A 72,089-nucleotide genomic window follows, 5' to 3' on the forward strand; every position below is an offset into this window, starting at 1 on the left:
GATAATCAAATATTGAAGAACTGGCATTAAAGCTATGAACGTAAACATTAATTATTGTAACTGACAACCAAAAAAAAAAGACGACTAGTTGGCTAGTAATGTGTGCACATGTATGGCGTGCTACCATTAAGAAGTTTTTACTTAACCACCAACAGCTAACCAAAAAACCAGCTAATACAAAAAAATGGTAGTTGTATCTAGAATTTGCCATAAAGATTTACAACAGCACACATTTGTCACAAAATAACATAATGGCATGACGCTTCATTCCTTGGAGTCCTTAAACGCTGACACACTTGGTCCAGTTGGTAGTGGAGCCTCCTGATCCTGTTCAGCAGGTTTTGTGCTAGATAGAGTTGGTCCTTGGGAGGCTTCGTGAACTGGTGCTTGTTGCTGTGTGTTGGATGGTGTTGGCCCTTAACCAAGTGGAGCAGGTGGCCTAAAAATCTTTTGCTTTGGTATGAGCTTTGATGGTTTAGGGTGAGCTCTATCGGTGACCATGGATGGATCATTTCCTGGGGGCTTAAAGGAATGGCTTAAAGTTGGGGCGGGTGGCCTGCGAGGGGTGACCATTGGCCCTGAAATTTGATAACATAGCAAGGTTTTGTTGTAGGACAAATGAACCAGGAATGGACACTTCTCATCCTTGCAACGCACTCTGACCCTCTCTTTGTCGTTCTTTATCCACTTCAGCTCCCTCCCCTGAGCAGTGAAGGAATCCTTTACCACCTCCTTAAACCTTTCAACAGTAGCAAATTTGGTTCCTAACTCAAATCTCCCCTCACCGTGAGCATAGTCATCATCAAACTCAGGAAATCTCCTGCTGTTACCTTCATCATTCGATGAAATGGGTGTATGCAACTTCTCGGACTTATACTCAAATACAATTTCCTCCATTTCTGTTGGCACTTCACTGACATAGAAAATCCCTACCCCTGCATTATCCGGCTGCACGCCAGGATTATCACCACCACGTCCTTGATCATTCGGCCCATCAGTCCCCTGACCACCAGCATTAGCGCCTGCACTATTTTCTCCTCTTACAATCACCCTTGTCCCATGTTGAACCCTCTTCTTTCCAATCTTAGACTTTTCCTTTGACCCTTGCCGCCTTGCAACTTGCTTCTTCGGGGGCACTACCTTTTTTTACCCTTGGTACTTCTTTTTCTCTTGCAACCAGCAATTTCGCCATTACTGTCACTTTCAGCACTATCGGTCTCCATTCTAGCTGGTGGTGGTTTGTACAGCACATCTTCCGTGCTTTTGTACCCGTCATCTGATGAAGAAGATGTCTTCAGTTCCTCTAAAATCTCATCTACATCCACATTCACTTCCCCATCACTATTCTTGCCAGCATCTTCAATGACCTCAGGGACATCGACTGCGTGATCAAAGTATATATGGAACTCAGAAGTCTTTTGGTTCTTCATTATGTTCTCTCGCATTGCATTTATCCCTGCATCCCCAATTAACATGTTCAGCCCATACTCAATGTCGCTACCTGTGGGATCATACTAGTATACTTCCTTGTATGACTGGTATCCCAAACCCTTAAATAATGTTACAAGGTCTCCGAAGTTCACAAAGTCCAGGTCCATCTCAGAAAACCTCTCTTCCTTCCCATTTTGATAAATCAGGGCTCCATCACTTCCTCTGACAAAGTTACCTCCATGGTGAAAAACCGGCACCATAAAAACATCAACCATCTGAAATTAACCAATGATCAACAACGTGTCAGTCCAAAAACAGTTACCAAAATTATGAACGAAATCCCTTTGCCCGAACATAATCCCTCCTTCTAATCCTACGCGCAACGTTTTCAAAAGAGTTTTCCCACTTCATTACACCACTGTTACCCACACTCTCAACATGCACACACACTGCCTTCACCCTTTGTTCACACCACAATAACCAAAACTTAAACGCTAAGCATCACGATCTTTCCTTCTGATGAAGACAGCAACTACGACCTCAACAGAAACCTCCTTCTTGGCCTCCCACAGTAACTTCACCATGCACCGATTGCTCTTCCACGTACTGTAATTTTTAGAGGGAGAAACAGGGGGGAGGGACTTTGATCGTTTGTCTTCTTAGGTTTTCAGTAATTCAGAAGAGCAAACATGGGTGTTATTGATATTGCATATGGGAATTAAACTGTGTTTGGAGGGGTGAGAGAGAAACGGCGTTGTTTTGGAGACTGGGGACTAATATGTCCCCCTTTAAGAAGGTCTAGCCCCCATGTCATTCCGTAACGGCTAGGTCAGCGCCACGGGAGCCACATCAGCGTTTTTCAACGGGGCTAACGGATTGAGTTTGACGGGGGTAGATTTGTCCACATTTTTAAAGGGTCAGGGACATGAATGTATTTTCCAATCGTCGGGGACTAAAATGTCTTCGGAAAAAAAGGCCAGGGATCTATTTGTTCTTTTTTCTTCATTTTCTAGTTGTTACTCACGTTGTGCAAAAAGAGCGGAAACGATTACTCGAAGATTAGCTCACGCGAAAGTTATTCTTGAACCTGATTGGTCGGAGACTTTAATAAATAAATGAAAGTTCGATGAAGAAGAGGCCAGGTTAGAACTTTGCTTCAGAAAACAGTCAAGCACACTCATATCCTAGCGACTTTTTAAATCTGTATTCGAGTTACTTTTCTATAGATTACTTCCACGTCTTTAAAATTCCATTTATATTTCTTGTAATCTTTATTTTCTCTGCAAATTTATCTTTATTTCAAGCAAATTTACTTTCCTTGTTTTCTTTTAAGGTTCAGCACTTTGTTTTTTATTTTAAAAGTCTTTCAATTTTATCAAAAATAGTTTACTGCTTTTGTTTAAATTTAATACAATGTGTTTCAAATTCAGTCAATTTATTTTTAAAGTTTATTTTGTTTATCTTTCAGATTTTATTTTATTTTGTTCAATCGAAAAGGTCCTTTGATACACTTTAGAAATTGGTACTTACAGAGGAGTAGGTTTCGCTTCCAGACTACTAAATAATGAACCACTTTCGATTTGTTAAAAATCGAAAAAACAATTACATTTAAAATTGTTAATTTATTTTAACTAATTAAAGAATGTAAATAGAAAATTTTAATACAAAATAAGATAATTTTAAATTATTTTAATATAAAATAACATTTTTATTGTTTTACCAATATCTTCCTAGCGTGGGGTTGTAACCATCTTTGATTAGTTTGATTTAGAACTCACGGCAACGAAAGTAGTATTATTATTTCCAAATTTAATATTATTACATTTGTGTGATTTTTCTATTATTCTCATTGTTTTATTTTTTAAAATGATAAAAAATGTATAAAAGATCATTTAAAAATAATATTGTTACGGATCCGGCCCACGGATCCCAAACCTAGGACCAAACCCGAAACCCGGCTTACCAGGTTTACCCGTTTCATCTCTCTAGAAGGCCCCATATCGGCCCTCTAACCAACTTTTGAATTTAAACGCACCTCTTATCTTAGCCAGATAAGATAAAGATAAGATAACCACCATCATCTATAAATAAAGGACCCAAGTCCCTCCAGGTAATCATCCATTCCTCACACCTTATACCTCTTAGATCCATTCTGACTTGAGCGTCGGAGTGTCTTTGCAGGTACCTCCCCTCCGCTCCATCTGGGCCATCCGACATCCGATCCAACTCGCAGGTTCCCGATCCTCCTCTCAACTCGTATCAGAAGTATTCTGTACATTGGCGCCGTCTGTGGGGACCTGCTACAATCAGACCGGATGGAGGACATCCCGGAGGATAACCCATCGAGCCAGGACGACTCCCAACTGCGTCGTCCGGTCTCAGAACACCGTGAAGCCATAAACCAAGCAAAAATAGCAAGCACCATCCACCACGCAAACGAGCACGTCACGACGGACCCACAACATCCCGAGAAAGCCAGGGACAAAGCGGCACAAATCATCCAGGATCTCTGTCTCCGGGTCCAAGAACTTGAAGGCAAACTAAACAACAGAGAAAAACACAATAACGAGCACGGAAGCCATGCAACTTCCAGGTCAAGATCCCACCGCGGCAGATCGTCAACCCGGCAACGCAATAGGAGAGATGATCGCAGCGCCTCGCGCAACCGCCGACACGAGAAATCCCCTGAGCGACGATACGACAAAAAACACCATCGCAGCGCCTCTCGGGATCTAAATCGTCAACACGATTCAGACGAAGACCGGAGACACCGAAGCACCAAACGCACGAGAAGCGACCACACCATAATGGGAGCTACACCCTTTACGGAAGGAATCTTAAGAGCAAAACTCCCCAGGGGATTTGACAAACCCACCGACATGAAATACGACGGAACTAAAGACCCTCAAGAGCACCTAACAGCCTTCGAAGCCAGAATGAACTTAGAAGGAGCGTCCGACGCAGTCCGATGCAGAGCCTTCCCGGTAACCCTTGCCGGACCAGCGATCAAATGGTTCAACGCCCTCCCGAACGGATCCATAACTAGCTTCCACGACATCACAAGAAAATTCATAGCCCAGTTCACAACCCGAATCACCAAGGCTAAACACCCCATCAGCCTATTAGGGGTCACACAAAAGCAAGAAGAATCCACAAGAAAATACCTTGACCGCTTCAACGACGAATGCTTGACGATCGACGGACTCACGGACTCCGTCGCTAGCCTCTGCCTAACTAACGGGCTCATGAATGAAGACTTTCGCAAACATCTCACCACCAAACCGGTATGGACCATGCACGAGATCCAGAACGTCGCCAAAGATTACATCAACGACGAGGAGGTCAGCCAGGTCGTCGCTGCCAACAAACGGCAACACGTCGGCAACCAACACGGCAACCCGACTCCTCGTCATAATGTACCAGCCAAAGAAACCCAACGAGACCACATTAAACCGACCCACCGACCGCCAAGAATAGGAAAGTTCTCCAATTACACCCCCCTAACAGCACCAATTACGGAGGTATACCACCAAATAGCAGATCGAGGCATCATCCCCAGGGCCCGACCACTCAAGGAAAGGACAGGAGGAAACAAAGCCCTCTACTGCGACTACCACCGCGGATACGGCCACAAAACTCATGATTGTTACGATCTTAAAGACGCCCTTGAACAGGCCATACGGGACGGCAAACTCCCAGAGTTCGTCAAAATCATCAGAGAACCAAGGCGCGCCGACAGAGACAAATCGCCAGAAAGAGAAGGACGCAACCCAAGAACTCAAAAACCGCCCAGGGAAAACACAGAAGAAGATCCGACCATCATAGTGAACGTCATCACGGGCAAGGACGTGCCAAATAAGTCAAAACTAACAATGAAAAAAGACCTCAAGGTAATGGCCGTCAAAAACCACGACCCAGTCGCCATTGCCGACAACACGATAACCTTCTTACCCGAGGACTGCCAACACGGCACCTCGGCCGAAGACGCCCCCTTCGTCATATCAGCCCGAATCGGAACAGGACTAGTAAGACGAATACTCGTGGACACGGGTGCCGACTCCAACATCCTCTTCCGAGGAGCCTTCGACAAACTCGGGCTCCGCAACAACGATCTCCACACGCACCGCCACGGCGTCACGGGTCTCGGAGATAACTTCCTCAAACCAGACGGCTCGGTTACTCTCCCCATCACCATAGGAACAAGCAATCAGAGAAAGACGATCCCTTCCGAATTCGTCGTCCTAAAAGATTCCACAGCCTATAACGTCATTCTCGGAAGAAAAACAATCAACGACCTCTCAGCAGTCATCTTCACCAAATACCTCCTCATGAAATTCAGGGCCGACGACGGTACCATCGGAACCATTCACGGAGACCGGGAAGTCGCCGCCGAATGCGACAACAATAGCTTAGCCCTAAGGAAAAAATCTCGGGACGCAGCGGGAATATTCCTTGCCGACCTAGACGCACGACTAGACGGCCAGCCCAGACCGGAACCAGAAGGAGACATGGAAAAACTACAGATAGGGCCAACCAAAGAAGAGTATACTTTCATCAACAGAAACCTCCCATACGACCTCAAAGAAGAACTCTCCCAACTTTTGAAACAAAACAGAGACCTATTCGCATTCACACCAGCCGATATGCCGGGAATAAGTCCCGACCTGATGTCTCACCATCTGGCAGTAGACCCCCTAGCCAAACCAGTGGCACAAAGAAGACGGAAAATGTCACCAGACCGAGCCGCCGAGGTCCGAAAACAAGTGAAAGCCCTACTCGAAGCCAACTTCATCCGAGAACTCCCCTATACGACCTGGCTAGCCAACGTCGTACTAGTTAAAAAGTCAAACGGGAAGTGGCGAATGTGCGTCGATTACACAGATCTCAACAAAGCATGCCCGAAAGACGCCTTCCCCCTACCAAACATCGACGGTCTAGTGGATGCAGCATCCGGACATCGGTACCTCAGCTTCATGGATGCATATTCCGGCTACAACCAGATCCCGATGCACCGACCAGACGAAGAGAAGACAACATTCATCACCCCAGACGGAACCTACTGCTATAAAGTAATGCCCTTCGGCTTGAAAAACGCCGGAGCCACCTACCAGCGACTCGTTAACAAAATATTTCGCCACTTAACCGGAAACAAAATAGAAGTCTACATAGATGATATGCTCGCCAAGACGGAATCCGGTGAGCAACTAACCGACGACCTAAAAGTCATAATGAACACCCTGCGAAAGCACCAAATGCGACTCAACCCAACAAAGTGTGCTTTCGGAATGGAAGCAGGAAAATTCCTCGGGTTCATGATCACACAACGCGGAGTTGAGGCAAACCCGGAAAAATGTCGTGCCGTCCTCGAGATGACAAGTCCCAAAAACCTCAAAGAAATCCAAAAGCTCACCGGCCGACTAACCGCACTATCCCGGTTCCTCGGAGCTTCGGCACAAAAGGCAATCCCTTTTTTCAAACTCATGAAAAAAGGAACCCCCTTCAAATGGGAGACAGAATGCGAAGAAGCTTTCCAACACTTCAAGAAGGTCCTAACGGAGCCTCCAATCCTCGCAAAACCCTAAACAGGGGAAACACTATACCTGTACCTCTCCATAACGGAAGAAACAATCGCAGCAGCACTCGTCCGGGAAAACGAGAAAAAGGAACAGAAGCCCATATACTTCATTAGCAAGGTGCTACAAGACACCGAAGCACGCTATTCACGACTAGAGAAGCTGGCTTTCACACTCCTCTCAGCATCCCGACGACTACGACAATACTTCCAGGCCCACCCCATAACGGTCCGAACCGACCAAACGGTCAAACAGGTATTACAAAAACCCGACCTAGCGGGAAGAATGCTAGCATGGTCCATCGAGTTATCCCAATTCCAGATCAAGTTCGAACCCCGAAACGCCATCAAAGCGCGAGCCTTGACCGACTTCATCGCCGAAATGACTCCGACCAAGCCGACACCCGAACCATGGAAACTGCACGTCGATGGCTCATCAAACTCCACTCACGGAGGCGCCGGAATTATACTCGAAAACCAAAATGGGATCACAATTGAACAATCAATAAGATACGACTTCCCAGTATCAAATAACCAAGCAGAATACGAGGCCCTCTTGGCAGGCCTAAACCTTGCTCGAGAAGTCGGCGCCAAGATACTCGAAGTTAACACCGATTCCCAGGTGGTGTGCTCCCAAATCAACGGGAGCTACCAAACCCGGGACCCCCTGCTCCAACAATACCTCAAAAAAGTGAGTGAAACCAAAGAAGGATTCGAAAAAGTCTCCATACATCACGTCCCCAGGGAGCGAAACGCCAGGGCGGACCTACTTTCCAAGCTAGCCAGCACGAAGTCAGGACACGGCAACAGATCGCTAATCCAGGAGGTCGTTAAGACGCCTTCCGTATCAACAGAAATCAACGCGCACCTAACGTCGTCAAATCGGGAGTCTTGGACGTACCCGATCTGGCAATACCTCCGCGACGGAATCCTACCACCAGATCCAAAAGAGGAGAGGCGCATAAAAAGAGAAGCCGCCAACTACACCATCATCGCGGGACAACTATACAAACGCGGATTCTCGCAGCCCCTACTTAAATGTGTCGAACCCGGGAACACGGAGTACATACTCCGCGAGATCCACGAAGGATGCTGGGACACCACATCGGAGGAAAAACGCTAGCCCAAAAAATCATCAGGGCCGGCTATTTCTGGCCCACGATCATTCGAGATTCCATCCAACTAACAAAAAGCTGCGACAAATGCCAAAGACATGCCAATATCCACCAAGCCACCCCACACCAACTCAGTGTTATATCGGCTGAACGGCCATTCGGCAGTTGGGGAATAGACCTCGTCGGTCCCTTCCCCACGGCACCCGGCCAGCTCAGATATCTTATCGTCGCCATAGACTACTACACCAAATGGATTGAAGCCGAACCCCTGGCCTCCATCACGGCAACCCAATGCCGGAAATTCGTCTGGCGACAGATCATTACCCGGTTCGGAATCCCCGAGGTCATCATCTCCGACAACGGAACCCAATTCACAGACAAAAAATTTAGAGAACTCCTAGAAGGATTGCATATATCCCATCGGTTCAGCTCGGTGGAACATCCCCAAACGAACGGACAGGTGGAATCCGCCAACAAAATTATCGTTAAAGGTCTTAAGAAACGACTTGACGAAGCCAAGGGATTATGGGCAGACGAGTTGGGATCAGTCCTGTGGTCATACCGAACGACACCACAAACAAGCACGGGAGAAACGCCCTTCCGATTAACATACGGCGTAGAAGCAGTCATCCCAGTAGAAATCGGGGACCCCAGCCCCAGAAAAACGGTCGGAGGTAACGACGAAGAGGCAGAACGGGACCTCGTAGACGAAGAAAGAAGCATAGCTCACGTCAAAGAATTAGCACTCAAACAAAGAATCAGCCTAAGGTACAATCACGGCGTCATCCGACGAGAATTCGCGGACAACGACCTCGTTTTAAGACGAAACGATATCGGCATTCCAACCCCGGGAGAAGGAAAGCTCGCCCCCAACTGGGAAGGACCATACAGAGTCAAGGCTGTAATCGGAAAAGGAGCATACAAACTCGAACGACTAGACGGCAGCGAAATACCGAGGACTTGGAACGCCGCCAACCTACGAAGATACTACACTTAAATAAGTCTCCCCCTGTTTCTTAAGGAACCATTTGTTTTTGCCGTTCTCCTTTTATTTTCCGTTTCCCTTTTATTTTATCTTTTAGAAACTCGGGTACTCTTTCCCTCACGAAGGGTTTTAACGAGGCCCAACCATCTAAATAAAATTTTTTTTTACAAGCTATTTTCACCTCATCCCCATTACAAACCACTACTGTTCCTCAAAAGCACGGAACAAAAACACGGCCATCGCTGGAGGACTGATCACCCTCCGGACCAACCACACGGATATCCGAAGAAACGACCAAACAAACGGTCACAATAAAACAAAATTGCAAAAAGGCCCGAACGGCCAAACTAAAACCACAAACGGATCATACAAAGGCCCGGACAGCCGAAAATACCATTAAAACGGTCCCCAAAAATCATGTCACGGCCCTTGGCCAAATCCGAACATTCAGAAACAAACAAAAGTTCAAAACTAAATACAAAAGAAGCTATTCAAATATCAACAATCCGCCCATCACGGACGGTCTTGAAAGCTCCCGTCACAGACACATCCACACCGGGAGCCAACACCAAGAATTGCGCCTTCATCATCTCCTCGGTAGCAGCAACAGCATCCCCAGCATCAGCCAACAAAGTCGCTTTCTCCTTCTTCAGGGCTTCGACCTCGGCCTTCAGAGTTTCCGACTCGGCAAGAAGCAAGGCAGCTTGAGAACTCGCATCCGAAGAACGCTTCCGCTCCTCAGCCAGTTGAGAAAGTAGCGAAGTCTCAACACCGGCAAGACGGAGTATCTCCGCCCCGGCATCCTCCGACGACTTCTCCGCCTTCTCCTTTGCAGTCTTTGCCGTCTCAAGCTCTTCCTTCAACTTGGTCACCTCGGCTTGGGCCTGCCGTAGCTTCTTCTCCAACAAACCCGCTTGAGCCATCACAGGCTCAGCCTTCCGAACAACCACAGCAAAACGAAGAAGGGCACGGTAAACCGACTCAGCCTGGAACGAGACGTCGCAACCATCAAAAAATGACTCCGTTCCAGGCATCAAGTTCTGATCAATGAAACCCGTGGCGTCGAAACGTCGGTCCATTACACTAGGGACCAGACCCTCCCCCTCAAAAGTCTCGCTAATCGGCTCCTCGGCCCTACTCCTCTTCCGAGAAGCCTCAGCACCCGACAACACGACCACCTCGGGCGAACCAGGAGGAACTTGAGCCCCAGTAGGCGCCCCCGAAGAAACTACCCCCTGAGGTGGAACCTGAGAATCCACAGCCGGATTTGAAACGGGAGTCGACGGAGACGACGACCCCTCCTCCCGAACCAACGCTGCCTTCAACCTTGCCAAGGTAGTCAGCCTGCTAGCCATCTCAACTGAAAAGAAATCAATAGAAGAGTCAAAAAAAAAAAAGGGGGAAAACACACCAATATAAGTCCGACAAGCCTCAGGATCCCCCATAACGTCCCGAGGATTCAACGGACGCTCGCCAAACAAGTGCCATAAAACGCTGGCGACATCCTTATCCTCCCGAGATAAATCGTCATAAGAAACTTTAGTCAAAACCGACGGCCCGGCGCCAAAGTTCCAGTACGTCGGAAACCGGCGCTCACCTTCCAAGGTAAGCCAAAATGGGCGGTGCCCCTCAACAGGACGCACCTTAAAATACTCCCATTTAAACCCATGAAAGGAGTCCTCAAATAACCCGAAGATCCGACGATGAGGCTGCGCCCGGAAAGACATATACCCTTTCTTGTGCTTACCCTCCTTAGTCGGAAGAGTGCACAAGAAAAGGAAAAGAAAAACGGGAACCGAAGTCGGGAGATCAAGATACTGGCACACCAACTCGAAACACCGAACGGCCGCCCAACTGTTCGGGTGAAGCTGAGACGGTGCCACGGAACACCGACTAAGTAGACCCTGAACAAACGGGGAGAAGGGGAACCGCACTCCGAGCCGAGTAAACATGGATTCGTAAACCCACATCCAGTCCGGCACGGCGGGGGAACGGAGGTTTAAGTAGCAGACGCGCTCATCCGCATCAGGGAGCACGAGCTCATATCGCCCTTCCTCCTCACCACCACCACAAATCGCCCCCTGATCGCGGAGCCGTTGGAGATCACCCTCCGTCATCCGCGACGGAACGCCCCAGACATCGCTGGTCACCCAACCATAGCGATTGGGAACACCCCTGGAAGGGGCAATAGGGGCACCCACACCCTCATTTCTCCGACGCTGCATACCTATAACAGGGAGGAGCACCACCATCAGCCTACCAACTCTAACAAATGACAAAATAAGAACCTAAAAACACCACTACCAAACCCAAACGTCTTAAACCACCACTACAATCAAGGTAAAAACGGCGGTGCTCAGCCCCTTCCCCGAACCCAACAAAAACACCAGACGCGGCAAAACAGATAGCAAAAACAAAACAGGCATGCACAAGCAAATATGAAAGGAAAAAGGCAAAAATACCAACCTGGTGAAATTGAAGAAAGCTTGAGAAGAAGGCTTGAAGACAACAGAACGGCACTAGGAAGCAAAAAAACAACGAAGAGTTCTCCAGAAAATGAACAGTTCCTTTTTCTTTGGAAAAAAGAAAAAACTGACGAGGGAAATAAAAACCAAAGCAAACGGTTTCAAAAAGAAAGCGAAAAGACGTAACTGACCCTGAGAGCAATGAAAACTCACGGGGGCAAAAAGGAAAAAAAAAAAAAACCCTCCACAATAAATGCCCCCTCGGAAAAGCAAACTAATCAATTGCACCTCAAAAGACGCAACAAGCGCAGCAAGACACGGAAAGGTCACATCAAAACCAAAACAAAATCGAGGAGCCGACCTCATCACCAAACGAGCACTCGACCAGCGCCAAAAACGTAAAAGAAACGGCTCGAACTCCTAGCGACAAACCGAAGACATTCGCTCTCTCGCTACGGGGGCAACTGTTACGGATCCGGCCCACGGATCCCAAACCTAGGACCAAACCCGAAACCCGGCTTACCAGGTTTACCCGTTTCATCTCTCTAGAAGGCCCCATATCGGCCCTCTAACCAACTTTTGAATTTAAACGCACTTCTTATCTTAGCCAGATAAGATAAAGATAAGATAACCACCATCATCTATAAATAAAGGACCCAAGTCCCTCCAGGTAATCATCCATTCCTCACACCTTATACCTCTTAGATCCATTCTGACTTGAGCGTCGGAGTGTCTTTGCAGGTACCTCCCCTCCGCTCCATCTGGGCCATCCGACATCCGATCCAACTCGCAGGTTCCCGATCCTCCTCTCAACTCATATCAGAAGTATTCTGTACAAATATAAAATAAAAAATGACATTATTATGAATCTAAACTTTATAAGCTTTAAGCGGATAGAATTCATAGAAAGTTGGTAATCTTAATTGCAGGAAAAAGACAGCGCCTTGGCTATTTGCTCCTTGCTATTCACGTGGATATTATTTAAAAGATTTGAAAGCTTTAAAGAAACCTCACTCTCTGGATTTGCTATGAAATTTTCAAAAGCAAGAAAGTAGCTGATTACGCATGTGGCACCTAAAAATCTAATCAAACGAGTCCTTTTTGTCCTCTTATTATTTGTGCGTTTTATTATAGCTGCACGTCTGCCAAAATGTTTTTTAAATATGGAAGGCCTGATTGTAAATTAACGATTGAATACACTGACAAAATTAACTATTCGTGAAATATATAGATAGTTTCTGGAAAAGTAGTAGAGACCATCATAGCCATTGTTAGGTAGCATAGATCAAGAGTCGAAGATGATAAACTTGTGAAAAACAATAACAAATTTTGAGTCTGCAAGAACAGAGAAGAAAATGAAAGCTAAAAATGAAGAAGGGTGCTAGGGGACTAGCACTTTTGTTAAATTTTGGCCATCACTTAACCATTAAAAGAAAATTGAATGATTCTACACCATTAGATACAATCTCACACCATTAAAGACATTATTGATGGCTAATTGATGGCTGAAACCCACAAAATTTGCTGGCCCCTAGACTTTCTCAAAAATGAAAGTAGACTTCATATTATTACTATTGAATTGTTACACAGCACCGAATGAGTTATTGCAAACTGAACTAATAACAGAACTACAAAGTAAGGTAGTTAGGATTTTTTTCGGAATTTTTGTTGACTAGGTTATGTCCTTAGAACAATCTTACATTCAACACCTAATTGAGTTTGAGTTTGAGTTTGGATCGTTCAAAGATAGTTAAAAACAATTATTGGAATATGAACTACCATAAGTTGTTGTTTATTAACTCTCTCTCGAACTGAATGCAAGTCCAAGTCAAAATGCTTGGTTTTAATGTGTCATTATAGATTTATTTAATATTTAACTCTGAAAGATTTGTAATCCATCAAACATCTATCTCATTCAGCCTCTACACTAGATATGCTAAGTGTTTTTTCGATTTGAGTATGAGATCATATTGGTACCTAAATAAACACATATCAGAGCCCTAATCAGAATCTGCAAAGGTAAACAATTTTAAATTAGCATAATTCCTTGATCACTAATAGCAACTAAGTATCTTATTAGGATACATTTGACACATTTTCAGTGTACTAACAAAGAATTATGCATGTATCGTGAAACTTTGAGAATGTTGTTATTTGGTTGCTTTTTTATAGCATAAGCCCAACGAAACCCTATTGTTTCCATGCAGGCCAGCTAATTCTTCTTCCATTTTGTGTGTTTAGGCATTTTGTGTATTATGTTTATTCTTTTTAAGGAATATCATTCTTCCTTTCAACTTATATCAATATCTCAGAAATACTTTTGAATTGATTTCAAGTTTGTTAAGACCCAAATGATCTTCTTATAAATTTGAGAATATCAAAATCAATTTTAAAAAAAAAAAAACTTTTATTCTTTAAAACTTTTTTTCTTATCTTTATTCACTTCATAAGTTATTTTAACTCAAACAAAATATCACTTGAACTAATATACTACAAATTACAGTGCATATAACTCTTAAAACTTGATAAGCATCTATAATTCATGTTATTTAAGAAAAAAAAAATGTGAGTGCATGATTCAACCCCTTGTATATTGATTTACCAATTTGAAAAGTAGTAAAATAACTTTTCTATTTAAATTAAACTTTTTAATACGAATTTGTTTAAAATCTATTTTTTTTTTTATCGTTTTTCAGTTTACTAGCTATTTTGCAGGAAGTGTCGATGTGGCTCTGAATTGGCCTTATCTTATCTCGTTGCTGGCACTTTAGTACTACACTATTACGAGCATGGTTTGGGTTTTGAGTACCCATTTTGGTAATTTTTTTTGAAATGTTTGTATTTTTTAAAAATATAAATATTTTGTTTTGTATTTGATAAATTAAAAAATTTATGGTCAATAAATTATATTTTAAATAATATAGTCTCATCATTCTTATTTAGAGGTCTTAGATTTAAATCTCACTTTTAACTTTGGAAGAAAAATAATAAAAAAAAATATGTATTTATATTTGTGTTTTCTAAAAGATAAAATATATTTTGAAAACCTAATATAACCTAAGCCACTGATTAATATCTAAATTTAATTATTACATTAATATTTATTATAGTATTTTTAATTTTTGAAAGCTATTTTATTAAACACATTTGTTATTGCTTCTATTTGTTGAAAGTCATTTTTAGAATTTGTTTGGGTAAATTTCTAAAAAAAGATCTTTTTCGAATTATATTTTTTTAAAAGATCTTATAAAAAAATAAAAAAATTTATGTTTGGATATCTTATGCAAAAAGATTTTTTTATCTATTAATTATGTTTAGGTATAACAATATAAAATACTTTTTTATTTATTATGTGAAAATGTATTTTCCTTTTAAAGAAAAAGATCTTTTAAAAAATGTAAATTGTTGTTTCTCAAAAAAATATTTTTTTAGTATTTTTATTTTTATTATTAAAAATTTATTAAATACGCTAAAAATTAAAAAAATTATTAACTTAATGTTATCTAAACAAATACTTAATTTAATTTATTAAATATAAATATTATAATTTTTTAAAAACTATCTTTTAAATTAATTTTTATAAATAATTTTTAAAAAATAAAAACTTTAGCAAAGTATCTTTTAACTTTTATTTTTCCTATTAGTAATTCAAGGAAATATTTTTTTTATCACCTACTTTAACTATTTTGCCTCTCGATGTCTGTCACCGGGTTTCCATTATACCATGATGATGTCTCAAGTTGGGACCTTCAAAGCTTATCTAGACACATGTTCTTTAGAGTTCAGTCCCCACTCCTTCTATTTCGATCAGAGTGATAACGAGACCAATTTCCTCCACAAACTTGCAGATATTTACTGGATGTGTGTGCTCACAGAACCACAGTTCTAGTTATTTTGAGCTACACTCGAATTGAAGGTTTTCTTTGCGTCGTATGATTAAGGACTTGAACAATTGATTCATATACTCTTTTTATGTTTTTGATTAGAGATGACAACGTACACTCTATGTATGAATACTCAATCCGACTTGATGGGAGTAGGATTGTCAACTAAATTGGCAGCGAGTGTGGATAGAGTTCTCGTGCGGGTCGAGTAGAGTTGAATTTCAATTTTATTTGACTAATTTGTATCTTATGTTATATATCTATATAAAAATATGTTTTAAATAGATATTGAATCAAAGATTTTTTACTAAATATAAAAAATCTTTAGCCACTAAAAAAAAGATTATTAATTAATAATTTAATAATTTTTTTTACATAAAAATCAGCTCTATTTTAAATTATTATAAAGTTATATAATAATATTACATCTTTTTCGTAATTCGCCGATAGAATCAAATATCTGCGAGTTAAAAACGAATAAAATTAGGATTGAAATATTCTTAACTCGTCGAATAAGATAAAGTTGAGTTTATATAAAAATTTCAACTCACAATAAGATTAGAGTTGACTCTAAACTTTATCCTACTCTAATCATTATCACCCCTAATTCTCGTATTATCTTCACTCCCTGTACGCGTGGTAGGCCTAATTAAGCATTGGAATTGCAATATGAAAAATGTTAGCTAACAACATTCTTTTATTAATGTTAGCCAAAGTTTTGGGTTAGTACTGTATTTTTTATTTTATTATTTAAAATTTAGAGTTTAGAATTTATAATTTAATATTTAATATTTAAAGTACTAATTAAAATTAATAAATTTTATTAATAGTGTAGTATTATTTTTTATACTTTTTACCAGTCCAGACATCTTTTTTCAATCATTGTTGCTAAAATTTGAAAAATATTAAAAGATTATCAGAATTTATTATTTTTTATTATAAATAAATTAGTTATCAATATTTAAAAATATGATATAAAATATATTATTAGATTATTAAAATAAAAAAATTAAATTAAAAAAATTGAATTAATAATTAAAAAAATAAATTCTACTTCAATTATTATTCATTCATTTTTTGTATCTAACGAAAAAACAGAGATCATTAAACTCTAAAATGATTATATATAAGTAATAACCATTCTAAATACTTAAAACTTATATTTTTGTAATATAGTTTCTCAAGCACATGCTTAACATTTAAATAATTAGAAGAATACCAATATTATGAAAATAAAAATAATAATAATATACATCGTCTAATTGAAAAAGCCACAAAGAATAAAGGATAATGAAAATTTAAATAACAAAAATATTTAAAAGATAATAAAAATTAATTTAAAATTATTTTATTTAATTTTTATTGTAATAAATAAATAATATTAAATATAATAAATATATAATCATAAATATTATTTATATAAAATGATGTATATTAAATTAAATAATATAATTTTAAACTAGTAGTTGGCTGAATCCCCTAGAGTGGGTCCAAAACGTCCTTATTATTACAAGTCAACTGCCATTATTTGTCAATGTAATCAAAGAGAAAATCTTTACTAAAAAAGAAAAAATAAAAGATAAAATATCTATGATGCACGAATATTAATACAGAGTGAGACACGATACCATATGAATACACAGACACATAACTTTAAAAATTTATAATATATAAGACACAACATATATATAAAATATATATATAGTATTTTTTAGATAAATTGTCATAATATTTTAGTATTTTATTAATATTAAAATATAAATATAATTTTTAATTATTTTTAATATTTTTTTATTATATAAAATATTTAAAATATTTTTTATTTTAATAATTAATAATATATATTATTTCTAAAGTCATGTCAAAGATACAAGTATTATTAAAAAATATAGTATTTTTTTAATTTTATGAATTTATGTTAAGTAAATTTTTGTGAATAATTTTTTTGAAAAATAAAAGTAAGAGATTTAACTTTGTTATGATTTTTTATTTACTTTTTAAATATTTGTAGTTATTCAAATATTTTTATGAAAATTTGAATTGAATGCACAAATCTTTTACAAAATACAAAATCATATACTATTTTTAAAAATAAAATAATATTTATATAGTAAACTTAGTCACCAAATATTTATATATAGATGACTGATTTTGGTACACACTTAATATTGTTGTTGTAAAAATTATTAGTCACTTACAAAAAATATAATTTTTTATTTTTGCCAAACTCGCTTATCTTTCAAAATTATTTTTTTTTCCAGCTATGTGAATTTTTGATGCTATAATATCTCCTGCATCAATCATGCAACCAGTTCAGTGTGTTTTGCCTTTAAATAGACAGCAATAATGGGCACAGTTTATTGTGCATTACCAAAACCAATAATGGAAGTTATAGTCCCTACCCTCCTCCTCTGCCTCCTAACCCTTGTGGCTGGTGGCACACCATCTTCGTCTCCAACCCCAAGTATTCATCCGACCCACTATACTTCAACATTCAATAGAAGTCTTTTTCCTCCTGATTTTCTATTTGGTGTTGGTACTTCTGCGTACCAGGTTCTCATCATCTAACCCACAGCAATAATAATGCATTATTTCAATTATTTTGCTTTTTTGTTTTTTCCTTTATAGTGATGACATTAAAAATTTGGACTTAAGATGTCGTACATTGTACATATTATATGTTAGAGATATAATTACTTACAGACTTTCTCCTATCATGACAATATACTGCGAGTCTACTCTTCTTTAGTTGGTTAGATATTGAATACTTTTATGTACTTCATTATTCTATCTTTTGGATGTTGAGACTCATTTATTTTCTTAACTAAATTATATATATAAATGAAAAGAACTAAGCGATTAACAAATTTAATTTATTGCAATAGTGTTCTTTGGGGGGAGAACAAAACACACACAATAAGCTTGATTCTTGTGTCATTGGCATTGTTTGTTAATTATTATAACACAGGTGGAGGGAGCTGCCGATATTGATGGCAGAGGAGCGAGTATTTGGGACACTTTCACAAAGCAGCATCCAGGTTGCCATTATATCTATTATCACTTCCACTTCAACTGCATCCAACTTTTTTTTATTTTAAAAAAGAAAACTATAATTGGGAAATTCATGGAGTTAGACGGTATAATGGTTTGTGGCTAAAAGCAAGTACCTACAAAATACAGATATTTCGCTTGGTTGTTATGTCTACATGTGGAATACAATATTTATTAATATTTGTTTCATATACATTATTTTTTTATTTAATTGTATTTTAATAAAAAATAAATTTTATTTTAAAACATATTTAAATACATTTAAATACTATCACGTGTTAATATATCTAATATTATTTTTATTATATATTATTAAAATAAATTTAAAAATAATATATATTATTATTTATTAAAAATATTTTAAATATTTTTTATAATTAAAAATATTAAAAATAATCAACAAATTAATTTATATTTTATTATAAAATATTAAAATATTATTATAATTTATTTAAAAATATAAAGTATTTCTATATTTTATAAAAATTTAAAATTTTTGTATTTACATATTTCGTATATATTTTGTATTTATGTGTATTTATGCATGATAGATAAGCAGTGAAGACTCACTATGCTACCAGCATGGTTCACGTGCATTAAATTTTCAAATGCAAAAACATAATAATACAAATTTACAAATTTGTATTTAGCTAAAACGGGTAGAGGGCAATGGGACAGATTTTTGTTCTATTCAATTCTATTCTGTCTTACAATCATTTGTATTGAATCTATTTTACTTTTATTCGTAAGTAGTAAAAAATTAAATTTTAATTTATTTATGTGGGTATTCGTTTTGTTTTTATCTGTTTCTATAATTATTAAAATTCAATAAATAAATTTAAAATTTAAAATTTATATAACCATCATTATATACATAATATAAATTAAAATAAATATATATATATATATATATATATATATATATATATATATATATATATATATATAATACTGAGATGGATAAGGATAAATTTAGTCTAAATCTAACCTCGCCCAACCGGCTTCGTTATAAACCCACCCCCGAGTGAGTAGGAGCAGGGTGAGTACCATCGAATTCAAGTAATTTTGCCACTCCTAAATACGAGATAAATGTTAAAGATACCAATTTACCTAATATTAGTCTAAAATAATTTAAAGCAGCTTAGAGTTACTTTATGTTACATTCTTTAATTATCATTTATTTTATTTTATATTTTTTAATTATCACAAAAATAATAAATAATATTAGTTGTTATAAATATATAATTATGATGTATACATAAAATTATGAATGTTAAATTAAATAAAATAATTTTAAAAACCCTGTCTCAACATTGCAAAAGGATTAAATAATTTCGATTCATTTATTATATATTTATTAAAAAAAAAACTCCTATTAATAGTAATATGAAGATGTGCTCTCGTATGTGGTAATAGCTAAATTCTAAGCTAAAAGGTTTTATATTTTTTATATAGAAATATAATCATGTCACTTTTAGATGGACAACATTACTTATTTTTAATTATATTTTTTTCTAAAACTTCCCATAACCCTTATAAATATATAAGACAAAAAATATCAAAAAAATTAACATGACAAATAAGAATTTGAGATATTTTTAGAAAAACTAAAAAAGTATAATTATAAAAAAGTAACATTATTAATTTACGAGTGATATTATAACTTTTTTTTATATATTCTATACGTTGTTCTATACCTTTAGCAAAACATTTTCTTTTAAAATGTGCCCAAGACCCCATATAAAAATATAAATATAACCCCGACATGCTTCTTTTCTCTCTCACCTTTAACCCATGATTCTCGTTGTTTCTCCATTTAATTTCCCCCGTTTTTTTTTCCGGACTAAATATTACGAAATAAATGAGATAATTTAGGAACTTGTTATTAATGTTGGTCCCAAGGACATGTGAAAATTAAATAAGAGTAATTGCTTTCAAATCAATTCCCAAAAAAAAAAAAATAATAATTGCTTCCATGATGCTTATGCTTTTGTCAGTTACTGAATTATGTGTGCAGTTGAGGTCCCACAGTTTCTAACAGGAGTTCAATAATTGTTTTTGATTTTTGGTTGAAACAATAAATACAGAGAAGATATGGGATAAGAGTACTGGTAATCCTGGAGCTGGTTTTTATCATCACTACAAGGTAAAACTCAATTACTGAAAAGCTTTAACCTTAGAGAAATAATTAATTAATTAATTATCATATATTGAATTATTAGAGAATTAATCTGGAAATATAAATTTTGTAGGATGACATAAAAGTGGTGAAGGAGATGGGGCTGGATTCCTTCAGATTCTCCATCTCATGGTCCAGAATATTTCCGAGTAAGAGATTTTTCATATTAAATTAAACGTATTAATGAAAGAATTTGTGACAAATAAAAATACACACAAATATTTGTAAATATTAAAGTATATTTTAGAGATATTAAGTTCTTAGTCTTACTATTAACATGATAATTTTGTCCATAAAAAAAACCTTTGATATTTATAAATTTTAGTATGTATTAATATTTTTGTCTACCAAACTCTTTCACGTTATTTTTATCTATTTATTCTAAATTAAATGTTGCAACAGGCAAAACCACTACTTCCTCTCACATTACATAAGTAGATAAGTACACAGGCGTTATTATTTTAACTATATTTTTATTAATTCTTTTTGTTGAGTTTGACTACACTTTTTTCTGAAAGAAAATCATAAGAGAAAGTATATATATTGCAAATATTATTTTTGTCTTTTACTATTTTTATGACAAACATATTTAAATATAGAGTAAAATATTATTTTTGTCCCTAACGTTTAGGGTAAATCCTATTTGTATACTTAACGTTTGAAATCATTCTATTTGTATCCCTAACGTTTGTAAAAGTGATTCAATATTATCCTGCCATCAATTACACATCATGAACGCTTTAGTTTGAGTTTTAAAAATATCTTCTTAAAGTTAGAATACAAATGTCTGTGATAGAATCGATGATCCACTCCGAAAAATAGCTCATCAAAAGTTGAAACTAATTCCTACAACATTTACATAATTCACTTTTCTAGGGACATAATTGAATCTAAACACAAATAGTGGGTATAATATTAAAATCGAACACATCCAAGTGAGACTTAATTGAGAATGAATACATCCAAGTGAGAATAATTGAAAAATATAATCTGATATAATTGATAGTAGGATAATATTAAATCACTTTTATAAACGTTAGAGATACAAATAAGACGATTTAAACGTTAAGAACACAAATAACACTTACCCCAAACGTTGAGACAAAAACGATACTTTACTCTTAAATATAAAACTGGATTTTAGTTTTTAAAAATATTTTTTCAACATAAACTCATTCTAATTAGAATGAGTTTATATGTTTTTAAAAAATTTCTATATTATATGTTTTTTTAAAAAAATATTACTTAGAATTCCAATATAACTTAGCTCAACAAAAAAAAAAAAAATTGAATTTGAATAGATTGTTTGAGTCTATAATTTACTGTTCAGAAAAAAATTTAAAGATTCCTAATATAAAATTTATTTACACTACAAACTTGTTGTTTTCTTTCATTTTCTCAAAATTAAACCAAACTCACAAATAACCCCTAACTAAATTTTAGTAAAATTAATTAGGAGTTTTGAAAGTGGGATTTGAAGCTCTCCTAGGATATAACAAGTACTACTTAGATTCCAAATCATAAGACCTTTCATGATAAAAAAAATAATGAAAAATAAAAGTTATATTTTATATATAATTATATATTATTTTCCCCTCTCCAATAATAAGGTCTAAATGAAATTGATTTTCACAATTTTTTTTACCTGCAGAGGGCAAAGGAGCAATCAATCCCTTGGGGGTCAAATTCTACAACAATGTCATTGATGAGATCCTAGCAAATGGTCAGAACTCAGAATCTCCCAAATAATAAAATACTAATAATATGTTGATTATTATTATTATTATTATTACAGAATGAATATACGCCACTTTTTCAGTTCTATTATATATTGAAACTGAATTATTTTCACAATGTAAATTTTTACTATTATTAAGGTAATTAAAAATAATCACACAAGAAAATGAGTTACAAAATGAAATTTGGAGGCCATAATATGAGTCCCCTAATTGTTATTTTGTTCATCCATTTTGTGTTATTAATTGGGAGCAGGTTTAAAACCATTTGTGACTCTGTTTCATTGGGATCTCCCACAAGCTCTTGAAGATGAGTATGGGGGACTTCTTAGCCCTAAAGTAGTGTAAGTTACACTTCATTGCCAAATTCATGCATTTCATTTGGACTCTAGTTAATTTATAATGTTTATGTTTAATTAAAGCATATTGCTAAACACTGAAATATTCGCTCCAAATCTCCACTTGTAACGTGACGTTGAAGATTTCAACTCTAACTTATAAATGCCCACTACACACACAGACTTGTATGAATTATTTTAATTAGAATTTCAAAGATTTTAATTCTGGTATTTTATCATTATAAAACTACTTTTTTCGTTTTAAAATAAATGTCACATTCACTTTTTGGATTTATTGAAAAAATAAGATGTATAGACTAATCTTTTATTTAGATATTTTAATTTTTTAATTATATAATTTTTAATAATCAACAATAGTTTTGAAATTTTATAACTATTCCTCATAAATAATTTTATAAGAACTTTTTTCTCTTATCTTCGTAGTTGATTAAAGAGTACAGTTCAACTAGATATCCTTTAAAAGTCGTACAATATTCAGCCTTTTATTACAATAATTTTAAAAAAATAAAACAAACATATCTAAAAATTTTAAATAGATTTAGTGTCTTTTTAAAATTAAATACACATTCAAAATACAAACTAAATAAAACTGAAATTTAAAATTTAAATTTAAATTTTAAATTTCTATTTTAAATTTAATATACTTAATTATTAATATATTATAATTACAATTTAAATACACATCCAAAAATCAAATTAGTTATAATTCAAAATTTTGAATTTAAAATTTTAAAATAAATCTTAAACCGTTTTAAAATTTTGGATGTGTTTCAAATATGTTTTGTATAGAAGTCAATAATTTTAGATGTGTAATAAATGAAAAATAACCAATATTTACAAACATACATTTTAATAATTTTAAAAGCATTAATGTTCAAATAAGTAACGATAAAATTCAACAAATAATAAAAAAATGAGAAATATTAGATGAATTTTATCGAATAAGATATAAAAAAAATTAATTTTATATTTAATGTTTAAATTTAAATTTTTGATTTATGATTTTGGATGTGTTTTAGAAATATTTTTTGTATCACTTAATAATTTTAGATGTGTTACAATTGAAAACAAAATCGAATTTTTACAAACAAGCATTTTAATACTTTTAAAAGCATTAATATTAAAATAAGTAACGAAAAAATCTAAGTATTAAAAAAAGAGAAATATTAGATGAGTTTTTCTCGAATAAGATATAAAAAATTAATTTTATTTTTAATGTTTAAATTTAAATTTTAGATTTATAATTTTTGATGTGTTTTAAAAATATTTTATGTATAATTTAATAATTTTAGATGTGTTACAATTGAAAAAAATTAATTTTTACGAACATACATTTTAATAATTTTAAAAGCGTTAATATTCAAATAAGCAATGAAAAAATTCAAAAAAAATAAAAGAAAGAAAGAAAGAAAGAAAAAAATAAAGAAGAAGAAAAGAATATTGATATATACACTGATTATTTATTATTTAATTTAAATATTAATATAATCTTATTAAAATAATGATGAATGAGTTTTGAGTTAGTATGTAAGTCACTCGAAATAGAAACAAAATAGCATGACTTATCTAATAATAATAATAATAATAATAATAATAATAATAATAATAATAATAATAAAATGTTAAATATGAAATAATAAATTTACCTAGAGAGAAGAAAAAAAAAAGAATGTACACGAGAGAGGGGAGGGAGACGTGCAAATAAATAAAAAACTAATAAAATAACTATTTTATGAAGTAGGTAGGAAGTTAGAGAAATTCTAGTATTTGAAATTTAAATTAATTTTAATTACAACATGTTTAGCTACAAATTAGGAATGTCTTTTAACTAAAATTTATTTAAATAATATTATTTAAATTTAAAAGCTGAATAAAGGCTGAATTTTAAAGGACACATAGCATTTTCCTAAAGAGTAAAGTAACAAATAAACGTCTAAAAATTTATATCTCGGATAAATATTCATACTAACAAATATAAACACATTACCCCTAAAATAACTCCTATAATTAAGATGAAAAGTCTTAATTTAAACTAAATAACTTCTGGTACTTTTTTTTTAGATTAATTAGTCTGTCTAAAATATAAGAGCAATGTTAGGGGCAGTAATTTTTGTGATTGTCAACTAGCCATCAATGATGATTTGATGGTGTGAAATTGGTGTGAGATTTCATCCAATGGCTCACCTTCCTCTATTGGTTACATGCTGGCCAAAATTCAACAAAACTGCTGGTCCCCTATACTTTTCCAAAATATAAATCTTTAATGATTTATTTGTCACTTTACTCCTAATTAAAAAATAGTGTATACAACATATTAAAGTAAATAAATAGAGTATACAATTATTTTTGAATTAATGGAATGATTGAACAATGAACAGGGAAGATTTCCGAGAGTATGCTGATTTCTGCTTCAAGACATTTGGTGACCGAGTGAAACATTGGGTGACACTGAATGAACCATTGTCATATTCCACGAATGGCTACAATGGTGGAACATTTGCACCAGGAAGATGCTCTAACTACGTTGGGAATTGCAGTGCCGGTAACTCAGCCACTGAGCCTTACATCGTTGCACACCACTTCATCCTTTCTCATGCCGCTGCTGTCAGAGTATACAAGACCAAATACCAGGTTCCATACTTCCATTATTAACTTCTCACACCTCTCTATCTATAAGCCCTACATGCGCTTTGCTTATTAATTTTACTGAATTTTTAATTTTTATTTAATTTGGTCTTTATAGCATATTGAATTTTATAATAAATTTAAAAATAAGACAAATAATTTGAGAAAATGGGTGTAATTAATTATTTGAGTCTCTTTGTAACAACTAACAAATAAGAATGAGTGGGCCAAATCTTAGAGAAAGAATAAATACATGTACATATAATATAAGTATATAATTAAGTATATAACAACACTTATAATTCCCAAAACGTTTTTTTTTTTTTTTGCTTCTACAATTTGAAGAAATTTAATTAACATGGGTCCATTCATAGGCTCATCAAAAAGGACAGATTGGAGTCACCTTAGTGACTCACTACTTTGAACCAAAAAACAACAATGATGCTGATCGCCAGGCTGCAACTCGAGCTCTGGAATTTATGTTAGGATGGTATGTATCATTTGTCACATAAATTATTTTATGGATTTAACTCACACATTTTAAAAGTATAATAATAAAAATTTTTATTATTTTTGATATATTCAATGTATTAAAAACTCTTATTTTAAATATTTTTTTTTATTAAGGACAACGTAAATTAAAATAATTATTATGCAAATCGATTTTCATGAAGGTATGCTCATCCGATCACATATGGTGACTATCCAGCAAGCATGAGATCTTCAGTTGGAGAAAGACTCCCAAAATTCACAAAATCTGAATCCCAAATGATTAAGGGTTCATATGATTTTTTGGGTGTCAATTATTATAGCACTTATTATGCTGAGAATGCTGCACCAACAACCAACAAAAGCTTCTTCACAGATATGCTAGCCACTCTTAGTAGTAAGTAAAATTGCAATAGCAACTTAACCAAAAAAAAAAAAAAGGTAGCAATAGCAAAATCACTAGTAATTAATAAATCAGTTATGACATGATTAGTGTTTTTCTTTTTCTTTTTTTTTTTTCACTAGTGAACTAACAACTAAAATTATTCTCTTCATTTCAGATGATAGAAATGGTGTAACTCTTGGAAAATCGGTATGATTTTCCCCTTCTTTCTTTTGCATATTTTTATGTGGTCATGCTCTATTTTTTTTTTGGTTTTTTTTTTGTCATTTTTGGTTGGTTGATAATCAGAGTATAGTAGAGTACCCAATTTTTATTTTTTAACAAAATGCTAGTTTTTGTTTTTTTGGACACTGAACAAAATGCTATTTTAACAACACCTTGTGATATATTTTTAATTAAAAAAGGGGCCTAGGCCCAAAGGAAAAAACAAAATAGAAAATTTGTAATGGGGTTGTTTAAATACTCCACTCTCTTTATAATGTTCTTTCACAGCCCCAACATTTTATACTACAAACTAGCTTTTTCTTGCATTAACCCGATCTTTAATGGGTATCGAATTCATATTTTTCACAAGCATATGCAATCATTTTATATTTTTAAATGAAGTTAAAAGATAAAAATATTTAAATTACAAGTTAATTAAATATGTCAAATTATTTAACGATATTTAACTATTAACTTTATATAAAAATAATTACACATAAATTTCTATCTTTTCACGGTTAGAATTATAAGTATTCAAATCTTTTATGATTAAAAAATGGTAATTTAATATAATTTGTCACGGAATATAAAATGATCAGTATTTAAATTTCATATGATGAATAGTATATGATAGTTTAATCTAATTTGGCACATAATATAACTAGAAAAAGTTTTATGGTTGTGCAGACTGACTTGGGGTGGCTGTATGTGTATCCAAGGGGAATTCATGGTCTTGCGACATACATAATGAAAACCTACAAGAATCCCCCAGTCTACATCACTGAAAATGGTATGCCTACACTCTAATTTTCTTCATTATGGCTCCGTTTATTTAGTGTATAGCACAAGATATTTACACCGATATATAAATTATATAGACATAAACACAAAATATATAATGTATATATATTTTATGTTTAACAAAGAATATAAATAAAATACATAAAATTTTAAAAAGTGAATAATATTTTCATCATCTATTTTTACTAGCATCTATATTTATTATTAACCATTACACTAAGTCTTTTCTTCTATCTCCATTCATAACAAAAAAATTATTTAAATAATAAAAATTTCAGTAATTTCAACAACAAATTCAATACATATTTTCCTAATTAAACAAGAAGTAATTAATTGGCATAATTCACATTTTTATTATATATTTTTTTTAAAAAAGTACATATTAATAATAAAAAATAAAAAATAGAATTTTATTTAAAAAAAATCCAAAAAAAGGCAATCAGAAGATTAAACAAAAATAAAGATAGAGGCACGATACATCAATGGCAGGGTTCGATTGCGACATGGCAGAGATGTAAGTCACAGATCTAAAGATTTGAAAAAGGGTAGAGACACAAGTCACAGATTTAGAGATCTAGAAAAAAACAGAGACAGGACAAGGAGAAAGCGGTAAAGCAAATTAAAGAGAAATTGAGGAGGAAGAAGAAAAGGAAGATGATGATGAAGATCAGATAGAAGTAAATATAAATATGCAATGTCAGAGCCAAAATGTGACGTGGTAACATAGGCACTTCAGTGTTTTCGGTAGCAGAGAAGGCTGGTTGGCGATGAAAAGAGAAGAGACATAAATTGAAAAGGAGAGAAAAAGGGGAGAGAAGAAAAGATAAAGAGAGACATAAATTAAAAAGGAGAGAAAAAGGGAGAGAAGAAGAGATAAAGAGATCTCGAGATGAATGAGAGGGGAGGAGAAAAATAAAAATATAAAAATAGAAAGAGGATAAAATTATTAAAATAATCAGTGTCTAAATACTGCTTTTTATGTTTTAATTTATTAGAAGTACACTGAATATATGTAATTTGTGTACGAATGTGTCCTTCAAAACAAAGAACATTTGTCAGCGTGTCTTGGTCTTGTATAAACACACCCACTAACTAAATACTACCTAAAGTTACTAATTTAATTACAAAGACTATTAGTTACAAAAGTACTTTTAAAAACATACCTAATTTTTTAAAAAAATTAATTTTGATGCATTGTCAGTATAAAATAGTTTTATACGTTTATCCAATTATTTATAGTTATGTTAATAAAAATAACTATAGTTTATATTGATCGCATAAATAGTCATTAAAAAGAATAGATGTGATTAAAAGATTATATAAAAAATTTTATACATAAAAAATAGGCTTTTTAAAAAAGCTTAAACATCATTTTTATAACATTTATAAAAACCCACTTTTGGATAAGATATACGTACTAATGAAGGTCAATTGTGTATCAACTAAAAAATATCTTACTATACATTAAATGACATGGTCCATAATTTAAAGGATTTTGTTAGGTAGATAATAATTTTTATAAATAATATGAATAACGTGTTTTAGAATTGATCTAATAAAGTAAAAAAAAACACTCAATTCTCAAATTACCTCCTAAATCTTAATATTAAAATAATTATTTGTACACTTATTAAATTGAACATTTAGCTATTATTAACTGTGCATGAATGAATCAAATAAAATGAAATAATCTTTCAATTAAAAATAATAAACATAATCATTACATACTTATTAAATTGAACATCCAATATATCCATTATTCACATTATTTAATATTCTTATTGTCTACTTATATTTTTCATAATTTAAATCCTCGATTAGCTCTCAATGCCAAGTGCTATATTACTGAATGTGCTAACTAATTAGAAATCAATATTAATTACTTTGTGTCTCAATTTTAATTTCAGGGGTTGCCCAATCGAGGAATGACTCTATACCAATTGACGTAGCACGAAAGGATGGAATCAGGATTAGATACCATGATAACCATCTCAAATTCCTTCTTCAAGCCATCAAGTAAGAATCAACCAAGCTAATGCATTCTGCGAATTAAAACAATAAAATAAAAATGGAATTTTTGAAGCTTGGTAACTCATAAGTCATCATATGTTGTTGGGTTACTAATCCTCTTAAAATGTGACTTTTGTTTTAATCCCTATATTTTTTTAAATTTTTTCTTTTGATCATACAAATATATTTTTTTTCATTTTTACTTTTTTTATCATTAGGTTGCTATATTAAATACTAAAATAATTTGTGACAAGATGTGTTATGCCATTATTATAGTATTAGTATATATATACTGACTGGGAATAACTAAACAAAAGAGTTTAAATTAAAGAATGGTTAAATTATTTGTAATTTTAAGCTAACTTTTTATTTCTCCATTTTTCCCTTACAGAGAGGGTGCTAACGTGAAAGGCTACTATGCATGGTCATATTCCGACAGCTATGAATGGGATGCTGGCTACACAGTTCGATTTGGTCTCATATATGTGGATTTCAAGAATAATTTGAAAAGATATCCAAAGTACTCTGCTTTTTGGCTGCAAAAGTTCCTTCTCAAGTGACCAAGAAATTAAATTTAGTGTAGCTTTGGCATGCCTCGCGAGACTTTCAATTATTTGTTCTTCTTGTTTATTTCATCCTTTCCATCGATATCACCATTTTGTTTGCTTTAAATGTAATCAAAATGTTGGTTTCCAATAATAATAATAATAATAAAGGGCAAAGGCTAATGGCATGTGACAAAGTAAAAGTTCGATCTCATTCCGGGCCTATCACATTACCAACTACCAAATATTAATCTCAATAATTAACCCGTCACAACAATTACCTACCATATTCGGATCTCACTTCCAATACTTATTTTATATTTATTAATTTTTCTCTTTAAAAACTACTAGATTCTTTGCCATTGACGAGAGATTTTCATTAGTAACGAATATCGATATTACTAACAGAATTAGTAACGAATAATATCTGACAGTAAAAATGTCGTTAATAATTAGCGATCAGATTTTATGTCTGTTCTAATTATGGACCGAATTTACTGATCTTCTACGACATCAGTACAAAATCCAATTTTTCTAAAATAATAGCAACTTAGGAAGCATGGATACGACATGCAACACGGACAGACGTGAATACACTGGTATTTAATATGTTGTAAATTAAAATTTAAATAATATATTAAAATAATAATACATTATATTGTAAAGATAAAAGTAAATATAGTTACATAAAAAATTTTAAAATTTTGTAATTATTAAAAAATTTTAATCTATTCTTATGGTCTCGCTAATAGAAAATGCATCAATTTTTTTCTCCAAACTCATCATGTGCAAACACCACAACATAATGATAGAATATATTAAAAGAAATAGAAAATCATAACTAATACGAGAAAAATATTGATATAAGTAATTTGAGAGACATTAATATATAAAAATAATAATAAAATAAAATAAAGAACAAGAGAGAGAAATGCATTGTGCAGTGTTCTTCTTCAACCTTGTAGGTTGTAGTCTATCTATCTTTTTCTTCAATAGCAGTATCACTCTTAAGAGAACACAATGTAGAGAACAGTTGTGCCATCGAAGGAAGACACTAAGAAGTTTTTAGGTTTTGATTTATTTTATTTTAAAATCTAGATTTTGATTTCACTACAAAAAAAAAACGTGAATATCGTCGGATTTATTCAATAAATTTTCGGTAATTAGTTTACCGTCAGATTGAATTTGTCAGTATAAACGGCGCTGAAAAATTTTTACCGGCTTATTATTTTATCGGATGCTAATTACCAACAAATTTTGCGTTGGATTTTGCAATTAATGTGACGAAAATAAACAGTTGGTTACCATCAAAATTTTTCGACGGTGACTTTGGCGCCATATTATGTTTTGTGGCGCCCAATTACTATCGGATTATTCCGCCAGTATATACGACGATATGTTTTTTTTTGCACAATTAGCACACAATTAGTAGTCAAATTAAAATTTTTGTTTATAAAATTAGGGCACAAATTCAAAATTACCAGAAATCAATTAATGATTTTATTAAATATCAAGGGTCTGATATAATAAAAAGTCAAAGAAGTAAAATACAATGTAGACATAAAATAAATTAAATCCCTAAATCGTACAAATCCCGGTAATCGTCGTCGTCGTCATCTTTCTCCTGCTGAGGTGGCGGACTAGGTGCTGATGTCGGTTTTCCACTAGCAGTGCCGTCGCTGGTACCAGAAACGTCTCTGCCTCCAGCGCACATCTGGTCGTTGTACACCGTCATCTGGTCTCACAAATTCTCTAGTCGCTCCAGTTTCTCTGTCAACTCTGACCTGATGGCAACAGTGTCTCCCACGTGTGCAGGAAACTTGTTGTACCTCTGCTCAAAGTACTGAGCTTGTTGCTGAAGCTTCTGTGTGAGCTTCTGCACTTCCTCCCTCAAATTGACAACTTCCTCGGAATCGACATGGCTGGTGGCAGATGAAGCTACCAATATGGAAGTGTAAAGGCCGTTGGTGAAGAACAACCCCAACCCGTAAACGCGTTTTTTGTAGGGCTCAGAGGCGGTCTCATGCCAAACCTTATCAGGATCTACGACTGAGGCATCGGAGCCGAGGTCGTCCCCACTAGGATGAGATTGCTGGATTATGACCTCCAATCTCTATGTGTTGTCCTCCTGTGTAACACATGTTGTGATTAGGATGACAGTTAATTGACTTTAAATCGAATACATTTCAAATTTAGAATTAATTGAAACTCACATAATGAACCACAAACCGCCGTAAGCAAATCTCTCCTTGTTGGCCTTTAACGTATGGATATACTTGAAGGTCTCTGCCAATGTCGCCTCAGGCTCCAACGACTTAGACTACACACATTGAAACCAACTAATAAAATAAATCATGTAACAATTAATTCAAGTAATAATTAACAAATATTAGCAAACTACATACTAGCCTGCTCTTCGTCTTCATGAAAGTCGCCGACCTACCGGTGTACTTCGACAACCTTGGCAAAGACCTGTTAGTTCTGTTTGTCAGATGGCGACACTTGAACCCCTCATCAATACTAAAATAGACGTCTAGTTCCTTCTTAATATCTAGACGAAGATAAATCGTGAGGTGGTCACGCCCCTGATGAACATCCTGCATCATCTACTGAAGTCACCTAGCTATCCGGTGGTTGTAGATTTTCCTAATCAAGATATCATATTCCTTATCCCATATAAATTTCTCCTGCACAAAGTAATTCAACAACATTAGTTAGTCAAAATAAAATACAGTTAAAATACACAACATTGAGTTCTTGCTGCCCACTTCTAAAACCATCGCTCTCTAGTCTTAGTAGGGATCTTCGTGTCACTCGGCTATGGGTTGTCATACATGGACTTAATCACATTGGAGATCTCCTGTGTACATGCATTGTTGTTTGGTGAAAACATATCAATGAAAACTTAAGATTAGAAAACACATAAAAACACAAAAAACTTAACAAATTAAAAATAGATTGCGAATAAAAGACATTAAAATAGTATGTACTCACGCCTGCATGCCATCAGGCCAAATCCTCATCCGTATGATAGGTAGTGGCGGAGAGGCATCTGGCTGGGACACACTAGAGGAATTACCCACCACGGGCTCTGCCACTAGAGCTGTAGGGGGCGGAGGGGGGTAGTAGAAGCAGCCACATAGTTGGAGTTTGAGACCATGTTGAACTACTGCTCTGGTGGATCCGCTTGTGATTCACATGGGTCGACAAGGTAGTTGGGGTAGAGTGCGATGACTGAGAAGTTCCTGGGGTACGTACCGGTGGAAACCCTCCCTCTACTACGACCACGAGACCCACTCGTGACACCTCTGCTACTTGTTGCCATGTCTGCAAAGAGAATACCAATCAAAACTAATCAGCATATATACAACACAAATCCTTCAATATTTATATTATTTCAAAAAAAATTTGATATTTTCTCCCCTAAAATTGGACATATATCTACCTTTATAGTTTTCACAAATCCAACTAACCCGAATCCACAACATCAATCAAAACTCAATTAAATTTACAATATTTCCAATAGAATATATTAACTTGTTTATACTATTATATACATTTATAAGGGCATCATATATAATAACATTTATAAAAAAAACTCTTAATTGGCTCATACACATATGTAGTTTAAAAAATCTAAATTTACAATGTTTAATTTTTTCAAGCTACTTTTTGGTAGACCCAATCTTAGAGGTGGAGATACTAGACTTGTTCATAAAACAAAACCTATAATGAGCAATAGATTTTTTAATGGGAACATTAAATTGAAAAGGTAACATTTTTGTTTGATTTATGCTCAGAAATTTCAGCAAATAATTGTTATGTTTATACATCTTCATCCAATCATCATGACGTTTATTTTACAATAATGACTTCATAATATATTACTTCATATTTATTTATAATAATTTCATATTTTGTATGCATTCATATAGATTAACATAATAGATACTCAATTAAAACTAATCCTTTACGTTTTCATTAATTCATAGAAGTTATTACATTACATAAATTGCAAGACACAAATACTAGCACAGACAATATATGATGATTTAGGTACAATGTATAATTAATACAATTTCTATAATATTAATTTTATATCTTCAAATATCATAAATAAGTAAATTAAACTTAATAGATGAAATAATATTTGATATAGTCACATAAAAAATACTAATTATTAATTATTTAGGCTTTAACAAGAAAATTTATCTTTGATAGCCTAAACCTGTGATTAATAGTTGTTTGCCATATTTTCTCAATGCTAAACATAAAATCTCCACACTCATTAACATTCCATTCTTCTAAGGCATGCAATTAGCATATGATAACCAATGATAACCAATTTCACTTACTAACTACAAATTAAAATATAACTAAATCCTAAATTACCTTAATTAAAGAATAAGAGTGATCATAGAACCTGAGTTTTGAATAAAGGAATAAGTAACTCAGGGGAAGGAGATGCAGTGGCAGCGACAGCCACTGCTGGTGGAGCACCAGAAAGCAGAGTTTTCTGCCACTCTTAAGAAATGCTAGCTACAATAGATCATAGATCGTACAAAATCATAACAAATTGACACAATTCAAGATCACAAATAGATTTCCGCGAAAATAGAATCAAGAGCTCGTAATTCAGAAATATTAACCATGGGAAGCTCATCCAAAACGAATTATATAATTTTTAATAAAAAAAAAGCATAAGCGAATTCAAAAAAGCCGCGCGAAAAAGTGAATCAAGAAAATGAGGGATGAAGAATTAGAGAAGCAAATGGAAGAGTGAATAGGAAAGGAAACGAAACCCTGGGAGAGGGAATGGAAAAGGAGGAGGGAGTACCTGGAATGAAGCGAAAGCGTTGCGAAGGGAGGGAGGACTGAATCGTTGGTTGGTTAGTTTGGAAAGAGGGATAGGGAAGGAGGGGAAGTGGCAAGGGAAATCGGAGAAGAATGGAAAGCCGATCTTGGCGCTCACGTTCTCCAAAAATCCGAAAATGAAGGCTTCAGTGGTGACGTGGGAAGCAACACCAACCCCCTCTCTCTCTCTCTCTCTGTTCTCTACCATGGACAGTGGACTCTACGCTTCTGTCTTCTCGCACCTTCAGACAAAAAAAAAAATAAACAGAAAGTGAGTCGGCTGGGTTCTGGGCTTCTGGCCCTATTTTCTTCCTCTCTTAAAACCCATTCACATTTTTTTTGAACGGCTTTTAGAAGAGTTTTTTGGACCTGAACGGGTTTTAGTAGTTTAGGGCTTTAGGCAGACACCGTTGATTTTTCATGTAGCACATGTGGAAACTTCAAGTTTTAGGCTCAATAAAAGTTTCGAATGATGGTGCGTGGCCCAATAGTGATTGCTGAGTGATTAGTGAGCCGATTGCTGCATTTCATTTCAAGAGAAAGGAAGGAAATAAGAAGAAAGAAATGCAACCCTAAAGAAATGCAACCCTAGAGAAAGAGTCGCGGCTGACGAAGGGAAAGTAGGAAGGGGCTGGTTTCGGTGAGGGGGAGAGGAGGCGGCAAAAGGAGGCACCAATAGCGGCGGAGCTGACGGAGCTGCGAGGAGAGGGGAGGGTTAGAGAGTGTAAGATTCCGGATTTTGGAAATTAAATAGTAAGTTATTTATAATTTATTATATTTGTTGATAATTTTATTTAGAGAAAATTATTTTCCTAAAAGTAATCAAATTAAATTTTATGATACTTTAAGTTTAAAATCTATGAGGATTTATAATTTTCTAAATAATTGAGTATTTTCATATTAGAAATTTAAAGTTTTAGTAATTGAAAATAACGAGAGTTTTATACAAGTTAAATTGAATAATTCAAGGTTTTGATTAATTTTATTAACTAAAAGAAAATTTATTTATTTATCTCTAATTTTAAATTAGAATACTTAATTAAATATAATTTATAAAATAAGTAGTAGTCTTAAATTTAATACATTGGATTAAATTTGTTTTTTAAATTAATACTCTACCTAAACCCTAATTTCCAAATAAAAATCCTAATTTTGCCCTAAATCTAACCTTAGCTCCTTCATCCGCCTTACCCCCATTTTTTCCCCTAAACGTGCACACACAGACACCCATAGAGAGAAAGAGAGTGAGGCTGCAATGAGGAAGAGAGAAGAGAGAAGGGAGGCATCGCAGCCTACTCCACCGCCGATTGTCACATTCTGCTGCAACCATCGCATGCATCATTGTCCGAGGAGCGCTGGCGACCTGTCATTGCTACTGCTGGGTGGTCATTGCCATCGAGCTCAAACGAAAGAGGGGAGACGCGGGCCTGAAACCCCAATGTGCTGGGAAGAACCAACGTTGCCGCTGTGCCGTGTAACACCCTAATATTCAAATCCTTATGCTCGAGTCATAAGTCAATGATATTACGGTGGTACGACTCTCAGGTGAATTTTTTTTAATATATAAACATAGGTAATTTCGAAAGGAGTATTAATCGAGAAGCCTGAAAAGAGTAGAAATAACATCGCGAAGACGTATCACTCACGTTTCGACAACGAAAAGATAAAACGTGAAGCCGAAAGCGATATATGGACAAGGCATAAAGGAGATTAAGAGATAGATAACAGATAGATATATATAACATAAGTAAATAACCACTAGTCGCGACCCGCGAAGTTTAGGCCGGCTAGGGTACAGTATGAAAGTAACTGACAACAGTACATCATAATCCCTCCCAAAGGAAACATAAGAGCCTCTATAGGCAAGTTCCAAAAGAGTTCAACACATAATATAATCTTTTCAAAACAAAGGTGGAGAGATTCTAAGGAAAACACAAAGTAGAGAAAATAAATATCTTCGCCGTTTCTCAGACGAACCGCAGCTTACTTCTGAGCACCTGAACCTGTATCTGAAAAACAAGAGATATATACGGAATGAGAACCCCGGGCCCATGGGTTCCCAGTACGGTAAAAGTGCCAAATAAATACAATGCACTGCAATAAAGACTCACTAAGCATCCTAACTCCTTTTCACCAAGTATCCAGTCTAGGTTCTCACTAATCCATAAATAGGCATCTGTCGTAAGGGAATACTAAATCTAGTTCATGTTACACATGTTTCCCAACTCGCTGATTCTTCCACGAATCAGACTCAGAATCATAAGCAAAACCATCACCAGTTGTTCTGCCTCAGCAACTCTATATCAATACATCATACCCCCACCTGGAGCTAGTGAAATCACATCACTACGTCTACCCAGGGGGCTCAAATGATCTCATTCAAAAATCATCATCATCATGCAATCGCATTATCAATTCATCTCATCAAGAACAGCCCCCAACATCCACCGACACCATTATGAGGGATCTCTCAGTTGTTCAAACACAAGCAATACAGACAAGTAATACACAAATAAGGTACAAGTAGAGCAAGTAGCACATAATCAGGTAACATAGCATATATGAGATAGAAATCCAAAACAAATAGGCAAACCCAAACAATTCAAACATATGCAAATGATGTATGCCTGCCCTATGGCTGATGATATCATCTGTCGGTTATATAGCCAACCCGACACGTCCTGGTAGCTAACCATGGACAGAAACACCCCTTGCGGAGCAAGTAGGTTTGAGCTACAACCCCCTTGCTACTACCCGCTCAGCCCAGAGCCAGTGGAACAACCACTACTGCGGCTACTACCCAGGCGGGTGTTTAACAGCTCAACCTGGAGCGAGTGGATTCACCACTACTGCCGCTACTACCCAGGCATCACAATCTCTGACCTAGAGCAAGTGGGACGAACCACAACCCTTGCTACTGCCCAGATATCTTAAGCATTAACCCGGAGCAAGCGGGACGAACCACAACCCTTGCTACTACCCAGGTATCTTAAGCATTAACCCAGAGCAAGCGGGACGAACCACAACCCTTGCTACTACCCAGGTATCTTAAGCATATATTCATTCAATCTCATTTCATAATGTCAATCCTCATTGTTATCAAATCTCAAACATTAACCTGGAGCAAGTGGGACGAACCACAACCCTTACTATTACCCAGGTATCACAAATACATTCATTCAAAACTCCATAATTAAACTCATTTATCATAAACATCCTTTTCCGTCTCACACCCGGAGCAAGTGGACAACGCCACTGCCTACTACCCGGGGTTACACATCACATTTCAACATCTTCCATTATTATCCATTTAACACGTTCATTCATTAATCATATATGCAATTATTCTCAGCCATAATCAATAATGGCTTTGCCGTGACCCGGCAATAACTCAGCCATCCGGCTCATGGTCTAATCAAGAACCAGCCATTTATCAATAAATATAGCCCTTCGGCTCATGGCATACACGGTACTCCCACCGTCATCCTCCATATCTCATATAATCATCGTTGATCATCATTGATCATAACTTTTCCCCTTGCTTCACTCGCAAGTTACCACATCCCCTAGCTCCTTTCTCATTGCTAGGCATATCATAATGATTTAATACATAAGGGGTGAGATCGGAGGCTTAGAAGTATGAGATTTGGCTTTTAATACTCAAAAATCAACTTTGGGATGAAAACAGGGCCACGCGTACGCGTACTCCACGCGCACGCGTGGATGGCCACAAAACTCATCGGTGCATACGCGCCATTCACGCGGACGCGCGGATTGAAAAATAGATAACGACGCGTACGCGTCAGCCACGCGTACGCGTGGGTACACTTGCGCCCCAAGCACAAGACTGGCACAACTTTGGCACAACTCTCGGGAAAATGGCTGGGCAATGGGTGCAGCGTATCGACGCGCACGCGCACACCACGCGCACGCGTGGATGGTGCCTTCTCGAAGAACGACGCGTACGCGCCAAGTGCGCCTACGCGTGGAGGGTCATTCTGCTAAAAATTTTCTAAGTTAAAAGCTGCAGAATTTACAGATTCAACCCCCAATCTTCCGACAGACATAACTCTCTCATTTTAAATCGTCTTTCACCCGTTCTTCGAACGACATGGACATCCCGGATCCAATTTCATTTCTAAACAGATTTGGCACAAAACAGAGATCCGTAGTCCAAGTTATGTCCCGTCAAAGTATGCCCAAAAACCATATTTTTCATACAAAACCACAAAGTGCCATTTTCAAAATAATTCATTTTCAATTCTTTTCAAAATCAACCAAAACATGCTAGTTTCAACCCTTTTTGAAATCAATCAAAATATACCAAAATCAACATCAAGCCTCCTCAACTCATACATTAACACTTTACCACGATGCACAAAACCGCCATATAACCATTTTTACCCATCTCAAACAAATGGCTAAATTACAAACACATTAACATGTCATACATCTTTCCTCATCCCAATTTCCAACAATACTATTTCCAATCAATCATCATTACACATAATCAATATTATACTCACTGTCACATGATTTCACCCACAAATCAACTTTAATCATTTCTCAAGTATATACCACAACATACATATCTCTTATGCATCATCATACCATCAAGGCATCAATAATCATGATCACATATATGACCACATAACATACCTCAACCAAAACCAAACATACCTCATCTATACAATTTCACCCAAAATTACAAATTTCCATACTTCAACTCCTCAAACCTCATTATTCAATAACCAACCCAATCATTCATATATTCATTATATGAAATTCATCCAATCATTTGTGTCATCATACAATGCACACATCAACTTACCTCCCTTACCTCTTTCCGGCCTCCGGCCCAAAATTTACGGCCTCCGGCCCAATTTCACAATTTAAATGCATAAACCACAAATTAATACTCATTACCCAATACATCAAATTTTCAATACACCAAGCATACAAGGCCACACCATTCTCAACCCAATCATCAATTCACATTACATACCAACTAAGCATATTAGCATCAACCATTTACACAATCCAAACTTAATCCTAGGGGCATCTAGCCTAGGAATTCTCATCACACCACACGGTACTTAAATGAAACTTAAACCGTACCTCTTGTAGCCAAATCAATTGAGCCTCTTCTTTGGAAGTCTCCACCAACCTTAGCTCCAGGCCTCACCAAAGCTCCTCAAGCAACACCAATCTCCCAATTGTGCACCAAAACCATCAAATGCACTAACATAACCAATATTACATACATACATCAACCTAGGGCTCATAAAGATGATAAATCACAAGGGTTTGAGCACTTCTTACCTCAACCCATATGAAGTAGGGATAGAACCCACTTAGAATCCATGTTGGAGTATCCCTAAACACCCAAAATCATAAGATTTCAACACTAACTTCCCAAAAACGTGTAACAGTGGGGAATTTCGAAAACTGGGCAGAGATGAATGGAATACTCACCACAAAACTTAGATAGAATTGTAGAGGATGAGAAGAGCGACGCGTGGCTGCAAACGGCTCGTCAATCGGAGCTCCGTAGCTCAAGTTATGGTGGTTTGAAGATCAAAGAGAGTTAGGTTTTCTCTCTTCTCTCCTCTCTTCACTATTTCAGCGCCCCAACCTCTCTTTTAGGGTAAAAATGAGCTGAAATGCTCATAACTAATGTTTATATATGTTGGGTCTTGGGCCCACTTAGGCCCGGTTCACTTATTTTTGTCCGTTGGCCCAATTTTGGACCAAAACCTTTAAGATTAGCGCTCTAAATCGCACTTCAAATATTTCTACCTCCCCTAATCATAATTCCTCATTTCTTAATCTTATTTACTCATAATCAATTTTCTCAGCTACAGTACCAGACAGGTCTCAACCGGTACTGTCGGTCAAAATTCCACTGCGCGCTTTTACGCAGAAAACTATGTCTTCCGACTCGGAAAAATTCACTGAATCCAAATATTATATTTAAATCATCAAATTCCAATTGCCAAATATTCCAATCATATTCGCTCCTACTTAACTCATTATTTAATTAATTTCGGTTAGACCGGGTATTACATGCTGTTGTTGTGGACTCCATCGTCGCTGCCGAAGGTTCCGATCGTCTAACTCGCCGTTGTTGTTGCCTCACCGCCGATCTGTCACACCAGTCACTGTTGGGAGAGCAGAATCGAGAGAGAGAGAGAGAGAGAGAGAGAGAGAGAGAGAGAGAGAGAGAGAGAGAGAGAGAGAGAGAGGGTCGCACCCAGCCGTCGTCACCGTTCATGGCGTCACCTCCAACTCGTCATTGCTGAGCTGCTCGCCATTCTGAGTTGTGCCACCATGGCTGTGGTAGCCAAAAACCGCCGCTAGAATCCCTGTCTTATTGGTAAGCATTTTGTTTCCGAAAACCCTTGAAATCAATATTTTGTAATAATTCATTAGAGATTCTGAGATGTTGGTAACGTAGGATCAAATTTCGGTTGTTGCAAGTCACGATTGGAGTTGCGGTTGTTGTTGCAAAAGTGGCATAGAGCTGTGACTGTGGCTGCCGCTGTTGCAGGCCGAGAAGAGGGGTTTTTGATGCACTTTATAGCTTTCAGGTTTCAAATATTTGAGGTAGGGACAATTTCTTAAACTTTATTTACTTTCAAGAATTGTTACAAGTCGATATTAATGCGAAAAATGTATTTTTATGATTTTCATAAGTCTTAAAATTGAATTGAATTGCTTTGGATGAATGAGATTATTTATCTGATTGAACTATTTCTTGATTGAAGAGGCTGGATATTCTGATTGTCTTATCGATTGTGTTGATTTGGCTGCAGTTAGAATGATTGCTGGATAATTCTGTATTAGTTGTAGAACTGGTTAGCTGAGTTTGGATTAAGAATTTAATGAAAGGTTGGGATTCTTGCCTTGCTTGATTGGTTTATAAGTTGATTGAGAATGTTTATTTGGGTCTTATGCTTAATTTGAAGTTATTATGATGATGGTTGGATTGTGGTTATTTTCTGAATATTGAGAACATGGTCAGTGAGTGTTGTGGTTGATGGAACCCGTAAGAGTGGTAAAGTCCGAGGTTTAGGGGAAGTGCTGCCGAAATTTTATAATTTTTTATAATTTTTTATACGATGTTCTCAACCCTCTACAGACTTCTCTTTTCAGGACGAACAAGGAAGCTTGCGGAGTTTTTTTTTGTCAAGTTCTTAGATATGCTATTTCTGTTTGTTTACATATGTTATAGATTTTCCTCGTCTTTATTATTATAATCTTGTAAGACAGATATGAGTTGTATATTTTATATGTATATTATATTTATAAGCTACTTATGTAACAAGTTTTGTATATATGTATATGCTTACTTGTTTTCACGATAAAGTATTTTTTTGGTTTTTCAAAGAAAGTAATGATATGGTTTCGAGTTAAGGGTTCCTATTTTATTAATAAGTATATGAAGTCATCGTAATACTTCTTGTTATCAGAGTGGTATAGCTAGAAGCGTGACATTCTGATAGGGAGGGTGTTTCAGAGAGAGTGGGAGAAGATAGGTTAGAGAGAGAGGGGGGTTTCAAAATGAAGGGGGAGATGGTTCGTGCTTCGAATTTTAAGGCTCGTTACTGTCATATTTACTAATGGATAAATCCGACGGTAGTGGATTGCTGGTCACCAAAACGCAGCGTTCCACTAATTGGATTTACTGGCGAATTTTATTGCCGGTAAATCCCACGCTACAGTTTGCACCTATTTTTCCATTTTCCTCCAATTATTACCGGTGAATTTACCATCGGAAGCGTAAATCTTTCGGTAATAATTTTGCTGATGAATTTGACACCAAAACCGTCATTAAATTCACCGGTAAAGCCAATGCTAATGTGCGACGCTAAATCCGACGATATTCAGCGTTTTTCTTGTAGCGTTTTGGTTTGATTTTAAAAGATTTTAAGATTAAAAAGTGAAAAAATTGGGCCATAAAATCAGTTGGAGCGTAGAAGAATTCGATAAAACGTCCAACTTAGATCGAACTCGCTTTAAATTCTTGACCATTTTATAGAAATTCTGCAACGCAAAAAGGTGTGCCACCGATATGCTCATCATCCGCATCCACTGTGTGTCGGTGTTGTATCCGCGTCCGACATAGATACACCAACAATATTAGCAAATTCTTGCTTCATAGATAGTAACATATTTGATCCATTGATAATTGCAATGAGTTTTATTTCCAAATCCATCGCTAACAGAAAAGATTCTAATAGTAAAGATAATTTATTTATCTTTGTCTTCCAATAAATAAAATAATAAAAATTTTCACCGTATTCTATTAGTTACAATATATTATGGAGATAACATATGAACAATTCCTATTTTTTTATGACAACTAAATATTCTATTATTTATCATTTGTTTATATTGATTAGAATAAGTGTATTAAGATATTAGATATACTCTTATCATTTTTAAGAGTTGAAAATATGAGTGACAAATAGTCTAGTACAAAATCTTTTAAAATAGTTTACAATTATAGGTATATTAATTGGGCTCTATTTCGAAAAATTGTCACCCCTATTTATTTTTCATAATAAGTAAATATTAATGGATATAGAATACTAAATTTCATGCTATATAACATTTGATGACAAAATAAAAAGACGAATATTGATGTTAGATAAGAAGTAAATATTCATCTTTTACCATCCCACCTATTGACATTTTATTCATTCATGCCACATTTTTATCCATGTGTCTCAAAATTTCTTTTAGACCAAGTGTGGAGCTTGGTTTGGATAATGGGTGGCGATGACCCCTCCTTAAAGATTTTATAAAATAATTAGTAATTTTACCTTAAAAGGTAAAAAATAGCTCAATTGGTTGAGCTTTTATGCTCCTAACTCCTATTAAACAGGTTCAACACCCGTTCTCACCTTTCATTGAAATTTTATACCTTTTTATTTTTGGTCAGAGGGCTCAAAAAATCCAGTCCAAAAACAAAACAGTACAAGACTTTCTTCTCTCATAATTACTATCTATCCTCGTCTTCACTTAAACTGATAACTCTACTACGAGGAGCTAGAAATCAGGGTAGAGGCAGAGGAAACAAAGCCATGAGGCAAGTACAACAATCAGAAAAGGAGAACAAGTCCACATCAACATGGCGGGATTTTTTATTGAGGAACCAATTGAAGGCAAGATTCTGACATTCAACAAACAAGATAATATAGGTTTCAACAGAGAGTGCATTAACATTGTTGAAAAATAATAACAGAAAGAAATTAATTTTAAAACATGCAGGAATGCACTAATGGGGATATAGGGAAACCCAGAAGGCATATCAATCTCTAAAGTGGGAAAAAATAAGTTACTGATAAGTTTTAGGGACAAATGGAAAGGTTTACAGGTGTTATGGGAAGGTCCATGGAGCATTAAAAGTCATTTAATCAACTTGAAACCATGATCACAAGAAGAATTTATTCATGAGATCAAGCATGACTGCATAAAATTTTGGGGCAGATTCATGGAATCTAACTTGACTATATGAGCAAAGACACGACAGAATGATAGGGGAAAGGATGGGGATAGTGGTAGAAGTGGAGAATCCCAAGAAGAACAATATCTTATTGAGAACCTTTCTAAGAGTCAGAGTAGTCTTGGAGTTTGCTAAACCTTTATCGACAAAATTTTGGATGAAAAGAGAGAATTTACCCAACACAAGAATTGAGTTCAAGTATGAAAGGCTATAGGACACATATTGCCTTAACTACGACATCGTTGGACATGGAAAGAAGGAGTGTAAGAATGAAACGACGATGGCAACTTGGGATGATACAATACCCAGATACAGTGTGGGATTAGGGGTAAGAGGTGTATAGATGAGCAAAGACAACACCTCTGACGATGATGAGAAGGTGCGTGGTATGCATAGTGGGAGCATGAGGGTGGAGAAAACACAAGCATTAGTTACTAGTAGAGCAGATAAATCGTTAGAGAAGAAGGACAACAAAATTTGGGAGAAAGATAGGGCAGTCAAACAATCAAGGAGAGGAAAGGTAGTGATGGAATAACTTGTAAAAATCACAGGAAATCAGCAAAAGAGAGGAGGCAATCAAAATAATAGGCCTCAGAATCTAAAATGGGCTCTAGAGAAAGCAAATGATGGTTTAAAAGGAAAGAACAATAATAGAATGGAAAACAAAACAAGGCAGGCCCATGTTGGAATGAGGGAGAGGGCCCAATAATGATGAAATTGGTACAAAAAGGAGAGAAGCCCAAAATAAAAGGGCAACAGAGGGAATAAAAAAACTAGTTGGATGGAAAGAAAAGAGCCCAATGGTAGATTATTTTGAAGCAACAAGTAAAAGACATGATAATTAGGAGGCAATGAAATAGAATGCTAGAGGTGAAGAAGGAAACAAAATCATTCGGGAACTAATAAGAGAGCTCTATTGGAGGAAAGAAAATGAAGTGTCAGAAAAAATCAAATAGGTTGCATAGTTCAACAAAGAGCAGAGGATAAAGAAAAAAGTAATGTGAGTATCAGTAGTAGAGAAGAAAAAACAGAGGAAATCAAGAGAAAGAAGAAGCAACGGAGAAGAGATATAGGTGTAAAAAGACGGGAATGATAGCTTCTACATAGTCGAATTGGCTAATGAAGAGGAAGAAGAACAAAGAGGGCTATCAAATAAAAAAGATACAGGCAAATGAAAAATTGAATTGGTGAACAACTTGCATAGTAAGTTGAACATCAAGAGGAAAAGGAAAAATCCGGGTATACTCATGATCATATAGGCTGGATCGTACTCTTGTTCTAGAGAATGATGCATGAATAATGTTGTTTATATAGGTGAGATATCTCCACCATTTTATCTTTCATCCCTTTGTATAGACCATTAATAGTAATTCTACTTCTTGCAACATTCCAACAATTAATTATTTCAAAAAAATGTTGGATTAAATTTTTTGGAGAAAAAGTAAATACAAATAAAATAAAATGCAATAGCTAACTGAAAATTAATCTAAGTGACTAAAATTACTAATAAGATGATGCAAAAATAGTGATGGATGATGTGAAGAAGAAATAAAAGATGAATAAAATATGACAAATCAATGAAAAAAAATTGAAAAGGTGGCCAAAATGATATAATTTTGCACAAAAAAAGGTGAAGCTCATAAATTAAGTTTTATTGTGTCGCACATTGAAAATTGACTAAAACAATGAAAAATTATATTTATTCATGAATCCAAAAAAAACGATAAGTATATACACACTTATTAGAATCTAACCTACAAAGTAACTATATCTACCTAAACTAAAATATTCTTTCGGTTTTGAAATAATATTCGTTTCCTTCCTATATTATTTTTTAAAATATATATATATATATATATATATATATATATATATATATATATATTAAAGTTATCTACAAGTATGTCGTAAATAATCAATTAATTAATGTATATTTCCATACCCTGGTAATGGAGCCAAGAATTGGATGGATCCACAAAGGACAGTTAATTTCTTTAAGGTAATATCATTATAATTGAACCCTCATTTATTCTTGACCTATCAAATTTAGAATTTAGGTTTTAAAATTTAGTTCGAAAGTAAGCAAACCAAGACAGATCTAGACTTTTTGTTTTATATTGTAAACATATAAAATCAAGTGTTGAGAATAAAAGACTATGACACAACAATGAAAGAAAAGTTTTCGGATAAGATTTATGAAACGAAACTTAAATTATCCTAATAAGTTGTTAATCTAAATGCAGCCAGTCTATTAAAGTTATATAAGCAATCAATAGAATGCTAACAAGTTAGCAATTAAAGTGAAAATTTAGTTCGAGTTATGTTAATAAAAATGTTCCAAACAAGTTAAGCAATTGAAATATGAAAATTTAGTTAGAGTTATGTTTATTGACAAAGTCCCAACAAGTATTGGTATGTTGTAAAACAGGCTTACTCGATCCATTTAGGCTCATCAATTTAAGTTTACTTGCTTAAATGGGAGAGCCAATTATATATCAAAGATAAACGAGAGAGCAAAATAGAAATCCGACCCTTTTAAGGGAAGTCCATCAAGCTAAACAGGTCCATTGGTTTATGTTTGTTATTTTTTTCTAAACAAGTTTTAATTTTAAGATATAAAAATAAATTTTTAAATTAAAATAACAACTTTGGCCAAAATTTTAAACTTTTTTATAAAGTTAAGGGCTAGAATTTGAGATATTTTTGTTAGATATTTGACCAACTTGTTAATTCACGGTTAATCAGATCATGCACATTAAACGTATGATTTTTATGGTATATTTTTTAAGTCAAAAATTTTTTCATTTAAATAGTTAAATGGGCTAGTTGATGGGTTCAGCCCATTTTAACAATCCTACCAACAAGTTAATGAACTACGAAATAAAAATTTAATTGGAGTTATACTGATTAACTCAACTCAATTCAACTTTAATTATCAAAACACACAAGTTCAAGGATACTAAAAGTTACTCATGAGCTTCTTTTTAGAAAAATTCACAATGATTCTATCCCATATTGTTAATAGAAATTTCAATTGCTATATAGAAAATAAAATCTAAAAAACCACTACTAAAGAACTACATCCTAAATCCATTAAAAGTGCAAGAAATTTAATAATTTTTCAATTAAATACAAATTTCAAAATAATATTAATGTAAATGTTTATTAGATTTAACTAACAAGACAAGAGTTAATAAAGACACATTAACATAAGACAAGAAGGGAAAAGAAAATGCAAGTTCTTAAAGGAGACGTTTTTCCTTGATTCCAAATCCAAATTCGACAAGAGAATGTTGGAATCTACTACTTGAAGTTTCTAATTATCCACTTGGGAACGCTAAATATTGCGAAAGTTAACAACGTATGCATAAAAATAAAAGGAAAAAAATCCTTATTATTCCAGAGAAAAATTAGAGTTTCTCAATCTAAAAACCTAAAATCTAACTCAAAACTAAGTTAATGGGCTAATTTTTTCATCTATCCCCTTTGCTTTGTAGTCCATTTTTTCCTTACTTATATTCTTTAAGTGGCCAAATGATCCCAAAAATTCAAAACCAAAAGAAAATTTGAAACCTAAGTTGCTAAGTTTCTAAACTTCTCAACTTCCTATGTAGAAACTATGAGTCTCAATATTCCATAGATCTTGTTGTACATTGATCTAGTGGTGATCTATAGTTCTAAGGCGGTTTAAGATTGATAGGTACCCAATCTGAGTCTTCTCTAAAAAATTCAAGAGAATATTTACAGTTTTTAGATTGATAAGTGTAACATCCAAACTTTTAACAGATCATGCTTAACTCATAATAGTACTAAACGCTAAGAGTTACCAATTTGTCATGCTAAATATAGACAGTTGTAATATCATCAGAGTTTTAGTTGTAGTTATTCGCAAAATGGATAGAATGAATAAGAAATAAATATACATAAAATAAACATAAAGCAAGGTTTATATAGCCATATCATAAATAATCTTGCTATAACTTTCTCTATACATCACTAGGATACTGTACTGCATAGAGTATATATATATATATTGACACCTCAATTCTTTGTCCATGAAGAATCCCCTAGTTTGGTACTCAGGCTAGCAAAGAAACCAGTATAGTCCTACACTTCGAACAATATGCAAACAAAAGAGAGGGAAAATGTCCTAGCTTTCAAAGCGTTGTGTTGTGTCAGGTGTCAATTAAATGCAGAAGTGTACATGGCCGTTGGGGTAAGGCTCTGGTTCCTTGTCTTTAGCACCATTCCTAGTAGAGGAATCTAAAACTGTCTGTGTTTCTTCCTTAGTTATTCTCCTTGGAAGCATTGGTTTACCAACTATTGAGTAGGCTGAGGCTATGGCTGGGGATCAGTTCCTGAATGACTGGCTGAAGTAGGAATGACTTGAAGGAATTATCCGGATGCAATTCAGAGAGCAGGGGGTCACACAAAGTATCTAGGTCAAAGGAAGAACTAATAAGCAGAAAGAAAAATGATGATTGGGCAGAATGTACATGTGGATTTATGGCTCGCCCGAGGTAAGTATTCTCCAATGTCGGGATATCGCAGGTTAGCAGCTTTACCACCTCAGTGAACGTCACTATCAACTCTATTTTGAAAATAGTAAAGGAAGGGAGTGAAAACTTATGTTCCCAGTCAGGAACTAACGGAAAAAGATCAGATCATGATTTGAAACTAGGGGCAATCAAGCACATATTAGTTTAACCCTTGGTCTTTGTTAGGTCTAGTGTATTAGTTTCAAAGTAACCAAGAAATAGTAACAAGAAACATAGAGTACAATCACATAGAATAATCACAAGCACAACTAAAGAGAATATGCGGCAAACCATATGACGCATGATTGTCCTAGGCAGGTCGCCATGGGTTCACATGTTGGTTGGATACCTACAACCCGACATTACCTGGGATGAAGCCCACATATAGGTTCTAATTACATATATTCTGCATACGTCTCAAATGGACAAAGCTAGTAGGCATAATATGCTAACAATTTAGAAACAATACTTATTCAAACACTAGTAGGTATCCCCCACATTAATGACTATTTTACCTTCAATCTTTTTTAAGATCAATTTTATGTCCTTTACATTTTAAAATTACTTTATCATCCCTAAAGTTGATCTTAATGACTATTTTACCCTTATACATTATAATTAAACTTTTATCCTTGAACTTTATCTTAATTACAATCTTACCTTATAATTTATTGTAATTATAGTTTTGGCCATACACTTTTATAATTTTGTACCTGAACTTTTATGTATTTATATTTTGATTCCGAATTTCTTGTATTTTTAAGATTTTAGTCCAAAACTTTAATATTCATATCTTTATCCTAGAACTTTTTTTAATTACACTTTTGTTATTTTTTCACAAATTTACTCTATGTTACCTATTAGTTGTCTACACTTTTCTCACATTTATTCTCTATCCCTCTTTTAGGTGCATTACTTCTTGTTTCTATAAATTTTTTAAAATTATACTTTGACCCCTAAATTATGTTTCTAAAACATTTTCATATTTACATCTTGTCCACAAAGTTTCTATACATAACCATAATGCTTCCAAATGCTTCTAATTTATATGATACATCATTCCAAGAATCAAACAATAATTCACATATTCAAAAATTTAATTTCGTTCAATCCATCATCAAACACATAAAGTCTTTTTATGACATACTTTAGGGCAAACAATCTAACTTAACCCTTACCTCAACTTCAAGCTTCTTAACCACGGCATTGGGGAGCTTACTAACACTAACCACAATTATATTACAATTAAGAATATTTTTTATGAACATGATAGTCTCTTGGCTAAAACTCTATAGAGAAAAAAGGGAGAGATTTTTTCACCTTTGGAGCTTGAAAACTAAGAATCTCTACTCTTTGGATGTCCTAAAGTGTAGTTCATGAACAAAGAAAATTTAGATATTAATTATCTATCATTGACCATCATCGCTGAACCTAAGAGAAAGGAAGATATTTTATTGACAAACCTTGACAAAATTGGTATAGATGTGAAGAGTAAGAAGAGAGGAATTGATTAATCAAAGGAGAACTTGGGTTTGAGCCATGAACTTTGATGAATCAAGTTTGGAAGCTTGATAAAGAGAGAGAAGCTGAGAGTTTAAGTAGAGAAAAAAATTATGTCACCCATATTTATTCTTAATAGGTAATTTTCAAGTGCAGTAATTATTTAAGCACATGTTTTTACATTATCTAATCAACTAGCTATTTTGCTAGTGTAAATAATATTGATATGATAAATTTTCTCAACTTCAAAATATCTCTAAAATATTTTGGTATAATCTGATTGTGCAAAGTGTACTAGTAAAAATTGTTTACTAGTTGAATTTGGACCGAGTAATTATCTGATCTAAAAAAGATCTTTATTATTTACCAATAAAATATTATTTTTATAAATAGTAACTCTAGATATTTTTATTTTTGATTTGAGTCCGGATTATTAGACCGAGTTAAACATTGTGTAACATCTCTTATTTTTTTAAAAATTCAATTATGAACAAGTTATGGTTTATTTTATTAATTTGAGATTTTTATTTTTAGAAACTATTTTATTAAAGATAATTAAATTAGTTTTATGATAATTTGAATTTAAATTAATTAGGATTCTTATGTAATCTTTATTATTATTGGATATTTTGTATAATTGAAATTAAAATTTTGATAATAAAAGAAACAAAAATTACACAATTTAATTTGAGTAGTTGATATTTTAGGTTTATATTGTATTTTATAAAAGATTATTAACTTGTTTATTTTAAAATTTAAATTAAAAATAAATATTTGGATTTATTAGTATGTTGATAAATAAATTTGTGTTTCCAAAATAATTTTATGGTATTATATTTTAATTTTAAATTATTATTTTATCTCAAAAATTTTACAAATATTTTTTATTACCAATACATATTTTTTCTAATTGTAATATTAAATTCTTTATTTTTACATACACTGCTATTATCTAACTCGTATACCCCTTACTACTCACACCAACACATGTACACAAACACACGTAATGTTCTCTTCACTCTCACTCACACAAATTGTACACCACACAGAAAAGAGAGAAAAAGAAGCAGAAAAATGAGGTATTGAAGGCAAAAGAGAAGAAAAGGAGAAAAGGAGAGAACGGCGTTAGCGAAGGAAGGATTGTTGGTCGTCGTTGCCGTTGCCGTTGCTGTCGCAGAGAGAGAAGCCAACGAAGGAGAGAAAAGAGAGTGCATATAGGTGAGAGAGGAAATATGAAGGAGAATACCGAGCTTGAAGGAGAGAGGAGGTGGGTTTTGATGGGCGTAGGAGAGGATGAAGGATCCTCCACCGGCGAGTTGCACATAGCCGTTGATGTTCACTGCCAGAGGAGGAAGCCACTGAAAATTACCAAAAACTGCAACCTTTCTCCAATTTTATCTCACCGTAGCCGAGCCCTATTACCTCTGTTAGCTGGAGCTACCACAGCATGCAGTGCGTGATTAAATTTATCTGTTGATCAAATAAAAATAAAACTATAAACATGGTGGTTACGTATGCACGATTACTTTGATAGATTTTGTGAATAGTAAGAATAATTGCAATAAATCTAATGACCCTTCAGGATGACAACAACACTTGACCACTATTACAATTACAAAATCTTTATAAATTAACACTCATGATTGAAATCAAACTGAATTATTTTAGCCTTAAAGAATCGTTTTAGAATTATACAATCACAAAAAAAAAATTTCTTAACCAAGAAAATTGAAGCTGAGCCACTATTCCACCACATAAAAAGATGTAATACAACTAAATAATAACAACAAAATTTCAATTATTAAAAATATAATTTGTGGTGTTCATTTTCAAAATGTCGCATACATTACAAATATTTCTTTAAAAATATTTCAGTATTTACTTTTCCAATACTAATATCATTCGAAGAAGATGATATACCTATCAAACCTTTAAGGAAAAAGAAGTAAACAAAAATCAAAGGCTAACCTTTCCATGAAGAGCATACAAAATTATGTAGAAAAAAAGACATTAGAGAACACCCAAAAATTAATATTTCAAAAAAAGACAATAATCATTCCAACGACATACAAGAGAAAGAAGAAACAAATCACAATAAGAAAAACATGGAAGGAACAAATAAAAATATATCTTTGTATACCTATAATACAAAAAAGCTATATCCTTTTAAAAAAATAAAATTCTATTTCAACCAGAGTAAGAATAAAGACACAATTAAAAAGAGTAATATAGTAAAGCTTCACTTTATAATAGTTTTGTATCAACTTTTATATAATATAAATAAATTATGCATCTTCTGATCTATTTAAAACAATGCAATAATTTAAAAAATATTAAAGGATTATTATTACATAAAGCAATATTATATAGTTTTATTTCTTTATCTTTCGCGTATTGGGTGGGTACAAGTCTAGTTTGTAATAATGTAACAATTGGAGGTGATTCGTAGTGTTAATTTTTTTAATAATTTTTTCTGATAAATATTGTTAATATTTGTATAAAATTAAATTCTATATGAAAAAGTACTTGATTCTAAGATAAATTTATGTATGTCTTGTCAACTATTTTCTTTTAGGCAGCAAGTAACTTTTAAAAATAAATTGAAATAAGAAATTGTTCTTGGATTGAAAATTCGTCTTTAATAATAGTATTTTACTTCATAGACTTTTTCAATTAATCTTAACGTTTTAACTATTTTAAAATGTATGTATCAATAATGAATTCAATAATGAATTTCTAATTTTAGGTTTTGCATGCATATGTTTACCTATGTTTAATATGATTAATTATTTAATCATGGAGTTAATTATTTTAAACTTGCGTGCTTTATAATTTACATGGAGATGGTTAGAAGTATATTTAACGAAAAGCATGGATGTGCTCATGCGCATGCCTTCATTTGCCAGTTGTCCACACACTACACAACCAACATGTGAATGGAAAGGGTAGCCTTCCCTCGTGAGTCACGCCAAAAATCACATTCCATTTTACACGATCAAATAAATCGGATTTTCTTGTCCGAACCCAAAACTACATTAACATACTTCCACCCATCAAATGACATTTCCCAATTAAATCAATATCATTCCCTAAAATGAATTGAACTGAACATTGTCATTCTCCTTCACGAGAAGCGTTAACCATTTTTAGTAGAGTAGAAGAAGCCAAAAATGGTGCACAATGCCTACGATAGCTTCGAGCTCCTCTATGATTGTGATTCCAAGATCGAATCTGTCGAATCCTATGGCTCCAAAATTCTCCTTGGTTGCTCTGACGGATCTCTCCGAATCTATGCGCCACCACCGCCACCACCGAAGGAAGTTCGTAAAGAGCCTTATACATTGGAGAAAAACATAAAAAGTTTTGCAAAACGGCCTGTGGTGGCATTAGAAGTTGTAGAGTCCAAGGGGTTACTTTTTGCACTTTCTGAATCCATAGCCATTCATGGCCTCCCCAGTTTCGAAACTGTCGCCGTCATCGGCAAGGCCAAGGGTGCCAATCTCTTCTGTTGGGACGATAGCAGAGGCTATTTAGGCTTTGCGAGGCAAAAGCGAGTTTGTATTTTCAAACATGATGGTAATTCATGACACTATTTTCTTTAGTTCATGTAATTTTCTTTTGCAAGCATTGATGAAACATTTCACGTGCGGTTGAGGTTCGCGCTCATACGAACATAAAGGTTGTTAAATCCCCCTTTTTTAAATAAAAAAGAAAAAAAACCGTCTTTAGAAATAATTGCTATTAGTGATGTGATGTTATACAATACTTAAGATTTGTTCTTCATGTAATTCAAATTTATGCTTAAAATGGTGATGCGATTTAGTCTTTATGTGTTTAAGAAACTATGTTATTGAAACAGGTGATATAGTTCCTTTTAACATGTGCTGCAATTGGTGATTTACTTGCTATTTGGTTTGATCAGATTGTACTGTTGAAGTTAGTTAGAGGAAAACTATTAGATACACCAAGTCCCAAAAAAATTTATAGTTATTTATCTTAGCTACTACTATTAATGTTCTTTTTATTCTGAATATAATTGGCAATATTGGTTTGCAGGAGGTAAAGAATTTGTAGAAGTGAAAGACCATGGTGTTCCTGATATGGTAAAGTCCATGTGCTGGGTTGGGGAGAATATATGTTTGGGGATTAGAAAAGAGTATGTGATTTTGAATGCTATGAATGGCTCATTATCTGAGATGTTTGCTTCTGGAAGACTAGCATCGCCTTTAGTGGTTCCTCTTCCTTCTGGAGAACTTCTTCTTGGGAAGGTATTCACGTCTTCATTAGCTAACTATATATATGTTGGCTTCCTTTTTCATTTTAAACTCTAACCATCATAACAAATTATATAGCGAATAATATATTTAGATAATGTAATGAATGCTTTAAAATATGTTGGCATTGAGATCATGTTGGACATGGAGGGTATAAGTATTTTCTATGTTGGTATATGTTCTCCCTTCCATGATTTTCATGTAATTTATAGTATCGCATCAAGTACTCATTTATACTCATGCAAAAACTTAATATAAAGGTTTTCTTTGACTTAGGATATTCTATATCAGAAGTTTTAGGGTTTAGGATTTAGAGTTGTAGGTTATATAAATAGTAGTTTATATGTTACAACATCAACAGATGTCCTTGGAAAATGTGTTCAATTATATTTTATTTTTATTTAAAAATTTAGGATTCATAATACAATACAACTTCAGAAAACCATTTTTCTAAACTTCATGCCTTAGAAAAAAGAACCTCAAAGTTAGCATTAGGCATTGAGTTTGTAGGAAGATAAAAATTAAACTCTATCAACAGCAAAAAATATTACTCTATTTTATTTTAGGTTGTAATCAATCTTTTAATTCATCCTACATCCTTATTGTTCATTTTCTTAACCCAGATGGATAAAAATTCTAATGGTGTAATTTTTAGGACAACATTGGAGTGTTGGTGGATCAAAATAGAAAACTTATTCCAGAAGGTAGGATTTGTTGGTCTGAAGCTCCAATAGAAGTTGTAACTCAAAAGCCATATGCTATTGCACTGCTACCTAGATTTGTGGAGGTAATTATGCATTTTTTAAGAAACTATTTTCAAGAATTAATTTCTAGATCTTTTGATAGTGAACGAGAGATTTATACATTAGTGTTTATGAATTTCTTGTATTTTTCAGATTCGATCTTTACGGGGTCCATATGCACTAATACAAACAGTAGTTCTTCGAAATGTACGCCATATTCACCAAAGAAACAATTATGTGATTCTTGCCTTAGATAATTCTGTTTATGGTCTCTTCCCTGTTCCTCTTGGAGCACAGGTAGTGGTTACCTTAATATTTTAGAATCAATTTATTTAAAAAATATTAAAAAATTACTTTACAAGAAATTTATTATCTTATAATATCTTTCTTGTGTTCTATTGCTTGTCAATAAGTTAAGAATTTTGATATATTATTCCAGATTGTTCAATTAGCAGCATCTGGCAACTTTGAAGAAGCCTTATCCTTGTGCAACCTCCTTCCACCTGAAGATTCATGTCTTCGGACTTCAAAGGAGGCTTCAATTCATATAAGGTTCTTTGTCAATACAAGATTTTCACTTAAAAAAGATAGGACAATATCCTTCATTTTTCTATCTATTATTATATCACATTTTCTCAACAACAATCAGCTGGGATTCCAATTGTGTTTATACTAAAATCTTGACTATTAAATTGAAGTTTTGGTATAAAAGGGTAGGAATTTGTGAAGTTGTGGTTAGAATAAAATCAGATTTCATCATGTTGCTTTGTATAAGCCCTTCACTATTATACATATAGTTTACAAAGGTTAAAAATATAGCAAATAACAATGCCTTTAGTTGTGATAACGATACCTTTGTGGGGGGTAATTTAGCGGAATCTCTTGATGCAAATTTACTATTGTGCATTTAGTATTTTTTATAATGGTTAAAGTATTTTGCCACATTATATTACAGATATGCCCACTTTCTCTTTGACAATCAAAGTTATGAAGAGGCAATGGAACATTTTCTGGAATCTCAAGTAGAAATATCTTATGTGCTTTCTTTGTATCCATCGATTATCCTTCCAAAGACATCTATTATTCCTGAGCCAGAGAAGCTTATTGACATTTCTGGTGATGATTCATATCTTTCTAGAGGCTCTTCAGGAGTATCAGAGGATAACGAACATTCTCCAACATCTAATACATTAGAGTCTAACGAGAATGCAGCATTAGAGTTAAAAAAGATGAGCTATAACATGCTAATGGCTCTCATAAAGTTTTTGCAAAAGAAGAGAAATAATGCTATTGAAAAGGCCACTGCAGAGGGAACTGAGGAAGTTGTTTTGGATGCAGTTGGAGATAGCTTTACATCCCATAACAGTAATAGAGTAAAGAAAACAAGCAAGGTATAATGATATGAGCCTCTCAACTCAACCATTGTTCATTATAATAATTCTTTTGGGATAGATATGCTATAATTTATATCTTAATGTATTTTTTATTGTATTATAGGTTACAAACAAAAGAAAATGACATGAATTAAATGAAATACTATGTATGTCTTTGATGGAATAAATGATGCTAATTGGAGATATGATATTATTAATCCTTATACAATTATAAAACCAATGAAATAGTACTTTTTAATCACAGTCATTCTAACTTAGTTTGGTAAATTATTTTTGAAAGGAGCGTACTACCATACCTATTAGTTCACAAGCCCGAGAGATTGCTTCAATTTTGGATACTGCTCTGCTCCAAGCATTCTTGCTTACTGGACAATCTCTCATGGCTGAAGAATTACTGAAAGGTGTTAACTACTGTGATTTGAAAATATGTGAAGAGATACTACAAGAAGGGAACTATCATATTGCTTTATTAGAACTATACAAGTGCAACTCAATGCATCGGGAAGCTCTTAAACTTGTTCACAAATTGGTGGAAGCATCTAGGACTTGTGAGTCTGATATTTCACATAGGTTCAAGCCTGAGACCATGATTGAATATCTCAAGGTAAATTTTTTAACTTTGACAGTTTTGTTCTTAATTTTCTCGCTTTATTTTTTTAAATGGTCTATATGACTAAATATTTGCTTTCTCGAAACAATAACTTCTTTCAAAAAGTGGTTATGAAGCAAGAATGTCTAATGTACCACATTATATGATTTATGATCAAATATTAAGTGCACAACAATGGTATGTGTTATTTTTCTATGTATAATTTCTCTTAGGCTCTAAACCTAAACAAATATCAAAGGATGCTTCTCTATTTTACTTCTAAGGTGAATCAAACGACACTTAGCTATCAAACATTAGAATGCAACAGTTTTATCGGACTAGTGTTAGCATAATTTGATTAGCTAAATTACTTACCTTCCTCATGTAACATTTAGCACCACTAAAAAAAGTTGTGTTGTAAACAAATTAAGTTTAATCGATTCATACTATGGATGGATAATATTCTCTAAAAACTATAACTGAACTTAAATTCTTTATTCAATTACTATTATTCATAGATAATTGGTTACTTGCACTTAATGATTTTGTTTGAGGGGCATATGTTGCAGCCATTGTGTGGAACAGATCCTATACTTGTTCTGGAGTTCTCAATGCTAGTTCTTGAAAGCTGTCCTAACCAGACCATTGAGCTTTTTCTATCTGGAGATATCCCAGCAGAAATGGTGAATGCATATTTAAAGCAACATGCTCCAAACATGCAAGCCATTTTTTTGGAGCTTATGCATGCAACACATGAGGATGCCATAATCGAAAATTTACAAGATGAACTGGTGAGGACCTCTAGTGTCTGATACAATTTCTTTATGCGATTAAGGGTTGAAACTATTCTATTTCTTATAATTGGGGATGAGTCAAAAGGATCTGAGAACCTAATTAAAATAAATTGTAAAATTTTTTTCCTAATGTATTTAGCTGCTAAATATTATTAAACAAAAATTGAATTTCTTCTTTTTCTCGCAATGTAGGTAAACATATATCTTTCAGAAGTGCTTGACTGGTATACAAACTTAACTTCTAAACAAAAATGGGATGAGAAAATGCACTCCCCAAAAAGAAAAAAGTTATTGTCTGCATTAGAGAGTTTATCAGGATACCAACCAGATGTTTTGCTAAAACGTCTTCCATCAGATGCTTTGTATGAAGAGCGTGCAATATTGCTGGGAAAAATGAAGCAACATGAATTAACATTGTCTTTGTATGTTCATAAGGTATATAAAGTTATTGTTATGAATCCTATCATACCGTATAATATATTAATATGAAGTAAATATTATTTAAAGTTAATATTATTTCACAGATAGGATTATGTTTGCAAAATGGAAGTTTTATTTGTAGTCATGTTTTGTAAACCCCATTATGTTGATGTTTAATTGCCTCATATGATGGTCTCTTATATAAATCACATATTTAATTTTGAGTGTGTTGAGGGAAATAATGACTTTGCTTTTGATTTGTAGCTTCAAGCTCCAGAACTTGCATTATCATATTGTGACCGGGTTTACGAGTCTATACTTAACCCTTCTGTGAAATCTCCTAGCAACATATACTTGATGCTTCTGCAAATATATTTGAATCCACGAAGATCAACGAATAACTTTGAAAAGAAAATTACAAATCTATTAGTCCCCAAGAAGCCAACAATTTCAAGGACTAATTCAAAATTAACAAAGACAAGAAACCGAGGATCAAAGAAAATTGCTGCAATAGAGATTGCAGAGGATACAAAGGCTAATTTAAACAAGACTAATAGTGGCAAAAGTGATGTTGATGAGGATGAATTCATTGGGGAAGGAGATACTTCTATCATGGTTGATGATGTCCTTCATTTGTTGAGTCGTAGATGGGATAGAATTAATGGAGCCCTGGCCCTTAAACTTTTGCCAAAACAGACGAAACTCCAGGTAATATTTAGAATGTATATTTTAATTAACCTTCCTTTCTTTATAGTTTAATCTGGAAAACTAAGAGTGGAATCTCCCTCGATTTTGTTGATGCTATAATTGCTGCATGAATATGGTCACATTGAGTTGCATATTAGTTATGATTTCTTAATCTCTTTACCTATTCTTAATACATAGCACAATAAAAAAACATGTAAACTTATTCGTATTGCTCCAACATTTGCACTTACTAGTGTCTATTTTGGTGGGAGAAAAAATTGTTTGATAAGACATTATTTGGTAAAGAAAATTGTGTTAATATGCAGAACTTGCTTCCGTTTCTTGGGCCCCTTCTGAGAAAATCTAGTGAAGTATATCGTAATTGCTCAGTTATCAAGAGATTGAGACAAAGTGAGAACCTACAGGTAAGCATGTAAAAGAAATAAAGATTTATATAGGCTCTCAAAATTGGGACAAAGGATATATGGATTTCTTGCTTATAACGGGATTTATTGTATATCTTAATCACACTTCTGTCTTGCTACTCCCTTATCATGATTCAAATATCTTTTTGCACAGGTTAAAGATGAACTCTATGAGAAGAGAAAAGTAGTTTTGGAGATAACTGGTGATGACTTGTGTTCTTTGTGCCAAAAAAAAATAGGGACAAGTGTTTTTGCAGTCTACCCAAATGGAAAAACTCTAGTACACTTTGTATGTTTTAAAGATTCTCAAAGCATGAAAGCTGTTCTAAAAGGTTCTCCATTGAAGAAAAATTTAATTAGGTATTGAAAAATTATGACAATTGATGATTGTAGGATACTCTTAGTTTCACATGGTGTGATGATTGACAATGGAAAAATTTTCATTCTATAAGTATCTTGCATCACTATTTGACTTTGTGAAATAGAAAGTGTAAAAAAATATATGAGTTGAGATTTTTTACATAAACTAGCATGTTTACCCCGCGCATACACATGGGGAAAGACTTGTAAATATGAGTAAAATTGTTATGTCAATTGATTGAATTCAGTATGATTAAAAGAACAAATATCCACACATTGATTCTGATGCAGTTAAGAATAATAAATAAAGTCATATAAGCAATGGAAAGATAATGCAGGGAAAAAGAACACATGGCAACACAAAGTCAAATCAGAAATCATGAGTGAAAACCAAAAGGTTGATTAATTGAAGTAAATAATTTTAGAATAATGCTTCGCATTTATGTTATGTTAGCAACAAAGTCCGACCAAGTTATTTATATACACGTGTGCACGTTTTTTTTACGCTCCTATTGCCGCTTCTAAATTCACGCACGCAAGTTCTTCTTCCCTCCTCCTCTTTCTCCTCATCCTCCTCTTCCTCTTTCTCTTTCTCTTTCTTCTTCTTCTTCTTCTTCTTCTTCTTCTTCTTCTTCTTCTTCTTCTTTATTTTTTTCTTTCGTTATCTTCATCTTCAACAATTTTGAATTGAATGGAATGGGATGGAATATAATGTAATTGAATAAAGTGATGACGAATAATTTCATCATTCTTTGCTAAAATCAGTGTTGTTTATGAATTTGAATTTGAATAGAATACCAGATTTTATGAGTTTATATAATGCAAATTTCTTGTTCATTTGTTATTACACAATGGTGTTGTTATAATAATATCGGTTCATTTGTAGCCTAGGTGTGTTGTCGATGAACAATTGGTCCCAATAGTTTGGATAACTTTCAAGACAAATTGAATAGAATGGAATGGTATGGAATCTAATATAATTGAATAAAGTGATAATGAATAATTTCATTCTTTGCTAAAAAAGACTCAATCATCAATAAAAATACATAGAATTCATTTTTAGATCCAAATGAACCTCAATTAAACAAAGAAATGAACCAAAATTACTTAAACAATAAACAATTTGATCAATACTTATCAGCAGCATCAAGTGAACCTCAATTAACACACAAATTAACTGAAATTAGTTCAGATTTAAACAAGCAGTCAAAAAACTTAATCATCAACAAAAACACATCAAATTTATTTCTAAATCTAAATGAACCTCAATTAAACTAAAAAATGAACCAAAATTACTTAAGGAATAAAAAATTTGGTCAATATTTATCAATAACATCAAATGAACCTCAGTTAATTCACAAATACACCAAAATTTGTTTAGATTTGAACCAGCAGTAAAAAATATTTAATCATCAACAAAAACACATCGAATTCATTTCAGGATCCAAATGAACTTCAAATAAACTAAGAAATAAACCGAAATTATTTAATGATGTCACCAGAAAAATCAGAACCAATAAAGATGTTAGCAAAATGTTGGTGTTGTTGGTGATGATGATAACGAAAGAGAAAGATAGAAAAAAAGGAAAAGAATAAGAAAAAGACACATCATCAAGGAAGAAAAAGAAGGAGGAAGAGGAAGAGAAGAAGGGAAGAAGAAGAACCAACGTGTGATACGTGAGTATTTTATACCTTTTTTGGCATTATTTTCTAGTTATTTTTAGTTAGATTTTATTTAATTTTACTTGATTTTAGTGCCAAAATCTTATTTGGATGCTACTTTGAGCTTTTCTTGTGTTTTCATGATTTTAGGTGAAATTCAGAGCAGTTTGGCGGAGTTTTGAGCTAAAAAGGAAAATGTTGTCAACATCCCCCTCAGGCGCTGAACGCCCACCCGGTGTTTCACGCAAGCAGGGGACACAGACCAGTAGCGTTGCACTCCCCCCTTGGTGTTTAACGTCCATCTCTAGAGTTAAACGCCAGCAGCAGTCTGTTTCAGACTTCTTTGGGCCTCTCAAGTGGATTTAGCACTTTTTAGCTTATTTTATTTTCTTTTTGTAATTTTTAGTTACAAACAATATCTTTTAGGTTTAGAATTTATTATTTTATTTTATTTTCGGTTCAAATTAGGTTAATATTTAAAGGAAAATATTAACCTTAGTAAAGGGGGTCGAACATAATCTTCTTCCTTCCGCACTTTTCAGAACCCTATTTTCTCTATAAGTATGAGCAACTAAACCTCTCGGTTAAGGTTAGGAGCTCTGTTTATTTCTATGGATTAAGATTTTTATTCTTCTATTTTAATGTATGTTTGATTCAATTCTAAGGATTGTTTTCGTTCTTAATCTTATGAACTAGGTGGAACAAGAGTATGACCCTTTTCTACATGAGTTCTTGTGATTCTCAAGAGAGTTATCTCGCTTGAACTATAGCATGAAAATATTCCTCTTAGACGATGATAAACTCCAATTCTAGGGTTTATCTTGTGTAGAATTTTGGGGGTTTTTATCAATATTTTTCACATTTATTCATATAAAATGCATGGTTTTATGTTTCTTTCCTAATTTTGATTCATGGTTTAAAACATGCTTCTTTAACCCTAAAAATGCCAAATTTTAATTCTCTTCTATTACCATTCGATGCCGTGATGTGTTTGTTAAATGGATTCAGGATCTATAAGGCAAGTATGTCCTAGAAGGTGAAAAGAAAGCATGCACAAGTGGAAGGGACATGAAGAATAAAGCTTTGGAAAATTGGGGGCGACGCGCACGTGTGGCCGTGTGTAGCTGAGACTGGCGCGCATAAACTAACGCGTACGGGTGGCCCGAGGAGCTCATATGACGCGCACGCGTGACGCTCAGTGCGTGACCTCATTAATGAAATCGTGGCTGGCAATTTCTGAGAGGCTCTAGGCCCAAATCCAACTGGCTTCTGCATGGAAAAGACCCAAGGATTGATGGAGGGAGGATGACTCACACATACACACATTACACATAATTTCAGCTAGTTCTTGGTTCTTGTTTTCTAGAGAGAGAAACTCTTACTTCTCTCTAGATTTAGTTTGTTTTGATCTTCCATTGTTGAATTTCTGAATTAGGTCTTGTTAATTCTAGTTTCAATTACTTATTTTAGTTCTCTAGTTATAATTTTGTTTAGATCTTGTGTTGGAATTGTGTTTTCTTATCATTTCCGCTTTTCTTCTCATTTCATGAACTTTGTTGATTTTGAATTCCCCTTAGTTCATTGATGTTATGGTTGATAGTATTATTTGAGTTATTTTCCATTGATAATTGTTAGTGGGTACTTGTAATTTCCAATTAATTTGCAATTTGAGAACCCTTAGTGGTTAAATTGATACCCATTGATACCAATCTACTACTAAGCCAATTAGTAGTTGGATTGGAACTTATGAGTTAAAATTTATCAAGCCATTTGACGTACTTCACTTGTAGAAGTAGACTTAATAAGCTTGGTTCCTTATAATTATCAATATATGGTTATTAGACAAGGATGGTGACCCTAATTCCTACGCCTAGCCAAGAGTTCCTTTTATAATCCATACTTGAAACCTAAAAATCCCAATTACTTGATTCTTGCTATAATTAGTTTAGTTGTTTACTTATTCTTAGAAAAGAAGTAGCTTTATATGTCACCTTGCTAGATTGCATCTACTTATACCTTGCTTTAATTGCTTGATTTAGTTTCTTGCATTTTAAGATTCTTGCATGCTAAGCTTTAGTAGTTTAAATTATTGTTTATGACTCTCAACCCCGGAATTCTAACTAATATTGATGCACATGTTTTTCCATCCTCTTGAGGACGACCCGAGACTAATACTCTCGGTTACTTTTTATTGGGGTTGACTTTGTGATAACCATATCAAAATTTGATCAAAAGGATTATTTGTTGGTCTAGGACTATACTATGACATAATTTTCTATTGATGAAATTCTAGGCCAACGATAAATCTTCCCATCAAATTTTTGGTGCCGTTGTCGGGGAATAGTTGCAATGTGTGCTTTGATATTGGTTATGTGAATATGTGAATATTGTAGATAGTTTACTTGCCTTCATTAGTTTGTTTTTAGTTTAGATTTTGTTTAATGCATGAGTTATGACTTCTAAGTTGAATGACTCAGTTTCAACTGGATTCTAGCTTACCTGAGTTTGATCCCGAAATTGAAAGAACCCTACTTCATACTCCATAAGCTAGGCGGCGGTTGGATTACACGACTAGTGTTTCGGCCTCTCTTGAGGAACCTTTCGAAACACTAGCCGGAACCGAGAGTGATCTAGAGTCCACATTTAACGAGAGAACTTCCTATTCCTCTATTGGCACTACTGATATATCATTACATACTATAGGTGAAAACCCCATGGCGGAGCCACGTAGGATTACCTTGCACGAGCAAGGAGCACCTTACCTCATTCTTCAACCGTTGCAAGCTAGGTATCCGAATCTTGATCCTAATTTTGAGCTGAAGAATAATCTGATTAACTTGCTTCCTAAGTACCATGGACTACTAGGCCAAGACCCCATTAGGAATTTAAGAGAATTTCAAGTAGCTTGTTCTACGGCTCGAAGGCATGGCGCTAATGAGATTGATATCATGGTTTTTGCTTTTCCCTTCTCTCTTGAGGGGCAAGCAAAAGAATGGTTCTACTCCCAACCTGATGAAGTGGTGATTGAATGGGACCTATTGAGAAGAGAGTTCTTAGATAAGTTCTTCCCTTCGGAGAAGATCGACTACATCCGGAAGGAAATTTCTGTTATAATGTAAAGAGACCAAGAGACACTCAATGAATATTGGACTCGATTTAGGAGGTTGTTTAAATCTTGTCCACATCATGGGTTAGACACTCATTTGCTCATTAGCTATTTCATTGGAGGTCTTTGTACACCGGATAAGAGATTGCTCACCGCCTCTAGTGGTGGTTCTCTTTCTAAGAACAAGATGGCGGCGGAAGCATGGATTTTGATCAATAATGTTGCCGAAGCTACCCAACATGTGAGAGTGAGGAACAATCCTCCCTAGAGTGTAGTGGAAGAACCTTCTTCCGACTTGGCTTTGATTATAGTGCTTGGAGAGATGACCACTATCCTCAAGGAAATTCACCAGGGGCAAAAAGTATCTCAATCAATCCAAGCCATCCAAGCCCCACCTTAAGTCTTCCAACTGGAAGGACCTCATAGAGTGTGTGGTTTATGCTCTAGTACCTCACAGTACACTGACCAATGCCATCAAGTCTAAGTGGATTACACTCTTGCGGTAGCCAACAACTATAACAACCGCCCACCCTATCAATCTCAAGGTCAAAGCAATTACTCCCATGGTAATAGCTCTAATCAAGGGTGGAGGAACAATGCTCAAGGAAACAACCACAATCAAAGATGGAACCAAGGCAACTCATCTTCTCAATACCACAACAACAACCAACCTTCTCCCCAATACTACAACAATACCTACCAAGCCAACAACCATAGATATCAAACACCTCACCAAAGACAACAAACCAATCAACCCTCTACTTCTCCCACAAACCAAGGTGATGACTTTCACCGTGCACTCTACCAAGAACAAGAGAGACTTAAGGCTATGAAAGAGAAAAATGAAGAGAATACTAGGAATCTCAATGCACAAGTTAGCGCTATGAGTGCTCAAATATCCTCTATAGCCAAGATTCTCTCAAGGTTGGCCCTCCTCCCACTAACAATGCCAACACCAACCAAGCCTCTAACTCATCTAGCCTTCCTTCCCAACCAATCCTAAACCCAAAGGGTAGCATCAATGCAATTACCTTGAGGAGTGGTACAACGCTTGAGGAAGTTGAGACCAAGCCTATCAAGTTGGCGGAGGATGTTCCTAATGTAGAAGTTGGTGAAACAATGGAAATAGATGAAGATGAAAAGGAGGAAGAAGTTGCAAGGGAAGAAGAGAACAACTGAGGGCCAAGGAACCGAAGCAGAAGAACAACTTGGAGGAACAAATTCCTATACCTTTTCCTATGATAGCCAAGAAGGCCAAGAAGCATGAGGAGCTTGACCCCAACATAGTGCAAATCTTCAAGAATGTGGAGGTAACCATTCCACTCTTTGATGCCAAACATTAAGTCCCGAAATATGCTAAGTTCCTTAAGGATGTGTGCACTCACAAAGAGAAGATTGGTGGGCTAGGGATGAATCCATTAGGTAAGTCTGTTTCTTCTATGATGGATGATTTTCTTGAAAAATATAGTGATCCCAGTCCTTGCTTGGTATCTTGTATGATCAGTGAAATTCAACTTAAGGATTGCATGTGTGACCTAGGGTTGTGTGTGAGCATTATGCCACTCTCGATTTATGAGAATTTGAACCTTGCATCGTTGAGGTGATCTGGAGCTAGGTCTGTGCTCGTGGATAAGAGTATAATTTCGGTTGTGGGTATTGCTGAGAATTCCGGACTTAATCTTTCCAGTGGATTTTCATATCCTAGAGACACCTCCCATTGATTTGGATAGGCCATCTTCCATCTTACTTGGGAGGCCATTCTTGAAGGCATCCCGGTTTAAATTAGATGCATTTTCTGGGGGATTATTCATTTGAGGCCAAAGGAAAAGTGGTGAAGTTTAAATTGGAGGAAACAATGAGGCAACTTCTAGAGGTGCATTCGATTTTCGGTTGTGACATTATTGAAGATGATGTAGTTGAAGAACACTTTGGGAGTGAGTATGAGACAAGTGTCAATAGAGACTTGAGTATAAGAGGACTTAGCAAGGAAAAGGGAATTGATCCACAACTTCCACATTCTCAAGGAAACAAGGCACCCAATCATGGTTCAATTGACAAGTGGAAGCATCTCCCTTTGAAGAACACTCTTACCAAGGCTAACAAGAAGGACAAGATGGATGTCCTTGAGGATGTTCCAAAGAGTTGATCACAAGCTCATGACCGTCCAACTTAAAGACATTAAAGAAAAGTGCTAGGTGGGAGACACCTCACTATGGTATGATCCTCCTCGTACATAGTTTCTTGCATGTAGTTTTAGAGTCTTTGTTTGATTTTGTGATTGTTTAATTTTGTGAGTTTGTTTAAGTGTGCTTGATTTTGTTTGATTTTGTTGAGTTTGTTAGAGTCTTCACGAGGATTTCATTGATCTTGGTTTGGTTAAATTGGCAATTTTGAAGAAAAATGCTTGATCTTGGGTATTGCATGAAATTTTAAGTGTTTTTGAAGTATCTAGCTTGAATGAATGCCAAGATTGTGTTTAATTGCCTTTTCTCATGTTAAAAAAATGGTGTTCCACGCGTAAGCATGGACGACGCGTATGTGTCGTAAGCTGGTCTTGAAACTCCTAGTACAAAAGCTAGAGAGTTATGCGAGTACTGTGCGAAATTCATGCGAGGAGCACAATCGCCATCCATGTAGGCGTGGACGACGCTTACGCGTCGGGTGTCATTTTCACCATCCACGTGTGTGCATCGCCAAGGCGCATGCGTCGTATCTACTGCAGCAGCTCCCTGGTACAAAAACCAGAGCGTTGCGCCGCTCCTGTGTGGGCTTTATGCGCAACGCACGACTTGGCCCCACGCGTATGCGTACCAGATGCATGCGCGTCCCCTTCCATTTATGCTCTCCACGCATAGGCGTGGACGATGCTCATACGTCACTCTTCCTTTTCCACCTTCCACGCGTACATGTGGATGAGGCGCACACGTCACATTGCCGACGCAGCTATAGTACAACGTGCCCTGTTTCTCTTCTTTCTTTACTTTTTTTCCTCTACTCCTTCTTCCTTTCTTCTTGCTTCACCTTACCACCTCTTCTCTGCCCACAACCACCGGTGACCACCACCTCTGACGGTCCTACATCTCTCTCCGCTTCTTTTTTCCTCTATTCTTCTCCTTTTCCCACTTACACTCAACCTCACTTTCTCCCTCCTTTCAAGGTTGCATTTTTCATCTTTCTCTTTTGTCTTTTAAAATTGTTTCTTGTTGTTTCATTTAATTACTCTACTTTCTTTGTTTTTTGTTCCATTTTAATTTTGTTGCTTGTAGTTCACCTTTATTTCTTTTCTTTCCTTTTATATTCTTGTATGGGTGTTGAGTTCCATTTACTTTGAGAATTGGTGGATTATTTCATATCTTGGCTTGTTTGTGTTATGGTAGATGACATTTTATTTTTGGGTATATTCCCCTTAGACTCATTTAACTTACTGGTTATTTACACTTTGTATACTAAGTGTTTGTGAAAAAGAGCCAATGACATCTTTGTTCATTGTTGACCTTTTACTTTCAACATAGTGCCTCTTTTTCACAACACTTGCGCTACATGAGCATTGAACGTCATTTTAATAATTTTTCATCATCAAATGCTCATTATTTGTGGTTTGCTATACTTGTAGTGTCATGCAAGAATGAGTGGTTTAATACTCTCTAACACCCCCATATTCTTCAATTTCTAGACTTCATTGTCTTGGAGTTAGTTGAGCCAAAAGTCTTCTTATGACTCCCACCATTCTTGCATGTGTTTATCATTATTGTTATCGATGCTTGAGTTTATTCTTCTCATGATTTATACTTGCATGCTTCTTACACTCTTGCATCTCATGCTAGTGATATGCCTCCTTGATCATATTGTCTTCTTACTTGCATGTAGTAGCTACTATGTTTGTAAGACACTTCACTTTTTTGTGGCATTAATCTTCACTTGCATTTCATTAATCCTGGTCTTTGTCTCTTTGAGCTTAATGTTTTCTCTTTTTCATCCTTTTTAGGATGGCCACTAAAAGGGAAAGGAAAAAGGGCTCTAAAGGGGCACGTACAAAGAGTAACCACTAAGGAGCAAACTTCCTCAAGGGTGATGCCAGGGCATCGTGGCTAGTTTCACAAGCCTTTTTCATTAGTTTTCATTAGGTTTTATGCACTTTCTTGAGCATTAAGTAAGCATTTGGATGAGAATTTCATACATATCATGATTCAATCAAACATGGTTAATTATATGCATTTTCATGAGATTTATGCAAGAATTTACTTGATGCTATAAATGATGCAATATCTTATGATTTTGGCAAGACTTTGATGCATGTGTTTGATTGATATAGGTGAAAAGAAGCAAAGGAATGGCAAGGAAGAAGCAGAGAAGGCAACGTTGGAAGCCAAAGCTGGCTCACCAACGTTGCCTCAAACGTTGGCTAAGAGGAATTGAAGGCAACGTTGGAGCCAAAGCTGGCTCACAAACGTTGCCTCAAACGTGCTAAAGAGGAGATGGCAACATTGGAGCCAAAGCTGGCACACCAACATTGCCCCAAACGTTGATGAAGAGGAGGAGAAGGCAACGTTGGAGCCAAAGATGGCTCTCCAACGTTGCCTCAAACGTCCCAATCCCAAGGTGCAACGTTGGAGCCAAAGCTGGCTCTCCAACGTTGCCTCAAACGTTCCAAGCTCAAGTTACAACGTTGGTGGCCAAGCTCACCAACCTTGCTGGCAATGTTGAAGAAGAAGAGATGCCAACGTTGGAGGGAATACTGGTGATCTAACGTTATCCCCAACGTTCTCGGTAACATTCAATTTTTGGAGTTGGAAAACTTGCAGTGACGCGTGCTCGTCAATGATGCGCATGCATGGGCGAACAAACGTTGGTACACCAACGTTGGGTCAAACGCTAGTGGCAAACGCCCAAGTGTGATTTTGCAATGTTTAACCCAACATTTGATACAAACGTTACTTCCAACTTCAATACAAAATGGCATTCATGCAGAGTATGAATGTTAGTTTGCAAACATCCTCATCAACGTCACTAAGAAGCCACTCTCAACTAGCTTCAACAAAGGCCAAAGCCCACATCCAAAGACTTCAAGACTAAATGAAGAAAGTGTATAAATAGATAGCATTTAAGTTAGATTAGAGGACTGGAAGGCTGGAAGTCAGGGGATCCTAATTGGGAACCCTGCATTTATTTTTCTCTATACCTTTCATTTTAGTTTATGTACTTTCTTATTTTTTTCCTTTTCTATTTGAATTGAGCTATGAACAACTAAACCCCTCTTCATTGGGTTAGGGAGCTCTATTGTAATTCAATGGATCAATCATAGTTTTCATTCTTCTTCTTCTTACCTTTCTCTTTGATTTACTTGAAAGCTTTCGATCTTTATGAAATTGAGTAGTTGTCTCAGAAGATAAGCTACTCATACTTAGATTTCCTTTGAACCTTGGAAGAGGAATAAGAAAATCAAGCTAGAAATGCTTTCTCATGTTGGACCGGATTGGGGGTTGGATGGATATAGTGACATATAATCCTACCAATACTTTGATTTGGAAATACATATGGTATAATCAGTGACTATACTTCATTTCTTCCTATGAGCAATTAGATCAAGGAATTGGGCAATTATTCAAGCTTAGAGAGATTGAATTGCCAAGGAATTGGGATTCAATCATCTAAGATTGCCAAGAGATCAATGAGTTGCATGGATTGAGGAAGAGATGAGAATGAGCTTGATTCGGAGAATATAATATCTCTTGAACCCAATGAACCTCCCCTCTCTGATCTACCCTTTCTTTATTTTTTGCTGTTTACATTTATGCTTAATCATCCCCATTCCCATTTAGATTTCTGTGATTTACTTTCTTCACTTTATATTTCGCCATTTACTTTCCATCATATACATTTCTTTCTATTTACGTTCCCCGCCATTTAATTTTCTGCAATTCTAAATTTAAATCTGCTTAGTTCAACTAGAACACTCCTCTAATTAAAGTTACTCAACCAATCAATCCTAGTGAGATTCGATCTCACTCTATTGTGAGTTTTTAGTTGACGACAATTCAGTATACTTGCCAAAGGAAAATTTGTTGAGAGACAGATTTCTGTGCATCAAGTTTATGGCGCCATTGCCGGGGATTGATTTTGTATTGAAAATGATTAAATTGGAAGATAACTAGATTGAACATTTTTCTTTTCTTTTGCTAATCAGTTTTAATTTTAGTTTGTTAACTTTAATTCTCAGCAATTTTACTTGCGTTTTCGTTGTTTATTTACATTTTTTCACACTAATCCACTAACTATTTGATTATTTACACTAACCACAATTTTCATCAACAGTGAATTCTTCACTTGCCTTTGCTTGTTTGTTTTGTTGAGTGTATGACAGGTAGAAGAGGAGAGACCTCAACCTCTTTTGATAGTGAACCTGAGAGAACCTTCCTTAGACTAAGGAGGAAAGCAAGAGGAAAAGGAGTCATTGGTGAAGAAGGGTTGGAAGAAGATCTAGACGGTACTATGGAGGAAGAAGTTCATAAATCATAATCATGTTGGAGAAGGTGCTGGTAATCATGTGGGCAGGAGAGAAGAGTTCTAGGGTCTTATATCAATCCCAACCCCGGGAATTGTGGGAGCAGCATCCTAAAACCAACCATACATGCCAACAATTTTGAGTTGAAACCACAACTTATCACCCTTGTTCAAAATAATTTTTCCTTTAGGGGAAGTGCTTAGGAAGACTCCAACCAACATCTAACCAGATTTCTGAGAATTTGTGATACTGTGAAGGCCAATGATGTTCATCCTGACACCTATAGATTGCTTTTGGTCCCTTCTCTCTTAGGGACAAGGCATCTAAGTGGTTAGAATCATTTCCTAAAGAAAGCCTTACCACTTGGGAGGATGTTGTTAATAAGTTCTTGGCAAGATTCCACCCTCTCCAAAGAGTTAACAGGTTGAGGGCTAAGGTGCAAATATTCAGACAACAAGATGGGAAAACTCTCTATAAAGTATGGGAGAGATACAAGGAGTTGATAAGAAAGTGTCCTCCGGACATGTTCAATGAATGTACAACTGCATATTTTCTATAAAAGATTGTCACATGATTCAAAGAAGGCTTTAGATCACTCTTCAGGAGGCTCTCTCAATAAGAAGAAGACAATAGAGGAGGCCATTGATGTCATTGAAACACTGGCTAATAATGAATACTTTTATGCCTCAGATTGGAGCACCACCAGAGGGGTGATGGAGTTGAGTCACATGGATGCATTACTGGCCCAAAACAAGTTGATTACCAATCAACTAGCAGAGCTCACCAAGCAGATGGAGAGGAACCAAGTTGTAGCAATCAATACTCAACCACCAGCTCAAGAAGGAGTGAATGCAGAGGAAGGAGGTGATTGAGAGC

General features: G+C 34.7%; 4 protein-coding genes across 6 annotated transcripts; 3 read left to right on the plus strand and 1 right to left on the minus strand.

Moving 5' to 3' along the window:
- Positions 1-3,746: 3,746 nt before the first annotated feature.
- On the plus strand, positions 3,747-9,115 carry LOC140174361 (uncharacterized). The gene is made up of 4 exons (XM_072198806.1): positions 3,747-6,182; positions 6,432-6,807; positions 7,018-8,065; positions 8,284-9,115. The coding sequence occupies exons 1-4, from the start codon at positions 3,747-3,749 to the stop codon at positions 9,113-9,115; spliced, it is 4,692 nt and encodes a 1,563-aa protein (XP_072054907.1).
- Positions 9,116-17,616: 8,501 nt separating this feature from the next.
- LOC112703053 (vicianin hydrolase) lies at positions 17,617-30,057 on the plus strand. Its single transcript, XM_025754360.2, has 13 exons — positions 17,617-18,005; positions 18,421-18,490; positions 20,591-20,649; positions 20,756-20,831; positions 22,334-22,405; positions 22,675-22,762; positions 25,156-25,408; positions 25,777-25,892; positions 26,077-26,288; positions 26,452-26,483; positions 27,186-27,288; positions 29,207-29,315; positions 29,701-30,057. The coding sequence occupies exons 1-13, from the start codon at positions 17,799-17,801 to the stop codon at positions 29,867-29,869; spliced, it is 1,566 nt and encodes a 521-aa protein (XP_025610145.1). The 5' UTR covers positions 17,617-17,798; the 3' UTR covers positions 29,870-30,057.
- A 1,274-nt stretch (positions 30,058-31,331) lies between these two features.
- LOC112703055 (uncharacterized) lies at positions 31,332-34,948 on the minus strand. 2 transcript variants are annotated; one of them, XM_072199475.1, is made up of 6 exons: positions 34,692-34,948; positions 32,849-33,181; positions 32,623-32,714; positions 32,260-32,541; positions 32,068-32,174; positions 31,332-31,982 (listed from the first exon to the last, which is right to left on the minus strand). In XM_072199475.1, the coding sequence occupies exons 4-6, from the start codon at positions 32,458-32,460 to the stop codon at positions 31,952-31,954; spliced, it is 339 nt and encodes a 112-aa protein (XP_072055576.1). In that variant the 5' UTR covers positions 32,461-32,541; positions 32,623-32,714; positions 32,849-33,181; positions 34,692-34,948; the 3' UTR covers positions 31,332-31,951. The 2 variants fall into 2 exon arrangements, with proteins under 2 accessions (XP_072055576.1, XP_072055577.1); XM_072199476.1 differs by lacking the exon at positions 32,623-32,714 and having other exon boundaries at positions 34,692-34,946.
- An 18,274-nt stretch (positions 34,949-53,222) lies between these two features.
- LOC112703056 (vacuolar sorting protein 39) lies at positions 53,223-60,183 on the plus strand. Of its 2 annotated transcripts, XM_025754363.3 has the most exons (12): positions 53,223-53,833; positions 54,314-54,525; positions 55,187-55,318; positions 55,428-55,571; positions 55,714-55,826; positions 56,230-56,665; positions 56,949-57,272; positions 57,827-58,048; positions 58,244-58,486; positions 58,736-59,179; positions 59,485-59,583; positions 59,738-60,183. In XM_025754363.3, exons 1-12 carry the CDS (start codon positions 53,428-53,430, stop codon positions 59,948-59,950), a joined length of 2,988 nt encoding a protein of 995 aa, XP_025610148.1. In that variant the 5' UTR covers positions 53,223-53,427; the 3' UTR covers positions 59,951-60,183. The 2 variants fall into 2 exon arrangements, with proteins under 2 accessions (XP_025610148.1, XP_025610149.1); XM_025754364.3 differs by lacking the exon at positions 58,244-58,486.
- The last annotated feature ends 11,906 nt before the right edge of the window (positions 60,184-72,089 follow it).

This window comes from Arachis hypogaea, chromosome 7 (genome assembly GCF_003086295.3).
Source record: "Arachis hypogaea cultivar Tifrunner chromosome 7, arahy.Tifrunner.gnm2.J5K5, whole genome shotgun sequence".
NCBI lineage: Eukaryota > Viridiplantae > Streptophyta > Magnoliopsida > Fabales > Fabaceae > Arachis > Arachis hypogaea.

Bases quoted from the DNA above. Each gene is read 5' to 3' on its own strand.
- LOC140174361 (XM_072198806.1), top strand. From the start codon at position 3,747: ATGGAGGACATCCCGGAGGATAACCCATCGAGCCAGGACGACTCCCAA. The intron at 6,808-7,017 runs GTCCCAAAAACC...AACCCTAAACAG, and splicing joins TGCCGTCCTCGAGATGACAA to GGGAAACACTATACCTGTAC. The intron at 8,066-8,283 runs GTACATACTCCG...GCCATTCGGCAG, and splicing joins GTCGAACCCGGGAACACGGA to TTGGGGAATAGACCTCGTCG.
- LOC112703053 (XM_025754360.2), top strand. From the start codon at position 17,799: ATGGGCACAGTTTATTGTGCATTACCAAAACCAATAATGGAAGTTATA. The intron at 26,289-26,451 runs GTAAGTAAAATT...TCTTCATTTCAG, and splicing joins TATGCTAGCCACTCTTAGTA to ATGATAGAAATGGTGTAACT. The intron at 27,289-29,206 runs GTATGCCTACAC...TTTTAATTTCAG, and splicing joins AGTCTACATCACTGAAAATG to GGGTTGCCCAATCGAGGAAT.
- LOC112703055 (XM_072199475.1), bottom strand. From the start codon at position 32,460: ATGATGCAGGATGTTCATCAGGGGCGTGACCACCTCACGATTTATCTT. The intron at 32,175-32,259 runs GTATGTAGTTTG...CAATGTGTGTAG, and splicing joins TGAAGACGAAGAGCAGGCTA to TCTAAGTCGTTGGAGCCTGA. The intron at 31,983-32,067 runs GTGAGTTTCAAT...TGTGTTACACAG, and splicing joins GGCGGTTTGTGGTTCATTAT to GAGGACAACACATAGAGATT.
- LOC112703056 (XM_025754363.3), top strand. From the start codon at position 53,428: ATGGTGCACAATGCCTACGATAGCTTCGAGCTCCTCTATGATTGTGAT. The intron at 54,526-55,186 runs GTATTCACGTCT...TGTAATTTTTAG, and splicing joins GAGAACTTCTTCTTGGGAAG to GACAACATTGGAGTGTTGGT. The intron at 59,180-59,484 runs GTAATATTTAGA...GTTAATATGCAG, and splicing joins CAAAACAGACGAAACTCCAG to AACTTGCTTCCGTTTCTTGG.